General features: G+C 44.4%; 1 protein-coding gene and 1 pseudogene across 1 annotated transcript; both read left to right on the top strand.

The window, feature by feature from the left end:
• The first annotated feature begins 14,922 nt into the window (after positions 1-14,922).
• LOC129339486 (vomeronasal type-2 receptor 26-like) lies at positions 14,923-22,581 on the top strand. Its single transcript, XM_054994066.1, has 4 exons — positions 14,923-15,759; positions 17,678-17,905; positions 20,651-20,777; positions 21,674-22,581. The coding sequence occupies exons 1-4, from the start codon at positions 14,923-14,925 to the stop codon at positions 22,579-22,581; spliced, it is 2,100 nt and encodes a 699-aa protein (XP_054850041.1).
• A 12,222-nt stretch (positions 22,582-34,803) lies between these two features.
• On the top strand, positions 34,804-52,430 carry LOC129339485 (vomeronasal type-2 receptor 26-like; annotated as a pseudogene).
• Positions 52,431-53,918: the final 1,488 nt, after the last annotated feature.

The following is a 53,918-nucleotide window of genomic DNA, read 5'->3' as shown; positions in this document are numbered from 1 at the left end:
ACACCGCCTCTCATCGACCTCAGCAGTGAGGGGACAAGGCCGAGGGCTACAGCTCTTCCCTTGCTCTCGCTACCCACCCCGTCGGAGTGGGGAGCCCGACCCCGAGAAACACGGGAGCGCCGGGCCGGAGGGATACATCCAAGAGTTTCGATGGACGGGCGCCGAAGCCTAGAGACGGTCCCTGAGCTGGACAGCAGCCAACCGTGGCTGTTTTGGAACCGGACGACCGAACGGACGGACGGGAACACATCTCACCGCGGCGCCCTGAGTTGGGATTATTCGGAACTTGCCCCGTGGAAAGAGCCAACGGAAGTTCCTGAGCAAAGTTGGGTGCAAATACAAAGCCGTACCCATGATGTAGACTCCGGCATCTCGGCCGTCACGGGCCTAGCCAAAGGAATTCTAGCAGCGAGATCGCGAGTCGATCAAGGCGATCCTCCGCCCTGGGGGCCGTTTTCCCCGGTGAGTACAACTGAGGGAGGTTCCGTGATGGGGCAACCGGATCCTAGCCGAATGCAACAGTTGGAAGCTAGGCTGATCGATATGGAGGAAAGTTTGGCTCATGCCATTCACCTAATCTCGTCAATGGGGGCAGGAGAGAGAATCTCGCCTGAAGAAATGGCGATACAAATTGCCACCCTTCAAAGTGTCATGTCCTATCCAGTGGAGGGCGACCCGCAGCAGCCGCTACCTTCGGGAGAGGAGGAAACCTACCCTGAAGAACCGGGAGAATCGCCCGCGGAACACCCTGGACTAAACGAAACTCCGCCGAGCGGGGATACTCCAGCTGAGGTGCCCGGAGGGACTCCAACGGAAACCCCTAAATTGGACGGGGATCCGTCTCCCGAGGAGACTCCAGCGGAGGAGCCAAGAGAAGGAGAGGGACCAACCCGTCCAACCGAGACGACAGTGATACACCCTCCCGCTTCTCCAACAACAGTTCGGCCGGGTCAGACGGAAGAACTCCCGGCCCCTTCTGAGGAGGAATTACCGCAACGACCGCTAGAAGTGGTTCCTATTCAGCAAACCTCGGGGGAAGTTCTACCGGCGCCACAAGACCAGCCTGTGCGTCCCAGAGACACGACGCCAAGAGGGGCAAGCCCGCGCGGCCCACCACCCATTAAGCCTTCGCCGCTGCGGCCCCTTCCGCTTCGACCACAACTAACCCCGCCGCTGCAGCCGATACGTTTGCCACTGGAGCAGCCCGTAAGACCACCTCCGAACCAACCGATGGGGCCTACACCACTACGACCCCACCAATCCACCCCTCAGCGGCCGATCATTACTCCGCCGCACCGACCTCAACTGCAAACACCTCAACCGCTACGGCCAGCACCTCCTGCATTGCCACTAGCCAGACCGAGATTGCAGCCGCCTGCCCGACCCAGACTGCCGCCACCAGCCCAGCCGAGAGCACCGCCACCAGCCCAGCCGAGAGCACCACCACCAGCCCAGCCGAGAGCACCACTGCCAGCCCAGCCGAGGCCGCTACCCCCGGCTCAACCGGTGATGCCGCCGCCAGCGCAACCAGCACCGCTAGCACAACCGGGTCCCCCCATACCTCAAGTGCCATTGATGCTTCCGGCGGACTTCTACCCAGCACCGGCTCCGAGGCAAGACCTCCCAATGGGTTGGGTGAAACTGGAAGCCACTTTTGATGGGGATCCCTCCAAACTGGGCTTTTTTCTAGTGCAAGTCGTGCAATTCTTCAACCGGTGGGGACACCTCTTCGGCAGCGAGGCCAGCCAAATTGAACATCTCGGCTCCCGCTTACAAGGGAAAGCAGCGGACTGGTACGTAGGACTATATAATATCGGGGCCCCAGAACTCGATACTCTCCAGGGGTTGGTAGATGCTATTAGAGCACAATATGAAGACCCCTTAGAGGAAACCAGGGCCCGAACAGAATTGCAGGCCATTAAACAGGGCAGCATGTCAGCGAGAGACTATATCACGAAATTCCGACAATTGGCTGCCAAATGCCCTAGGTGTGAGGAGTCCACCAAAATCATCCTGTTCAAGCAAGGACTAAACCCGAGACTTTTGGACAGAGCTCTCATGCAGGACAATCCCCCTACCTTGTTGGGTTGGATCCAACTTGCATGCGAAGTTGAGAATCGCATTTTGGAAGTCCGTTTGGTTGAACAACAACAACAAACGGGACAAAGAAGACCCTTGACTTTGCAGAAGGGAGGACGGGGAGCTGGGTACGCCACCCGTGGAGCGAGAGATGCTAGATGGCAACAAGGGCTGTGTTTGCAATGCGGACAAGCCGGTCACTTTGCAGCACAATGCCCCTACCGGCCTGTGCAAAGACCTCCGCTTCAACTAAGGCGCCCAACCCTTGCTCCATTTCCTACTCTCCAACGCCCGATTCCCGCACCTCGAGCGAACAGAGGCCGCGGCGCTTCCCAAAGGCCCGCCTCAGAGAGGGGACTAGAAGCGGAAGAAGTTATGGAATACGACCCCGCTTCCCCAAACGCAGAAGTCAATCCAGAGAGCCCCCAGTCGGGAAACGAGATGGATCTGTCGTAAAAGGGCCCAAACGACAGATCCGCCCCAAGCCCGTTCCTGCACCGAACCGGCCACCTGGGTCCATTTTATTCATGCCCGTGACTCTGATCAACCCAGAGAGAAAAATGCACATTCGGGTGCAAGCTCTAATCGACTCGGGCTGCTCAAGAGACATCATAGCCCCTGCTCTAGTTAATGGACTGGTTTTACCAACTCGGGATTTACAAAATCCAGTAATCTTTGAACAAATGGATGGTACCAACATGAATCCTGTTACAACTGAAACCATCCCGGTGATCACAGGCATGGGACAACATTGGGAGAAGAGGTCCTTTGTCATCAGCTCTACTGCCAAGTACCCGTTAATCCTAGGCAGCAAATGGCTATGTGATCACAACCCCTACATAGACTGGGCACAGGGATGCATTACCTTCAGTCACGCCAACTGTGAAAATCACCGTTGGAATCAAAACTGGGGCGAAGACCCTACTCAGAAAGAAAAGGCCCTCCTTACCCAAGAAGAAGTCAACCAAATACCCGAACCTTACTGGCCTTTTCTAAACGCTTTCTCGGAGGAGGAAGCGGACACTCTACCCCCGCATCGACGAACGGACTGTGCGGTGGAAATTTTACCAGGAGCCTCGCTACCCAAAGGGAGACTCTACCCCATGAGTCTCCATGAACGCGAAGAGCTCCGGAAATTCATCGACACCAACCTTCAACGTGGGTTCATCCGCCCAGCCTCTAGCCCCCACGCCGCTCCGGTCCTCTTCGTAAAAAAGAAGGATGGGGGACTCAGACTCTGCACGGATTTCCGAGGACTGAACGCAGTGTCCACCAACAACGCCTATCCTCTACCGCTCATCCGAGACCTTCTCAACGTCGTGGCCCAAGGTAAGATCTTTACGAAATTAGATCTAAAAGATGCCTACTTCCACGTTCGTATCAAGGCAGGGGATGAGTGGAAAACCGCGTTTAATACGCCCCTCGGACAATATGAATACTTAGTTATGCCCTTTGGATTGACGGGAGCCCCGTCTGTATTCATGTCCATGATAAACGAAGTTCTACATGAATTTCTGTACAAAGGGGTGGTGGTGTACCTTGATGATGTTTTAATTTATTCGGACACCGAGGAAGAACATGTTCAAATGGTACAAAAGGTCCTGGCCACCTTGATGAGGAATAAACTGCCCATCAAATTGTCCAAATGTGAATTCCATAAAACAGAACTCACTTACCTTGGGTATTGTATCTCCCAAGAGGGTCTGAAAATGGATCCAGCCAAAATACAGGCGATACAAGATTGGCAAACGCCCACCACCCGCAAAGAACTGCAATCCTTCCTGGGTTTTGCCAACTTTTATAGAGACTTCATAGCAAATTTCGCCCAAATCACGCTCCCCTTAACAGAACTGCTGAAAACCAAAGATAAAGGGGACCAAGCTAAGAAACCCTCTTCCAAATTACAATGGACCCCCGATTGCCAAACGGCTTTCGACTGCCTAAAAGAACAATTTGTAACAGAACCCATCCTCTCCCACCCCAACGAACAATCCCCCTTCATAGTACAGGTCGACGCCAGCGATACGGCGATAGGGGGGGTTTTGCTACAGAAGGGGGAGGATGGGAAATTGCGTCCTTGTGCGTTCTTGTCTAGAAAATTTTCTGCAGCGGAAAGGAATTGGAATGTGTGGGAGAAGGAGGCCTTTGCAGTAAAAGCAGCTCTTACTAACTGGAGACATTGGCTGGAGGGGCACGATACCCCTTTGAGGTCTGGACAGACCATAAAAATTTGGAGGCCCTCCGGAGCCCACGCAGACTGAATGCCAAGCAATTGCGGTGGGCGGAATTCTTTTCGAAATTCAACTTCACTCTAAATTATCTCCCGGGCAAAACTAACTTTCTGGCGGACGCCCTATCGCGCATGCCCCAACATAAGAGCAAACGGGCGGAGACGGTCGACACGGTCTTCTCGCCTAAGCAACTTGGGGGCGTGGTGACTACTCGCAGCCGCGCCAAGCAGCCCCTCCCAGCCAACCAGGAATGGAAATCGAAACTTAAAGCTGAAATAGAGAAGGAGGGGGATAGAGCTCCGCGGAGCAAACTGACCCAATCCCCACAAGGGGATTGGTTGGCCGGGGGCAAGTTGTATGTCCCAGACAGCCTCCGACTGGAAATTTTGCAGCGCTGTCATGATGCTCCCACTGCTGGACATTATGGGTATCTAAAAACTTTGCATCTCGTCCAAAGACAATTCTGGTGGCCGGGCATGCGCAAAGACATTTCCCAATACGTTAGTTCCTGTCCTGTTTGCCTCAGCGCCAAAACCAGGAAAGGGAAGCCTCCGGGTCTCCTGCAACCATTGGAAACACCAAACAGACCCTGGGAAGTAATATCCATGGATTTTATTACTGATCTACCTATCTCAAAAGGACATAATTGTATTTTAGTGGTGGTAGATCTGTTCTCCAAACAAGCACATTTTATCCCCTGTACTGCTATACCCTCCGCGCGAAAGCTAGCGGATCTGTTTTTAAAACACATCGTGAAATTACATTCTTTTCCGTCCAAGGTGATTTCGGATCGCGGCGGACAGTTCGTTGCCAACTTCTGGCGGGAGCTTTTGAAAATGTTGAATATTGAACAAGGCATCAGTTCAAGCCACCACCCACAAACCGACGGACAATCCGAAAAGACTAACCAAATTTTAGAACAATTTCTTCGTTGCTACATTAATTTTCAACAAGATAATTGGGTGGACCTTCTCCCCCTAGCCGAATTCTCCTATAACAACAGTGTACACGCTTCAACGGGAGAGGCTCCATTCAAAATTGTGTACGGGACTCACTTCGATCCCTTCCCGTTAGACGCACCCCCTCTCCATTCCTCTAAACTGCCAGATGTATCTTCATGGTGGGGGGAGGCGGCGCAGCAGTGGACTCTTATTAAGAAACACCTTGAAAAAGCCAAACTGGATTACAAAAAATACGCAGATCGCCATCGTGTGGCCGAATGGGAATTACAACCTGGAGATCATGTGTATATTTCCACAAAGAACCTAAAGCTAGCTCAAACCAGCCGCAAACTCGCTCTAAAATTCCTGGGACCTTTTCCTGTGCGCAAAATAATAAATAAGGTAACTGTTGCTGTAACTTTGCCTAAAAACCTGCGCCATGTGCATGATACGTTCCACGTCAGCCTTCTAAAAAGAGCTCCCACCGACAACAAATGGCACATCAAAGCTCCACCCATTCCAACTTTGATTGACGACCAAATACACTATGAGGTACAACAAATCTTGGACTCTAAGCTCAAGCGAAACCAGCTTTTTTACCTCATTCGCTGGAAGGACTTTGATTCTGGTTACGATGAATGGGTGAACTCTGCACATGTTCATGCTCCTAGATTAACCAAAGCTTTTCATACTCGCTATCCATATAAGCCTGGGGGGGATCTATTTTAAGGGGGGCAGAATGTCAGGTCCAGTATATATCTAAACTGTACTGACTCCATTTTCTAATGCTTCTAGTGTTTAAGTGCTTTCTCCCCAGGTGCACCAGTTCCCAGGCAGCATTCCCACCAGAGGAGATTGTTGTGTCTAACACCGTTCCACCAAGCATTGGCCTTGAAGGAGAGCAGCTTCCCAGGACTGAAAGATGTTGTTTTGAGAACTGTGGGGGGAGGCTGTTCCAGATGGGTATTGTTACTCTGTATCCTATGCTGGCTCTTCATTGGTAACAATGATCATGTACCATCCTGAGTCTCCTATTCAGGACAGTGGACTATAATGGACCTTTTCTGCAATAAAACTTCCTTTGCCAGACACTGGACTTATTCTTGCTTCTAAAGGGAACCTTGCAGAGAGTGCCTTATCTAGCCACAGTCTGACAGATGACATCCTGCCACTCCACTCAGTTAAGTGCAGAACCTTAATCCAATGCAAGATGTGTTTTTCCATGGACTGGAGGCTTCCTTTGGATAAAAATCCTCTTTTGCCAGAAGAAGACTCTTTGAACTGGAGAACAGACTCTGAACTTATCTAAGCAGAACTGAAGTATATAACTTAAGTTTAATAGGCTTGAAGCTGTGCTGCCCATCCAGGCAATGGTATCTCAGATTCTTAGCCCAGTTAGATCTTGCACAATTTGGGAGGGGGTACTAAAAGAAGTTGTTTGGATTTTTCCTGTCATAATTTTTAAAACATTAATAAATAATAATAACAGCATTTGATTTATATACCACCCTTCAGGACAACTTAATGCCCACTCAGAGCAGTTTAAAAGTATGTCATTATTATCCCTACAACAAAACACCCTGTGAGGTGGGTGGGGCTGAGGGCAGGAGTCATTTTATAGAAAAAGAGCTGGAGGAACTCATTAGCATAACTCATTAGCATATGCCACACCCCTTGCCATCACTGGAAATGTGTCATTGGCATAACTGATTTGCATATGCCACACCCCCTGACATCACCTATCCTGGCTGTTTTGGATCCAATCCTGGCTGAAATTGGGCCCAAAATGGCAAAAGGGGCTGAAAATGGCTGAAAAGGGGCCCAAAATGGTCAGGATTGGGCCACTGCTGAACAGGAGAGTGATCCACCACCCATCAGAGGCATGATCTGGGCTGTTTCAGCCCCAATCCAGGACAAAACGGGCCCAAAATGGCCAAGAGTCAGGTTGGCAGGGCCACCTGACATGTGACCTCTTTGGGGAACTGCTGGAACTGTGTTCCAGTGCATTCCCCCTTGAAATGAGCCCTGGCTGAGAGAACTCCAGAGAGCCATGACTAGCCCAAGGTCACTTAGCTAGCTTCAAGTGGAGGAGTGAGGAATCAAACCTGACTCTCCAGATTAGAGTCCCGTGCTCTTTAACCACCACACCAGAAAGTTTTTAGCTACCTCCAGGCCTCTGCAACTGCTACAGGCCTCTGCAACTAGCCTGGGTTGGAGCCAACCAGATTTTCTTCTGGTGAAAAACAAAGGAGAGATTCAATGGGACCACTCAAAAAGGCTCTCTTGAGGATCATTGGTGCTGCATTTACAAAAGCCAAGCAGGACAGGTCTTGTAGGAAGGCTAAGACTAAGTGGAAAAGCTGGCTGGAATTTACCCTCTTATTTTAAGATAAAGACATGTTTGACTACAAAAGACTAGATTATTTGGTGTAGCCTGTTTGATCCATGATGGAAAGCACATTTTTCTAAGTATCAATGGGCAAACACATCTGGGAGTTAGGCAATATCAGTATGGCATCCTTTCTTCTGCCATGTGGGAGCAACCATGCTTCCCTGCACATAGCTCGACATGGGCTGCTATTTGCTGCTGTGTAGGAACATAGAACAAAAAAAGTAAATACAGTATCATGTCTTCATTTAATACAATTCAAAAATCACAATACAGCATACAGTGGAGCTGCCTCTTTACTGATTGAGATGATGGGGATATGTTCTGAATTTTCAATAGTGGTAACTGCCAGGAAGAAGGAAGAAGGAAACGGGTGGACATACTGGTACCTCCGTTGCAGTTACTCTTCAATGGATTTCTTCAGCTATTCTCCAACAGAACTGTACTTGCATTAAGAGTGGATATTTATGGACATTTCCTTATTTGACTGTATTTCATATGTTTTGCTGCTCTAGGCACGGGCTGTCGTCACACGGCCACTTATTCCGTCAGTTTTGCACAAATAGTGTTGTCATTGCTATCGGCATCATAACAGATTCACCCCTCACATCACGTATGCTTCCACTTCCAGTTGTTCAGGCAGAAGCGCTCTCTGAACCGAAACAGACATGACGAGTTACTAGAGTTCAAAAGTGTAGGCATCCTTGCAGCTTAAAGTTTAACATTTACAGAGCAACAGGGAGGGAAGTGCTGGCATGGGGCGCCTTTCCTCCTGCTCTCCAGGTGGATCACTGCATTTCCCCTTCTCCTGCTCACATGGCCAGGAGCTACATAGCCCACTCGCACGGAGCATCACTTCATCTCCCCCCCTCACCTGGCCTGTGTCAGACATTGTCAGATCATTCTAATCTAAATGACAGCTAAGTCATATGATCGTCCAAGGTTGCAAGATTGCATCAGCCAGATGTGCTGAGTGCAAAGGTAAAAGCTGATTGGATGTAAGTTGTATAAATGTACTCTATGTACAGTGTATTGTGTGCCTGCAAAGGTTTCAGAGTTTGGCGAAGCACTTTGTCACTCTGATTTGTAAAGGCTATTGGACTGTGTATATATATCTCTGTAAATAAATCTGTATATAGTTCACCTTACTTGGTGTGGTCTCTGCTGCATCTAACCTGCTAGCCAGTAAGCTGCTAGAAAGCTTTGCGTGAGCCTGGCCCCTGTAGAGCAATGCCAGGCTGCACTGGGAGAGCGGGAAGAAAGGCAAGAGCATTGCTGCATCTCCCCCCTTCACTTGCCTGGCTCCTGCCCAAAGCTTTGTGGCCTGGAGCTGCATAGCCTGGCGTTGCTCTGCGGGGGCCAAGCTAGGCGAGGGGGGGGGAGATGAAGTGATGCTCCAGGCAAGTGGGCTCTTTTTAATTTTTTTTCTGTATATTTTTGCTATATCGCAATTTTGCGATATCAACATTGTGCTAGTCCAACCCTAACCTCAAGTGTGATAGGCAGCTGAGTTTTCCTGCCCATGAACTGGCGAAAACATTGGTTGAGCCAATTTTTTTTTCCAATGCAGGTCATACAATAAGAGAATATACATTTACTTTGCATTTTGAATTAGGATGGGGAAAGGGCGTTTGGGCATTTCTTCTAGCATCACAGAAGATCATAATACCGTAATAAGGCTTATTTTTTAAAAAAAATAGGTGCACGATTGCTGATCGTGAAAGGGCTTCTGGGAGTGAGGGGCAGGAAAATCAATTGAAAACGTAGGAAGGATGGATGGGGAAGTGAGCGCTTTGGCATTGCGAAGCATTCAGAGATGATCCTGGACATTCACATGGAAGCAGATGAGACTGAGAAAATGAATAGTGACCCGTTTGGGATGGAGAATGATGATCTCGCAACTGGAATGGAATAAGGTGGGCATTTGGCGGGAGATGTTGCTAGTTTGGCGTGAAATTTATGGCCATGTGATGATGGCCACGGTCACTTTAAACTGTACTAGTTTCTGTACAACGGTTATTCATTACCCTTGCATAGTGCACTTTATGGTGAATTTAGGATTTCATTGCTTGTTGACCATTTGTGCCTTGAATGTGATGGCAGCTTATGCTGTATTGTGATTTTTGAATTATATTCAATGAAGACATGATACTGTATATACTTTTTTGTTCTATGTTCATTGACATTAGTTAGTTGGTCACGGTGCTCTGCAAGCTCATTTGCTGTGTAGAAACAGCAGCAAAGAAGTTGCAGTGAACAAATCAGGCCTCCCTGTCCTCACCTAGCATCTAACTATACTGGCTTCCCAATGAACTGTATGTCAAAGGCCTTCATGCCCTAATTGTGACTAGGGATGCATGAACTCCAGCTGCTGCATCATATGGTACTGCAGTAGAACTTTTGTTATGAGGTAGAGATGCTCATTCAGTATTCTAATTACCCTTATATATTGCAAGTGCACGGAACTGTGAGGTTGGTGAGTGGAGCAAGAATGGATGGAGGCTAGAGCTGCCAAGGCTAAAAGTCCCAGTTTTTCCATAGAGTTTGCAGCAATTCCTAGAGAGTTGTGACATCGCTTCTGGGTGATATGGCATGGCACTCACCCATGTCCCTGACTCGAACATCTCCTGCTGGTTTCCAGGCCATGTCTGGCAATGCTAGCAGAGGCATCAGTCTAGAAATAAAGATGGGATCTCTAAATTGGCCAACAGCTTCAGCATGATGGTAGGACTTGTGTGAAAAATGAAGGGATAGTATCAAGCAGCCAGTTATGGGTCCATCATGCAGGTCATGTGGTAGAAAGATGTCTGGGGGCTGCTACCAGGCCTGGCCATGATTTTTCCTTCCAGGGACGCATTTGTCATCAGGGGCACCAGGATGCTTCCTGGTGGGCTGTTGGTTTCCTCCCCTACACCTGGGCTGGGCCAGTCCTGTGGCAGACAGGCTGTATCTAGCCTACCTAAGCTCTGCATGGTGTGGGGGACTTGGTACCTAAGAAATGAAGTGAAGGTGGTTTCGGTGCCTGTCACACTCCAGCCCCACATAAAGTTCTCCAGGTGATCTTAGGTCAGTCACTCTCCCAGTCTAACCTCCCTCACAGAGTTGCTGTGAGGACAAAATAGAGGAGGGAACAATGCCACCTGAGGTCTCTGGATAAAAGATGAAGTAACAACAACAATGATAATAGTAACAGTGTGCTTATATACTGCCCTTCTGGACAGATTAGTACCACACTCAGTTGGTGAATAAAGTCAGTGTTATTATTATCCCCACAATACTGCTGGGGAGCTGGGGCTGAGAAGATTGGCTTACCCAAGGCAATCTGCAGAGTTCATGGCAGTATCAGGAGTTGAGCCAGCAGAAGGCTGATTTGCAACCCAGCCACTTAACCAATATTTAACAGCAGAATAAAAATGTACATGATAAATAAAAAAAATTATCATTGATCAGTCATTGTTTTCTTTCGTTGGGTTTGGATCATTGCCATCTGCTTTAGGTGGAGATATTTCTGTACACAAATGAACTGCATGCTTTTTCAGTAATACCACAGAGACTGTAGAACTTGGAAATGATTTCCTTGTAATTACACTAAAAGGACTGTAATTCAGTCTGTTCCTTGCTAAATCTCCTGTCAAGTCTGTTCAGCTAATAGTCTGTTCAAGACTAATAACAAAGATTGTGAGGTATGGTATAAATATAACTACATGTTATGCAGTACAAAGATCACGGACTAGGGTCAAGCAAGGCCCTTTCAGGACATTGTCAAATACTTTATTTTTTTAATTCAAGACTGTTGTATTAATTCAAGACTTGTTATTCAAGTAAGATTTATTCAAGTCTTAGTTCAAGACTTGAAGTAAGATTTAAGTCCGGCTTTTATATTTATAAAGACTGCATATTACTGCAGGTGCTAATAGAGGAATCAGTGCTTAAAGGGAAGTTTTGAGCTCAGGATGTGGGTGTTAGTGGTTTGGCTATGTATGCTGCAGTCTCACATTGTGTGCAAGGCTCATGATGTTCAATGTCGGATCCAAGATCCCCAGCCTACAGTATTTGACTATTACCAGTCAGGAGATCACTTAATTGGTGGAATTGCTACTCAGTCATTCACCTTAGCAAGCTCAAGGGACTTCCATCAGCCTCCCTCCCTGGAAAAGAACGAAGAACGCATGTAAGATTTCTTCTCCCCCTCCCTGTAGTATTCCTTTAGCCAGATTATATTTCTTAGGAGCCAAATGACAGAGGAGGCTCAATCTGCTAAAGTTCAAACCAGAATATAAGTCTATGTAGCCTTTCACTTACTTTAAGTGAAACAGACTAGATATCACCTGGACCTTCACATTCCTGACCTTTTCTCAGCAAAGGAAATGGAGATGTTGAAGGCCTAGGACGAAATAGGGAAAGGTGTGTGTGTGGGGGGGGGGGGGAGGTTTCCAACCTATTTCTGAGTTTTAAAAAATACAGTAAAATGATTTTTGAAATAATTAAATAATAAAATTCTAACATTCTTTTTATGATTATTAATTAAATGTTATTTTAAAAGTATTTTAAAATACTTTAAAAACAATACTTAAAATATTTTTTAAAATAAAAATATTGTAAAATAGTTTACAACATTATTTTATTTGCCTTTTACTAACTAAAATTCTGTCTAGTAACAACTATGTAAACGTATCTACAGTATCAGATAATTATAATTCTTGGATAAGGTGTAGTTATATATAACTTTTGAGTTTTATTGACTGATTTAGATTACTTCATCTTCATCAGTGTGTGATAGAAACTGGTTTCCTTCAGAGGGGGTAGCTATGTTAAGATAATTAAATCAACAAGGTGTTTCTCTGTATTTCAATGTTGTTGGTTTACATTCTTGAGTATTTATTCTTATTTTCGATATTGGAAAAAACTATGAGTTCAGCCCTATGCTATTTTCCTCAGCTCACGCATAGCTTTGTGATTGCCATTATCTTGTACATTGTAGTACACAATTCTTTGAATATTGTTTTGCTGTGATACCATGTCAGAGGAGAGCTGTGAAACAGTTTGGTTGTCTTAGTTGTGAGTGTCCATTCCTGGCTTAACTATTGCCACAAAGATTTTAAAAAAGCTTTTACTCTAGCATAAATGTTCATGGACTAATGGCTACTTCATCAGATGAATAATACAACACAACTGAAAGACAGTCATTCTATACTACAATAAGTAATAGTGATAATGAGAACATGGCCAACACATTGGAAAAAAAATTTAAGAAGATAAAAATATGCTTGTGAAACAAAATGCCAATCTTGTTCTAGTGTTGTGACAAAAAATTACCAGCATGTCTTGGCCTTGGTATTTGCTATAAAAGAAATCAATGAAAATCCCATGATTTTGCCCAATACCACTCTGGGATTCCACATCTATGACAGCTGCTTCTATGCCAGTAGAATTTATCAAGTCACAGTGCAACTGATTTCTACAAGGAGAAGATCTGTCCCTAACTACAAATGTGATATCCAGGACAATCTAATTGTTGTAATTGGGGGATTTCGCTCTGAAACATCTCATAAGATAGCAAATGTGTTGGGCATCTACAAGATTCCACAGGTAGGATACATTATTGGACTATTGGAATTTATTAGTCATTCTCACATTTTCTCCTCAGATGTGACTTGGTAGTTCAGAGATAGATGTTTTATGTAACCAAGGAGACTTTGAGTTATACAGATTTTCAACTTGGTCTGAATTTGAAAGTCACTCAAAATTCAACCATTTTCCATGTTAACAATTTGATGAGAGGTAGTTATGTTTGTTTCTTGCACCCAAAATTAAAAGGAATCTGGTGACTGACCATTTAAGATGTTATTTTTCTGCATGAAGGGTAATGTCATAGCATGTAGTCAACCTTTGGAGTATTTGATCAAAACTCCTAACAAGTTAGCAGAATTTCATTCAGTTATTGTTGGATCAAAGCTAATTCCATAGTAGATGAAACTGCTTCTTTTGCATTACAATATTTTATATCTGAAACAAAATGGATTGGATCCAGATAGCTTTCTACTGGTGCAGAAAGTGAGGATGAAATCCTTTTTAGTTATCCAAAAGGCCATGGTGGGTATTGTGGACTTGTATGAACAAAAACCATAGGCTTTAATAAAGAGAGCAATTGGAGGAGATAGCAAAAAAAGCTAGCAGTATCCATCTCCAACGTTTTGGTAATTTTTGCACCATTATCAACAATCAGATTTCAGATCCAGATGGCATCAGTTGGCCAGTAATATTTATTGGATTTTGATTCTGGATGAAACAAAAACAAATTAATTTAGTATTTATTTAAAATCTTGCCCTCCATTTCAGATGGCCAAGATGCCTCTCAGCTGAACACAATTTTAAACAAATTAAATCATCACAACAAAACCTTAGAAACATTAACCAACTATGCAACACTATTCACTGCTTTGGCTTCTTGAGACTAATTCACAAATTCTCTGGGGTGTGATAGAAATTGAGTTTATACAAAGAGAGATGTAGACCACAAAAACAATAATTCTTTGCTTTTGAACAGTAAATGATTGTTTTTAGCAGGAATACATGGTTCTTCAATAATTTGACAGTCTTATACATGTCATCAAAGTTTCACCAAGTGAACTTGTAAAGAAATAAACACACAACAAAACTGAACTATTGAATCAGTAGAAAACATAGGATTAATGGCTGATTCCGCACATGTTGGATAATGCACTTTCAATGCACTTTATCAATAGTTTGAGGTGGATTTTTTGTTCCGCACACACAAAAATCCATTCCAAATGATCTATAAAGAGGATTGGAAGTGCATTATCCAACGTGTGCGGAATCACTCAACATAACACTTACTGACCATAAGAACATAAAAGGTGGTCAGCAGAAAGTGGTTCATTTGTGGTCTAAGCAGAGTTGCACCCGTCTAAGCCCATTGATTCCAAGAGTGCAACTCTGCTTAGGATGGAACAGCTGGTCAACCAACCAGTTGCCTGAAGCATCAGCAACCAAGATATGGAGGCCAAGGCCTTTCCACCGTGTTGTTTCTTAGCATCAGGATTCAGATTTACTGCATCTGAATGTAGAGGTTCCAATTCCCAAAGCACCTAGTATTTTATAACAACCAGTATTCTTTAAGAGATACGCCATAGCATGCCTTTGCACACATAAAGCTTGAGGTATACTTTACATCTGCTTTGTAAGCCACCTTGTTTAGAAAACCTGTCTTCTTATCTCTTTCTAAATAAACTTTTAGCTTGTTTATGGATTTGCTTCAGGGATGGCTGATAAAGCACATGAATTTTCCATCTATGGGATGGTCCCAAAGGAAGCCCTCCAGTACCTGGGGATAGTCCAGTTGCTTCTTCATATGAACTGGATGTGGATTGGGTTTATGGCTGACAATAATGAAAATGCAGAAAGATTTGTGCAAGAAATGCGTCTAGCATTTTCTCAGAGTGGGATCTGCCTTGCCTTCGAACGGGTATATCCAGACTTAAAGTTGGAAGGTGCTTTTGAAGATATACTAAAATGGATTGATGAAACATATAATAAAGTCATAAACAGCACAGCCAATGCAATAATATTCTATGGAGAAGCCGGTTCAATGATAATTTTGAGAAGCTTGCTTCAAGTATCAGAAATGGAAGAAATAGTCCAAAAGCCAAAATGTAAGGTATGGATTCTGACAGCCCAGATAGATTTTACATTATCTGAGTACCAGAGAAGTTTGGATATACAATTCATCCATGGGGTCTTATCCTTTGCAATTCATTCCAGTGAGCTGCAAGAGTTTGAAGGATTTGTTCAGAGCAGAACCCCTTTCAAAGCTAAAGAAGATGGTTTTATTAAGGGCTTCTGGGCACATGCTTTCAATTGTATGTTTCCAAACACAGTTCTGGGTGAGGAGGGTGGGGACATTTGCACAGGAGAAGAGAGGATGGAGAGCCTCCCAGGGCCTTTTTTTGAAATGAGAATGACTGGATATAGCTACAACATCTACAATGCTGTCTATGCTGTGGCCCATGCTCTACATGCCATGTATCAGTTCAAATCCAAAAGCAAAACAATGATTTCAGGAGAGATAAGGAACCTTCCGTATCTGCAGCCCTGGCAGGTAATTGCAGGACTCCTCTGACCTTACTGTTGGTTTGTATATTATTGACACTTTTAGGGAGATACTGAAGAATCAGTGTCATTGTAACAGAGCCAGAAGTATTATTTTATAATAATGATGGGATTCGTATTTATTTCTGTAATGGTGTCCAGACTATGGCAAGCAGCATATAAAATGGTCTTGACAGAGTATTGTAGCAAGAGTATTGTTACTGTAGAAAAATGAGTTCCTTACCAAACTTTTGTGCATTTATTTATTTATTTATTAGCCATGTATCTAGCTTGCAGCAAATCAAGGTAATTCCCCCCTTCACTCCCCCACTATGATGCAGATTTTCCCACCAAAATTAAAGTTTGCTCTCTGTGGCTGAGTAGCCTCAAGTAGCATGTCTCTGTTTATAGTTTAAAGTTCTTTTTGTCTCACGTGATAAGCGGTTATATTTTCAGCTTTTTAGCCCTGCCCAGGACTTGATAGGAGGAAGAGAAGGAGCTGTCTTCTGTCTGTTAATGAGATGGCGATGGAGGCTGAATAACTCTCAAAAGAAACAGAAACTGTATTGAACAGGAAGGGGTGGAATATAGGTAGTCAGGGAAAGAAAGCGCTGAGGTGAAGTTGTTGGTAGAACAGAATTCTTTAAAAGTAAAAAGCAAAATAGTTTTCTTGCAGCTTAGATCTTTGTCATTATTAGTGAGAGGTGTTTTGTTTTCTCATTGGGTCACAGTAACAAAGTTTCTTCACAGAGTTCCCTTTTTAAACTTAGCTAAACCCCCATTTCTAGACACTTGGCAACCTCTAGACACTTGGCAACATGCAGAGACTTATGTTAAAATCATTATTTGATATCATGCAAGCAAAGTCTCTCAATCTCCCCTTGTTATCACATGCATTGAAATGTCTCCTGCTGGTTTCATATTCAAAACGACCTTGTGGTCCCTTCTCTTTGTCTTTGGCTCACCTGCAGTGTCTGGCAAGATGCCCCACCTTCCAGCAGAAATCACAAGTGATCTCTCCTGGTCTATCATTTACTTTTAGCACACTCATCCTCCCTTCTGCCTCTTCAAGAGATCTTTTAATGACTTCATCTCTTAGAAAGTTGAGAGTATAAGAGACATCAATTTTATCTTTAGCCACTAGGACTTAAATCAGATTTGCATAGGAGGGCAGGAAACTGCATAAGATAGTTGCATTAATCTCTGAGTCACTAACTTTGACTCCTGCTGATTTTAATTGACCCACAATCTCCTTAATCCCTTTTAAGTGGTCCTCTACATCTCTTGTGTTCTGGGAGCCTTGTGCTATATAATTTCATCCTGAGAAACTGAATTCTTTTATCAGATTTTTTACTGTATTCTCTAACACCATCCATCAAACTTTAGCTGTATCAGAGCTTATTATTAAAGGGCTTTTATCACCTCCTACAGCATTCAATATGATCATTCTAGCCTGAGAATCTAATTTCATGAACCTTTGTCTTTCAGACTGGTTTTCAGGTGGATCTTCTTCCAATCTTTGAAGATTGGAAGAAAGCTTCAAACCTGAGCCAAAAAGAAGAGTTGAGGTATACATACTTTAATGAATAAATGGATAAACAAGATTTTATAAGCTGAGTGTAGAATAAGAGTATGGTCCACTCCATTATATTATCATCTGCATGGATCTCTGATAATACAAACTATGCACAGTCTGTAACTGATAACTTCTTTGCAAATATTTGTTAACAATCATTATATTTTCAGCACATTTGTGGGAACTTCACATGAGACTTGCAAAACAATTGGGCATTAATACCCAATGGTCAGAGAAGGCTGAATTGTTTTTAATGTCTGTGGTAAAATGAACAGTATACCTTACCCATCAAGAACATACATCTTGTTGTTTTCCCTTTTAAATAAAACAACACTTTTCCTTTGCCATGTAGCTCCATCAGTTTCTGAAGTGTGTCTCGTTTAACAACAGTGCTGGAGAGGAGATTTCCTTTGATGAGAACGGGGAATTAAAAGCAGGATTTGATATTATCAACTGGGTCATATTTCCAAACCAATCTTTTGTTAGAGTGAAAATTGGCAAGATAGCTCCCCCGACCCTTCCAGATCAAGCACTCACCATCAACGAGGAAGCCATTGTATGGCACAAAGGGTGTAACCAGGTAGGACTTGAATATGGTATCCATTCTGAGTGAGATTGTCATTTGAAATGTGCCTCACCGAATAACTGAAAAGATATCAAAATCTGTGGAAGATAAGACTCTCCTCATAAATGAAAGGCTGCATTATAGAAGATAGGGGGGAATCTGTGTTTCTTTCACAATGTGTTCAAGAAAAGAAATGGTGTGCTTTATGGCCAAGTTGCAATTATTATGAGCAATGGAACACTTGGATAGTTTTCGGTGGGTAACCATGTTGGTCTTCAGTAGAACAAAATGATTTTATTCCTGTGGCATCTTAGAAACCAACAATATTTTCAGAGTATAAGCTTTTGAGAATTAGAGTTCCCTTCTTCAAACACCTGAAGAATCTGACTCTCAAAAGCTTACACTCTGAAAATCTTGTTGGTCTCTAAGGAGCCACAAGAATCAAATCCTGTTATGGTTGGTTAGACTTTATGTGGGAGTGGAGGGGTATTCATTGCCAAAACCCTTACCTACAGCTGACTACCTTATAGCTGACTAACAGAGCCATCCAGCACAGAGAACACTAGTAGGTAACCTATAGTCACTTAACAGAGAAGAAATAAACATACCCCCCCACACACACATACACTCTAAAGAGTGTAGATCACAGAAGTTGTACTGGAATTGGTAGCAACTCAACAACACTCACCAATCACACAGCACAATGTGCCATGACATGTCCAAGACAGGCAAAGATCGAGGTAATCAACCAGCACATGCCAGCATAGCCATGTCCCTATAACTAGCCCCTCCCCTTGTCCTGAAAGAATGACTGCATAGAGATAGGTTTGAGTCCCCTGCTGTTATTATGTTTGTTCCCTTTTACCTGCCACCTACATGCCTCTGCTGCAACTCATCGGGCATAGAAACCCATGGTTGAATGCCCATGGGCTCTCCTGCACAGGGGTTCAGGTCTTGGGGTGGGTGTGCAGGATTAAGAAGCAACAGTCTTTGGCCAAGCAAGAAGGATTTGCACACTGGGACATCAACAAGAGAACACACAACTACACCATTGTAAATGGCATTCCTGTCATCTCCCCAATACAAGCCATATTTTAAGAAACATGTTCACTCAGGTGGTGTATTCCTGTCAAAAGTCACTGTAGTTTGGTTCAGGCTGTAAGTTGTTGCAAGCATGGTTCCGGCAGAGTTAGAAAAATGTTCTGGCTTGCTAATTTGGAACACCTGAAGGCCAGTTACCAAGAAATTTGGCCTTTGGGGACTGCCTCTCACAGCTCCTATCGTCACTCCCCAGTTTCACATGGCTAGCAACTCCAATTAAGCAAGTGAGCCCTGTTTGGTTCTTGGTCAACAGGGTGATGCTGGCAGGCCTGAAAAGATGGCTGCCTAGCATGCACACCTCTCCTTTCTTACCATCATATCTTTACCATCATGTGAGAGAGATGCCTTTGATCATCAACTATGTCTAATGCTGCATGGCATGGAAATGGACTCCTTTTGTTAAACATAATGGTGAGAACCTACCAGCTAAGAAGCTACATCCAAGAAGCATAGGTAGCAAGCTCCAAGGGTTTTTTGACAGATAGCTGTTAGCTAGCAATAGAAAGGGTTATTTGTTTCCTTGTCTGTTGCCTGAAATAGAGTGCTTTATGCTCAGTAACACTCTCTGTAACTTTGTATTAAAAAACTAAAAGATACTATACTTAAGTCTGTTTCTAGTTGCATGTGGGTACAACCTCAGAGAACTTGGAGACTGAAAATTCTCAGAAATAAAAATAATGGGCATCTTCCTACTGCCTAAGGGGTCTGATGTGGAATTCAGAGGTCCCTGGTTCTTATACATATATACAAGGTCTGCAGCAAAAGGTATAGCAAAGTAGAAATGCACAGGCACAGAATACCCAGGTTCTGTGAGGATCGTCACCAGGCACAGCTTCAGTCCTACACCATCAACACAATCACTTGGAATGGACCATCCATGCGGATTGATTGGCCCACATATCAAACATTTTGGTTTGCACTTCCCCATGAGGTCACATGGATCAATGTGGTGCTGTTGCTGGCATATCTGCATGGGTTGGGCTTTCTGCAGTGTAAATACTTAGTGAAAGCAAAAGAATCACCTTTATTGGTTATTGGCTCTTATTCCCCAAAAGAAACCCTCAGCAGGAGACCCACACACAAAGTAACGGCAGAAAGGAACAATGAAGGAATGTAAAAAAAAACAACCCGAATACAATATAACAAAAGACCATTTAGTGTTAAAACAGAGTAAAAATATCTTTCTCTCAAGCTGTGAATCATATTGGATGGTGGAAGAGCCATTCTTTGGGTTAAATAGAAAAGAGTCCAGTAGCACCTTTAAGACTAACCAACTTTACCGTAGCATAAGCTTTCGAGAATCACAGTTCTCTTCATCAGATGCATAGAGGGTAAAAAGAAACTGGCCAGATATATAGGTGGAGAAGGGGAGGGGGGAGTAGATGCAATCAGTAGCTTCTGATAATGGGATCAGTTTGCTTCTGATAATGAAATCAGCTCCTTCTGATAATGAGATAACCATTCATAGTCTCTATTCAATCCAAGCCTAACTGAGTCTGGATTCTTTGGCTTGAGAGTGGTCTTTCAAAGCAACATGTTTCAAATCAAAACAAGAAATTTTAGAAATTCCTCTACCTCTAGCATACCATGCTTGACATGAAAGGATTCTGAGCCCATTTGTTTGTCTATTGAGATTCTCCTTCTTTGTTGGTGGATAAGGTACAGCCTCTTTCTGTATGTAATGACAAATGCACTCCTGGCTATAGCAAGAATAGGAAGGAGGGGGAGCCATTCTGCTGCTATGATTGCATCAAATGTCCAGAAGGGAAAATATCAGACAAAGAAGGTAAGTGTACCTCATGATCCAAAGATACTATGTAATCTAGAGGAATATGCATCAACTAACCGTGCACATCTTGACACTGAATCGCATAATACCTTTTTAAATCCAATATTAGGGGTTCTGTCCCTGCTTGCTCCACCAGCTTCAGGATGATGGTGGAAATTGCAGTCCTAAAAATGAAGGGAACTGGACCATCCTGGCATAGATTAGCTACCAAACATCCCTGAGGTATTTGCAATGGAAGCAAAAGTTTACTCATGAGAAGCCAGCAAGGGCAGGCAGTACAGAAAAAGATGGTGGAAAATAGCCCCTCGGTGGTAAAACAAAGAGGAATGATCAACTTCTCTGATCTATCAGAGCTTGTGTGGAGGAGTCGTTTCAATGTTGAACCAGGATCAAGGAAATCTAAGCTCAAATCCCAACTGCGCTACGAAAGGTTGGGCCTGTCATCCTCTCAGTTACATCTCCCTCACAGGGTTGTTGTAAGGAGGAATGGAGGCTAGGAAAACAATGTACGCTGATTTGGGTCCCTGTAGAGGAGTTTGTTATAAATCTAATCTTGCCTACAGCTTGCCAACAAAAGATGACCACTCTTCATCTGGTATTGCTGCAACTCTTTGAGCAGGAAGCAGAACTCCTTATGCAGTATTCAAACAATTGTTAGCTATCACAAGCTCAGAGAGTGATAGAGAAGCAGAGTTCATCAGGAGCAGAACCCGTCATTCACAGTATTAACATCCTAGAATATTATTGCAGAATTCTCTGTATGAAGGGAACATTTATAGCATAATTGGGGCATAAATAACTATAGTAAATAACTTTGTTACTAAAGCAGGTTATCAAGAAGTTTTACAAAAAGGTGCTTTTGTTTGATGGAAACAGAATTTTTCCCTTTTCAGATATGGTCGACTGCTTTCAATGCCCAGACAACTGTTATCCTAACAAGGACCAGGATTTGTGCTTTCAAAAAGTTGTAAGCTTCCTATCTTATCAAGAAAATTTAGGTTTCAGTTTAGCCTTTGGTGCTCTTTCATTTTCTTTCATCACAGTTCTGGTATTAGTGACATTTGTGAAGCACCACAACACCCCTATCGTCAAAGCCAACAACCGGAGACTCACTTATACTCTTCTCGTCTCCCTCTTGTTCTGCTTTCTTTGTGCTTTGCTATTCATTGGTCAACCAGAGCACGTGATGTGTCTGCTCCGACAAACCTCCTTTGGCATCATCTTCTCAATTGTGATTTCTTCTCTACTGGCAAAAACCATCACAGTGGTTCTGGCTTTCATGGCGACCACACCAGGAAGCAGAATGAGAAAGTGGGTGGGGAAAAGATTGGCCACCTCCATTGTTCTTTCTTGCTCCCTTACTCAAGCAGGTATTTGTACAGTGTGGCTGGTAACTTCTCCCCCATTCCCAGATACTGATATCTATTCAGCGACTGAAGAAATTATACTGGAATGTAATGAGGCATCACCAACCATCTTTTATTGTGTCCTAGGCTATATGGGTTTCTTGGCCATTGTTAGCTTCAATGTAGCTTTTCTTGCCAGGAAATTGCCTGACAGTTTTAACGAAGCCAAATTTATCACCTTCAGCATGTTGGTCTTTTGTAGTGTTTGGATATCTTTTGTTCCAACCTACCTGAGCACCAGAGGGAAATACATGGTAGCTGTGGAGATCTTCTCTATCTTAGCATCTAGTGCTGGGTTACTGGGTTGCATCTTTATCCCTAAATTATATATAATTGTATTGAGACCTGAACTGAACATCAAGGAACAGCTAATAAGCAGAAAAGCCTGCATATGAATGCTGCCTGTGCTTCCAAAACTCAGTTAGTTGGTTTACATACCATCTTGGCAAGCAAGAGGCAAGCCAGCAGTATCATTCTTGTGGAAGCAAGCCGGTGGGAAGTAAAATACTTGCTTTCCCACATTTCTGTATCCACCCTTGCTTCGATCTATGTAGCATTAACCAGTTGCTTTGGAGTCTGGGTAGGAAATTCTATCAACACCTATTAGCCAACATTTGTAAGTTTACATGTTTTCTGTACAACCTGAGACCCTGGAGACCTTGAGATTCTCTGCATTTACAAAACATCTCATTTAATACATCACAACTAGAGCCAGTGTGGTGTAGTGGTTGGAGTAACAGATTAGGATCTCGGTGACCCAGGTTAGATTTCTTGTTCTACCATGAAAGTGTGCTGGGTGTCCTTGGGCCAGTCTCAAATTTTCAGCCTAACATACCTTACAGGATTGTTGTGAGGAAAATAACAGAGGAGAGGCAAATGATATAAGCCAATTTGTGCCCCTGTTGGGTATAAATTTGTGCCCCTGTTGGGTATAAATGAAGTAAAACAATAATTTTTAAAAACCTAGCAAGTGCATATAGTTAAATTTGTGAAATTAGAGAGCCATTACATAGAGGGTTTAAAATCAGATGCCCTCATTGCCCTTCCCTCACACATGTGCACCCTTCAAGGTCCTCTGAGTTCAGAGTCATTATGTATTTAGCACTCTTTTGTTATCACATTGGAGTCTTTTGGAGAAGGCATGCGTTTCCTAAGGTGTTTCCTGATGGAAGTAGCTTGGCAGCCTGAGTCCTTCAGGGGAATATAAATCAAGTCTCTTTTGTGTAGCTCTCCAAAATTCCTCACAGTCTGTCCATAAATATCAACCCAAGTATTGCAGGCTAATTCAGGCTAATCCAGGCTAATTCAATCCTGGGTTGTATCAAAGGGGCCATAGCATCGAAATCGCAGGAGGTCATAGCCCCTCTCTATACTGCCTTGGTCAGGCCACACCTGGAGTATTGTGTGCAGTTCTGGAGGCCTCACTTCAAAAAGGATGTGGACAAAATCGAGAGGGTGCAGATGAGAGCGACAAGGATGATCAGGGGTCTGGAGACTGAGCCCAACGAGGAAAGGCTGAGGGCCTTGGGAATGTTTAGTTTGGAGAAGAGGAGGTTGAGGGGGGACATGATTGCTCTCTTTAAATATTTGAAAGGCTGTCATTTGGAGGAGGGCAGGGAGCTGTTCCAGTTGGCAGCAGAGGGTAGGACGCGAAGCAATGGGCTAAAACTACATGCACAAAGGTACCGACTGGATATTAGGAAAAACTTTTTCACCGTCAGAGTAGTTCAAAAGTGGAATCAGCTGCCTAGGGAGGTGGTGAGCTCCCCCTCACTGGCAGTTTTCAAGAAGAGGCTGGATGAATACTTGTCAGAGATGCTTTAGGCTGATCCTGCACTGGGCAGGGGGTTGGACTAGATGGTCTGTATGGCCCCTTCCAACTCTATGATTCTATGATTCTATGATGGTAATAAGCCTTCCTCTCAGAATCACTTTCATAAAGTATTCCTCTGGAAATGTATTTAAGGAAACCAGGAAGACCATTAACACATTCCCTGGCCATTGCCAACATGTTTGGGTACACCACACAACAGGCTGATTCAATCTTCTGCCACTGGATGTATCCCTGATACCTATTACATCACCTGCTACCATTCAACTGCATCCCTCTTATAACAGCAATTTTGAACTATCCAGTGACAGCCCGGATCCTGACTAGAGGTGGGCACAAACAGCAAAAAAAGCCACGGACAGCCCAATCTGCTGTTCACGAACAAGCTGTTCGTGAGGCCCCATTCTAAACAAACAGGTGGCTGTTGCAAGCCTCGAGTTGCTGTTCGTTGCTGTTCATCAAGCCAGACAGTCTGGCACCTGCAATCAATTCCCTTGGCAATTTAGGCAGGGATTGTCTGAACTCTGCCTGAACTCCTGTTGTTGCCCTGGAAACCTCAATCTAAGCCCAATTTAACTTGATAGGCAGGTCTTCCTTTCAAGTGTGGAGCTCCAAATTTGTTACAACAAGGGAGCAAAGAGCAGTGGGGAAGGGGGCTCCCAGCTCTGGCTTAGTTTGCAGAGAGTGGAGAGGGAGAGACAGTTGCTGTTGGCATTTAGATAGAGAAAGTGCATTGGAGCTTGAATTTTCTTGTGTGTGGTGGGATAGGGATCTACTCCTTCAAGTTCCAGAGCTGCTGCCAGGCTCTGGGCCAAGCTATTATTTATTATTGGTACCTTTCCTTCTGTCTGCTCAGGTAAGGTTTCTGGGAGTGGTGCAGTAGGGATCTACCCACCCTCAGGTTCCAGGGCTGCTAGCAGTCTCTGGGGCCAAGCTATTATTTATTATTGGTACCTTTCCTGGTGCCTGCTCGGGTCAGATTTCTGGGAGTGGTGTAGTAGGGATCTTCACCAAACTTGGATGATGGCTGGAGGAGAGCCTGCTGGCCTCCATGAACAGCCAACCAAAAACATGTTCATGAACAGGGACATGTTTGTGGTTGTTTGTGAGTCCCTGTTTGTGGATGACAATGAACATCATGTTAATTTTTTTCCTGTTCGTGCCCATCTCTAATCCTGACCCTCACTCACATCAGTTGGGTTTTTGATCCTGTACTAATGACAGAACAATCCAACTTTCACCAATGGGCAGCTGGATCCTGCACTTCTGGCTCAATACCATTGTGGATCCTAGTTCTGCACCAGCCAGTTGCAGTGCTTCCCCTATTTGCACCCAGTTAAATCCAGATGTATAAGAAGGGCATGCTAAGCCCTTCATTCTTGTTGTTGGTTCTGTTTCCAAACCTTATTCTGTTATTGCAAGCATGAAATTGCTGATGTCTTTGTCAAGGCAAACAGAGTATACTTTTTTCTTCTTTCTATTTCCCTTCCTGGATTTGACCCTCTACATTTCCAGACCTGCTCCTGCATCTTTGTTTCCCTATCCCCCATTATCAGTTGGTCTGTCCTATTGCCTGTTGGCATTCCCATTTTAGGTGTCAGTTTAGCCTCTGGGGATCTTACGAGTTCTTTAATCATATCTCTGGTACTAGTGACATTGATGAAGCACCACAACATGCCCATCATGAAAGTTAACAACTGGATCCTCCTCACCTATGTTCTTCTCATCTCCTTCCTCCTCTGCTTTCTTTGTGCTTTGCTATTCATTGGCCAGCCTGATAAGTCAATCTGTCTCTTATCTTCTTAACTGCTTTCTTGTCTGTTAGCAAAAACCATCAGTGTGATTTTGGCTTTCATAACTAGTAAACCAGGAAACACTATGAAACAGTGAGTGGGGAGAAACTGCCAAGCTCCACTGTTATTCTATCTTCTGTATCTTGGGTTCTAGTGCTAGGCTACTGGGTTGCATCTTTTCGGCAAAGGTATCTATTATTGTGTTGGGGCCCGAGCTAAACAACATAGAACAGCTAAGAAGGTGAAAAGCTTGAATAAAACACTGTATCCACTGCTGGGCTCATGTATTGTGCTGTCTCAGTTGTTTCCACCTTTCAAGAAATCAGGACTGTGAATAAGCTTCCTTATCTGTTTCCCCCCCCCCCCATTCAATTATCATCTATACCACTATTGTCTTGTAACTGTGAACCCAACCCCTCAACTCAGCAAAACATTACACTGAGGGGTATGGAGGCAGAGGGAAGGCATGAAGTTCATGTCACAGACTGAAATAGTTTCTTTTTGACATCCAGAATTGAGGAGAGCATGGCCTCTGGTCCCACCCCCATCCAGATTCTCAGTATGGACACAGAGATGTTTGCTCCCTATTATCAAACCAAGGTTTCTCCTTGCCACTACAGATCACACTGCCGTCATATTTTGGCCTATGGGTTTACTTGAACCAGATACTGAATGATTAGTTCCCCTCTCTCCAATGGGACTAACCATAGTGATATCCTAATATACAACCCTCTTCAAAATGCTGTGCGACTCTGGCTTTTCATTTAAGGAAGATTTTGTATTAGATGAATTCAAGCTTCTGCATTAACAGGTGTCTCACTTTCTCAATGCTATGGTGAAAGGAAATTGTTTGTTTTTGGGTTCTAGGCCATTTAAAAAAATATTATTAGTAGTTTTTTCTTGCTATTGCTATCCTGTCAATGGAAAAATTGTACTTCACTTCTGAACATGACAATTATGAGTTCTTTGAGTGCTCACAAAAAGCACAGTGATTGATTGTACCACTTGCCAAATCCATTAGGGAATTCCAGAGTTCAATAACAAACTTTATAACAAAAATTGTGAAGATGATACAAGTATACCTCTGTACTATGCATAAGTGGGGTTATGGATTAGAGATAGATAAGACTCTGTCTGCTCTCTGCGTCAAGTTTCAGGGCAGAGAAAGTGGCCATTCAAATAAGGCAAGCATAATTATGTAGACTGTAATGTCAGCTCTGGATGTTCGATTAGTGTAATCTTTTTCCAAAGTGAAGACTGAGGGCCAAGCTACAAGTGACGAATGACATTTGAATGGCAAGTGGATTGAGTGGAGCACAAGTGAACAGCGAGAAATACACTTGCCATTCAAGTGTCATTTGTCCCTTGTAGCTTGGCCCTTATACTCATGATGTGGGTATTAGTGGTACTGCTTCTGGCGCTACATCCTCACTCTGTGTGCAAGGCTCATATTACCAAATGTGGAATCCAGGATCCACAACCTATTTTTCTTAATTATTTTCACTTGGGAGATCTTGGCCGTTTCCACACTACTCACCTTCATCTGGAACGCTGTGGAACATTGTGAAAAAAACGCAGAAGATAGTGTCTTCTTGTGCGAGTTTTTCGTGATGTCACACAAAACTCGTGCGAGAAGACGCTATCTTCTTTGTTTTTTTCGCAACGTTCTGCAGCATTCCAGAAGGTGAGTAGTGTGGAAACGGCCCTTATGTTTGGTGGCATTGCTTCTCAGACCTTCTTCCTCCCCAGGATAGTACTCTTCAATGAACATCCTATTCAGATAAGGTCTGAGGACCTCATGTAAGGATTTGCTAAGTAGTAACATTCTTGTCCTATGAAGAACCTTCGGGTTTTGGCTTAGCCATCAGTTCTCTTTTGTTTTCTTTGATCACAGTTCTGGTTCTAGGAACATTTATGAAGTATCATCACACTCCCATAGTCAAAGCTAACAACCAGAACCTCACCTACACTCTCCTCATCTCCCTCCTGCTCTGCTTTCTTTGTGCCTTGCTTTTCATTAGGCAACCTAACAACATGACATCTTTTCTCTGACAAACTGCTTTTGCCATTATCTTTTCAGTGGCTGTTTCTTGTGTGCTGGCCAAAACCATCACTATAGTTCTGGCTTTCATAGCCACCAAGCCTGGATCCAGCATGAGGAAATGCATTGGGGTGGGGGGTGGGGGGATGGCCACCTCCATAGTTTTTTCATGCTCATTTACCCAAGCAGGCTTTTGCACTGTCTGGTTAGCAACCTCTCCTCCATTCCCAGATGCTGACATGCACTCTGCAGTTGAAGAAATTTTGTTGGAATGTAATGATGCATCACCAACCATATTTTATTGTGTATTGAGCTACAAGGGCTTTCTTGCTTTTGCCAGCTTCACTGTGGCTTTCCTTGCCAGGAAGCTACCTGATAGTTTCAATGAAGCCAAGTTTATCACCTTCAGCATGTTGGTCTTTTGCAGTGTTTGGTTAACCTTTGTTCCAACCTTACTTGAGCACTAAGGGAAAGTACATGGTCGCTGTAGAGATCTTCTCTATCTTAGCTTCCAGTGCTGGATTGTTGTGTTGTATCTTTTCTCCAAAATGTTATCTTATTTTGATGAGGCCTGAGCTAAACAGCAAGAAACAACTAATAAGAAAAAAACTTAAAACAATTAAAGAGACCTGGATAGCGTGCACTGCAGCTTGTGCATGCACAGGATTTTTTTATAAAGTAAAACATGTCAGTAGCTTTTCTATACTGATCTTCCCTTGCTATCTCCCATGGATCCTTAGTTTAAAAAAAGAAAAATTTGTTGGGACTCCTAAATAAAGTTTGTTTGGAATAATTGTCTACGTGTACATGTTCCAGCTTCTTTTTCAGCACCTCTTCTCTAAAAATAATCAGTGTTCAGGCCTTCCTTATTACAGTTGCTCTCCAACACATATTATGTTGCTTTAGAAATCATATGGCACTATCTTAAACATAGTTACTCCAGTCTAAGCAAATTGAAATCAATGGTCTTAGACTTGTGTAATTCTCTTTAGGATTGCATTTACAGTGGTAGCCTAATATAGTATTTCAGCTGCTTGGTGTTCATTCATTTTTGGAACCTTTTCCTTATCTCACTGAGACATCAAAACAAAGTAAACACCAAATCAGTACCATAATCTCTGAAAGATCTTGGCTGCCTTCCTGCTCTGTCTCCTAGCAAGATGAGAGCAAAGCCTGAAATCTTAAGAACACTTTCCTGGGAGTAGCCTCACTGGATAAAATGGGACTTTCTTCTGAGTAGATCTGCCTTGGATTTCTCCCTCATATCATGGACTCTCTGAACTCAAATACACACATTTAAAACAAGTGTGATGGACAGGACTGGCTCCAGCTCTACCTCTTCTAAGAAACCAACCAATGGGAGGGGGAGGAATGCTGAGCCAGGGACAGCTGGAGTCCATTGGAGAGAGTGAAAGGCTGAAAGAGGGGTTTTGGATGCTGCTGGGAGAAGGTAGCAGAGATATTTGCTGGCTGATTACAAACCTGTTCCGTTACAGTGAAACATTCTCTGTTTAACCCCAGTATATTTATGAGTTTAAACCCATTCACTTTTGTAAGTAAAGTTTATTTTTTGTTTTGTTTAACCGTGGCTGGCTTGAAATTGTTGACTGAGGGAAAATATCCCCCACACATACCTCAAATGCTCTGGTCACTTTAAATGGGACAAGTTTAAATAAACAGAGGCTACCTATATAGGGAAAATAACCTCTAAGTTCCATTTCCCCAATAGCCTTGAGCAGTAGCTGGGTGACAGGAGGTTAATACAGGGAACAGCATGCCTGTCTGGTGGAGCATCTGAGTGAGGTGGGAGAGGAAGCTGTGAAGATTTGGGTCAGAGCTTCCTGCCTGCTAAATTGGAGGCTTGACATGTGATGTGTGGTGACCTGCCTGGGAGCCCCAAACCTGTGAAGGGAAATTCAGGGTGGGTGGCAGGGTGTGGGGAAAGGCAGGTCACCATAAAAGGCTTCATTTGTTTTTCCAGAAGCTTCTGAAGAAGCTTTATTTTTGTTTCACACCATAAACCAGATGTCCCACTAAAATGTTTATAGCTTCTGTTGCCACAACATATTCTAAATGGGGGAAACTGATGAATAGAGTGTTTTTATTTTAGCAGATCTGTGGCAACAGTTTATATTGTATAGGAACTGAAACACTGGAACAAAATGGCTGGGAAAGAAAGAATATCTGTCAAGTCATGATATGATGTAACCCATGACTTGACGGATATTCTTTCTTGCCCAACCTTAACTCCATACAAATGAACAAGTTTAGAACTACATTTCCCAGAAATCTTCATACTATTTGAACTGGAAGTTGGAGTGCTTCCTGAGGGCAGCTCTTTAAGATAATCATAAAGGGAGAAGGCTGAAAGAGTTTGGGGGTGGGGGTGGGGAGGGGGAAAAGGTCTGTTTTCAAATCTTAATACTTTTGGCCTTTCTCTGTCGGAATGAGTAGTTGATTTATGCCTGCAACAGGCATAAAACAGACTTGTTTTCACTCCCCCCCCCCCCGCACACTCTTTCAGCCTTCTCCCTTTATTATTACCTGAAAGAGCTGTCCTCAGGAAGCACTCCGACTTCCAAACCACCCTTTTCTCTTGATAAGGTAGAAACATTCCTGCCATGATGACAATGGGTGTAAGCTGTGCCCTACACTCACGGTGGCTCAGGTCCAAGCTGAGCACTCCCGGTGCCAATGCTAGCCCTGGGGCCACATGGCGGACTGTGCTTCTGGTTGCCAGTGGTTCTCAAGGGCAGTGACTTTCCTGATAAGTTAAATGGACAGATCGCTGCTGGAAGCTACAAAAGCAGGAGAGTCTCCTTTAGAAAATGGAAGAGTAGCCCAAACAAGGAAAATTCAAGGGAACACAAACTCGGGCAAATAAATGCAAAATAAGGCAAACTGAAAAGGAAGGCACAGTGATTATAAGGCCTGACAGCATCTCCCCTTTCCCACCCCAGTTCTAAGGGATTTTGTTCCAGACTCCACCTGCACTGCCCAGCTCTGCCGACCATCAATTCCTCCAGTCTCAGTAATACATGCTGTTCCATATCACCTTGGGGAGAGAAAAAGAAAAAAATGTTCCACTACCAAGAAGAAGAAGAGCAAAATAAGGCCTCCAGTAGTCACCAATGGAAGGGGAAATGACTTCATGGTTTCAAAAAAGGAAGAAGTTAAAAGCCAAAGATAGGAGGCATTAGGAAAGGAAGGGCCTACAGATTCCAGGCCTCCTGCCATAGCGAAGTCTCTAAGAATACTAACTTTTTGCCTGTTGGCATCTCAGGCACTGGTGGGAGGAAGGGGATGGATCATATGCTGATGAAACACCAGTGTGCTTATGTCATTTCTGGTAAAAACCAGAAGTGACATATGGATTCTCTAGCATTTTACAAAAGCTCTATAGTTAGTCATTTCCTTATTTTACCAGAAGTGATGTAATGCAATGCTGGTGTACTACTCCAGTAAAATTTATGCTATTAAAATAGATTACTACTTCCCTAATGTCTGGTTGTTTGGGGGACACTTCCAGATGATGGGATCCCCCTAGGCTTCCATGTACCCACAAACTCCCAGCTGCTTGCCCTTCTGGTGATTGGTGAGCTATTGCCCACCACTGGCAATAGTAATGGTGATTGGTGAGCTATTGCCCACCACTGGCAAGCAGTCCTGGCAAACAGCTGTGTATATGCTCCCACACCCAGAAGTGACATCATCGCATGGGCATGGGAGCACATGCATGCAGTAAATTCCCGTGCCCACTCACACCCCCACTCTTCCAACCTCCTGTGGGAGACCTGACAACCCTAGATACCCCTCCAGGGTAGAAGGTAGGTTTGCGAGCTTATGGGTAAGGCCTGGAGGTCTCAAAGAATTCCAACTGTTCTCCAGACTACAGAGATTAGTTCTCCAGGAGAAAATAGCTGCATTGGAGGGTGGACACGGCATTATTAGGTCCCTCCCCAACCCTACCCCACCCTTCCACAGGCTTCATCCCCAAATCTCCAGGATTTTCTCAACCTGAAGCTGGCAACCCCAGTAGATAGGAGTGCCAGGTCTCCTGGTGAGGCTGGGTGATTCCCCGCTTCCAGCCTCTGCCCCCTGCCACCACTCACCTGGCCAGTGTGGGGGGAAGACTTAAGGAAGGGGGCTGGGAGGCAAAAAACCTCCCAGGCCAGCACTCAGCAGGCATGCTTCTGCTAGCTGCAATGATGTCACTTCCTCAAGTGACGTCATCACGCCCAGTAGCAGGCATGCTTCCATGCTTCGCAGGGATCAAAATTGGCACCTCTGAAGGGTGAGAGCATGCCCACTACCAGGCGCGATAAGACCACTTCCTGAAGTGATGTCATCGCACACCCTGGAGCATGCACATGCAAAGCACACATGTGTGAAGATCATCATGGTAAGTGCCAGTTTCTCCCCTCCCACTGGGAGGGAAAGGGGACCTTGTAACCCTACATCAGTCTCAAAATGAAGCTGTGGGAAATGTGTACTGGATTTGGGTATGTGGCAATGAGGAAGCAAGGAGGTAACTCTCCCTTTTCCCCACTCCACTGCCCTGGCTGAAAATGGCCCCTTGAGTTGTGTTGTCATCATAACTGGGGAAACAAATACAAGAACAATATGGGTCTTTGTCTTTCTTCTCCACTTGGTTTTTATCTACTCTGCCCTCATTTTTTCTCATGATTATTATGTGTCCAAGGCTGCTGTATCTGAACCATTTCCTAGCAACAGCAGCACAAATTGGACTCCTTTCATAAGAGAGTCCCCCCGCCTCACCATGATGGCCCTATTCTCTCAATGGCCTGTATCTTTTCTCCTTATGTCCTCCTCTCCACAAGAAGTTGAGTCCCTCAAGAAATGATGGTTGTAAAGAATCTGTTACAGGCAGCTGGACCTCCTGGTTACTTAGACACATCATGCACATCTCACTCACAGCTGTGGTCTGCAACCTTCTGGTCACTGAGACTCAATACAGCCACATCTCTCTGCTTTGTCAATGTGAAAAAAACATCACAATAACATTGATCATCTGCTAGCAATTTCTTTGCTCCCAGCATTCAGTTTTGATATGAATAGATTAGGAAGACAGCTAAGTCAATGCTCTATTCTGTTCTCCCAATGAATATGGAGGCAATGAGAGGGGGGCATGAAGCACATGAGAAAAGATCCCCCCCCACCACATATGGAAAAAATATTATCAAGTAGACTAGTCAGGGCTTTTTTTCAGGGGGAATGCGGGGGAATGGAGTTCTGGAACCTCTTGAAAATGGTCACATGGCTGGTGGCCCCGCCCTTGATCTCCAGACAGAGGGGAGTTTAGATTGCCCTCCATGCTGCTCCAGTGGCACGGAGAGCAATCTAAACTCCCCTCTGTCTGGAAATCAGGGGGCGGGGCCACCAGCCATGTGACCATTTTCTCTGAGGGCAACTCACTGAGTTCCACCACCTCTTTTCCCAGAAAAAAAGCCCTGAGACTAGTGCTATGTCTGAAGATGTTTATTTCCTCTGACAATAGTCCAATGACTTTAATTGCTAGTGGTCTTTTCCCATTGAAAGTTGCTGCTCTTCAGTGAAAGGGGACACATGACAGCCAAGTGTAAAATGGCAAAGAGAATGTCTAACATTAAGTTGACCTCTCCTATAATTATCAAAAGGACAGTAATTCTGTCACTTGCTATATTCCCTGTGTTGTGTCAGTGGACAATAACGAAACTAAAAGCCTATATATATTCCCGTAATATTCAGCATAACAAACGGCAAAATACTATAGACAGTCTATTTTTGCTCCTGTGGATTTTATACTCTAAGGTCAGGCTTGACCTAGCGACTTTCTTTCTTCCTGGACTGATGTCAAGTCAACCTACCCACAAACTGAAACGAAAGGAATGAAAGCTCGAGACAAAGTGCTGCAGATGCAGATAAGGGGTCCCATGTCCAGAGGGAAGTTCTGCACTCAGGATGTGGGTATTAGCAGTGATGGTACTTGTGCTTCAGCATTCCATTGTGTGTGGGGCTCATGCTGGCAAATGTGGTATCTTGTATCCCCAGCCTATTCTTCACCAATATTATCAGTCAGGAGATCTCATCATTGGAAGCATTATTTCACATACCATTTTCCATATCAGTCCAAAGGATTTCAGTGAACAGCCTTCTCAGTCATTATCTGAAGATTTCATGTAAGGAATTATAATTGCTTGTTTCCTGTGTTATAGATGACTGCAGCTCAATGAATCACGGTTCTGTAACTTTTAGGATTCATTTTCCTCATCCTCACAGAAATAACATCCCATGCAAAACTTCACTCCACTCTATCACAGTTCCTTTGAAAGTTCTTAAAATATCACCATGGTTGCATCTCTTTCTGTGCTTTGGCATCAGATGTGTACATTTTTGGATACCTCCGTTTTCTGAGAGTGATCCAATCTCTTCTTTTCCCCTCCAATTCCCTTGGTTTTTAGTTTGCAACCCTGCAGAGAGGACCTTAGTCTTATTTGCATTAATACATGTCACCTGGCACCACCATTGTATTTTGAATTTTAATTGTGGTGAGCTACTTTGGGGAATGATTTTTGTCCAAAAAGTGGGATAAAAATATATAAACAAAGAAAGAAAACTTCATATGATATTAAAATGACACTTGCTTTTTTGTACTACCCTCCTTATTTGGCGTGGCTATGGCTTCCTTGTTTGGTTCCATAGGATTGTCCCATAAAATACAATATAAATATTATGAATAAAACTAAATTGACAACTGAATTGTGCAGAATATGTTTATGACACAAGATGCAAATCTTATTCTAGTGTAGAAACTAATAAGTACCAGCACATCCTGGCCTTGGTGTTTGCTATAAAGGAAATAAATGAAAAGTCCCAGATACTACCCAATGTCACACTTGGATTCCATATCTATGACAGCTATTTGAAAGCACAGTGGACCTATCATGCCACAATGCAGCTTATCTCCACAAGGAACAGGTTTGTCCCCAACTATAAGTGTGACACCCAAGACAAACTCATTGCAATCATTGGAGGACTTCATTCTAAAACCTCTCAACACATAGCAAATGTTGGGGGCATCTACAAGTTTCCACAGGTAGGATGTATGTACTGTGTATGAAAACTTACAAATGATTTACATGTTCTTTTTTTCTTTTCCTTATGAGACTGTGTGGTTTAGAAATAATAAGGGCGCATTGAAAGCAATCAGGCAGATCTTATCTTTTTGTGTGAAAACAGCAAAACCTTATCATGTCTTACTGGGGACAGAAAGCAGCTTCTAAGAGAACAACATATTTTAGGCAAAGAAAATGTAGACAATATAACTCCAACTCTTGAGCTGGTCAGAGATGCACAGGCTTGACTCACTCATGGCCTAAGGGCCAAGAGACCCTTCAGCTCACACCTCTGCCATGACAAGGCTAAAATGCCTGTAACAGCAGCTTAGCCCCGATCTCACTCAGATGGAAGACATGTTATCTAGATTCCCTCCCCAGTTAGAAGTGCCTCTGCCCATTCATTGGCTTTTTATTATAATCCTCTACCTATTTATGCACTATTGTGAAGTTTATGAAAATGAATAGTATTTACTGTATTAACAATAAATTGTACTTATTTGTTTCACTATCTATGGTATTAGCAAGAAGAATAAAGTTTCAGAAATATTTAGAGCTAATCCAGATTCGAAGTAAGCAGGATAGTAATTAAAATTTTCTCAGAACTATCCCTGATAGTAGTATGCTAAGGCTATGCACAAGCAATACCTTTTCACGTTCTTTGTGGTTTATGGTCAAATAAGTTTTGTAAGAGTTCAATTGCACTTCAAGTAGTACCAGAACATTGTGAAAATATGCTTCAGGAGACCAACAAACATCGCTAAAATAGATGCCTATATAGTTGCCCCATTGGCCTTTTAATTTGTCTGTTACACCACTGTCGATGGGTAACATATTTTCCCAGAAAAGGAGGTATAAATCCACCTATATGGATCTGTACATAGCTACAACTGCCAAATAGGGATGTCAAGAACTTTGGCACAAACACTATCGCCAGGCAGACTTACCTTAATCAAATGCATAAAATGAGTTTCAGATCAGATTACCTTGATGTTTTCTGTCAATAGCGTTCTCCAGCATTTGCTCATGTGTTTGGGCTACAGGGCTTGGTAAAGAACATACAACTTGCAGCTTGGGCTTAGAAGGATGTAGTTTAGGATAACAAGGTAAATCTCTTGTTTACTGAAGAAGAGGCACCAGAGTCCAACTACCGTCAAACATGGAATCACTTTCTGTTCAATATCCTGTTTATACGAGTTCCCTCTTTGGATTTTCTGTTTTTTTCTGCCCCTAGTCACTTAAAAAATCCCAAGCTGATGACGAAATATTTATTTGTCACTGAAGCTTTACATACTAGCCTCTGGTTTTGACTTTATGAAGAACAATTGCAACGGAGCAAAGGATTTTCTAGAATATTTTTCCTCTCATGAAAAGTTATCACCTCATATGTATTTTTGATAGGCAAGTAAGTGATAAAGGAGGAGAAACTACCAAACAAGTGAAAACATCATAATTTTGACGTAGTGAATTATTAGAAGTTCAAAAAAGGTTTTAGTTAACATGTGAGGATAGGCATTGCAGTTTTTTTCAATGAACATACAGCACCACACACACACACACAATTTATTTAAAAAAACCCTTTCTTCTCTTTTTCCCTCTAAATTCATCTTCAGCTCTTGTATGGATTTGCTCCAATAATGGAAGATAAAACCCAAGTTTGTTCTTTCTATCAGATGGTCCCAAAAGAAGCCCTTCAGTACATGGGGATTCTCCATTTACTTCTCCATTTCAAGTGGACATGGATAGGATTCATTGCAGATAACAGTGAGAATGGAGAAAGATTTGTGCAAAAGATGCTTCCAGTATTTTCTGAAAGTGGCATTTGCCTTCATAGGTATATATCACAATTTGGGGTTTGATGATGATGTAAGAGAAACATTAAACTGGATGGTGGAAATGCATAATAAACTTGTGAACAGCACAACCAATGTAATAATTTTCTATGGAGAAGCTGATTCCATGATAAATTTCAGGTGGTTGTTGTATGTTCCCACAATAGAGAATGTAGTACAAAACCCCAAAGGTAAAGTGTGGATTCTCACAGCTCAGATGGACTTTACATCGCTTCACTATCAAAGAAGGTGGGATATTCAAGTCATTCATGGTGCTCTATCTTTTGCAGTTCACTTCAATAAGCTGCCAGAATTCCAACAATTTCTTCACAGTAGAAACCATTTAAGCACAAAAGAAGATGGTTTTATCAGGGCCTTCTGGGCACAAGCATTCAGCTGTGTATTTCCAGATTCTGTTTCAGGTGAGGCAGATGAAGATCTCTGTTCTGGAGAAAATATGCTAGAGAACCTTCCTGGGTCTGTGTTTGAAATGCACATGACTGGCTACAGCTACAGCATCTACAATGCTGTCTATGTTGTTGCCCATGCATTACATGCCATGTATTCATCCAAATCCAAAAGAAGAACAATGGGAGAGAGAAGAAAACTTCCGAATCACCAGCCATGGCAGGTAATATATCTCATTGTGTGTGCATCTGTGCTGTGAGGATGTATTACTTTCCCCAGCAATGGCAATCAATATGATCATATATACAAGGCTGGAGGGGCAGTCGCTTCCATACCGCTGTTGCTGGTTCTTATGCCATTGCAAGTTATATATGAAATGGCTCTGGAAAAATATAAGCTCTGTGGATCAAAGAACACAATCCAGAGTTCATAGAAAACTATTTTTCTTGCTAAACTTCTTCCCAGCATTCATCTGTTGCCCATTTTTCATGTTAAATAAATAAATTTTATTATTACATATTTTACAAACAATCAAACATACGACATATATACCATCAAATTACAACCCCTTTTTTGTATAGGAACAGTCAAATTCCAAATCACCCATACTACCTTCCAATTTCCAGAAGAACAGTCTAAAACCACCAAAAATATTCATACATCCCAGTCTCAACATATTTACATATCTATTACATCTTTCCTCATAGTGGTTTTTATCAATTGGAAGTCATATTAATTCCAAAATTCCCTCAATAACTTTCTCTATTGGATTATTTTTGCCTCAATAATTTACAGAGGTTTGCCAAACCTTAGCACAATGTTCTTGAATTTTGTCTTTTCCATCCTACATTGACCTAATTGATGTTACATGAGCTTAGTAAACCAAATTTTGTGCAATCATACTGCTGGATATGGGAGAATCACCTTCTTCCAGTTTATTGCCAATAGTATGATGGTTGAAAGAGGAGGATCCAGTGCTGTCCCTCTCCTCAGGTTTCAGAGGGGGACAAACCAAAGAGTTAGAAAGAGAGGTCAGGGCACTCTGTTCACTGTTTAGTAGAGATGGGCACGGACCGGCATTTTCCCATGGACCGCCGGTTCGGGGTTCGTGGGCTTCCACGGACCATGGTCCACGAACTTTTAATGGACCAGGCCCGGTTCGCGAACCGGTTCACGGACCGGTTCGGGTCAGAAAAGGCCTGGTTTTCCCACACTTTTTCACTTCAGGCAACTTTCCCCACCAAAGGTTCTCATGGAACGCTCCTCAATTATCATTTTTCCAAAGAGACAAACAACAATTTCCCCTCCCCTATTCTGACTGACCCTTACCCGCCTTTGGGGCAAGGAGGGAGACTTGTGCTCCTGTCCAGGAGAGGTGGCTGCACACAAAACCCACCTACTTGGGGCTGCATCAACAAGAGATGCCCTTCCTGAGGCATCTCCATGATGGGAAATGAATGGATGGACTTGAGTGAAAGCCAACTCTAAAACAGGAGATCATGCAGCAATTCAAAGGCCCCTTGCTGGAATGGATGGCATGCGAGGGAGGGAAAGGATGTCTTCCACACCTTGAGGGAAGGAACTCATGCTACCCTGTTCAGAAGGAGCCTTTTTGGGCAGTGGACAATGAGTCCCATTTCAGTGATGTGGTGTGTCAGCTTGCTTGCTTTCAAGAAAGCTGACCTGGGCCACTGTCCTCCTTGTCACCGGACTGTGGGGATTGACCCTCAGAGGGGCCCTTGCGCTCGCGGGAGCAGGACAGTCGCCGACGAAACCCACTTCACCGAACGTGGTGGTGTTATCAAAGGAAGGATATGCTGGTTGGGGTTCGAGTGGCTGGCGAGAGGGCAGCCACCATGTGGGAGAGGTGGGTTTCGATGGCAGCCACCCCCTCCCTGAGGGGGCCCCCTTCACTGGCTCTGGTTGGGCTTCGAGTGGCGGGCAAGAGGGGAGCAGGGTGGTATTCCCCACCAGGAAGGAAGGTGTCTGCTGGCAGCGGCTGCTGGGCCCAGCAGGCCCAGAGAGGTGGCACCCAGTCACCTCCCCTGAGGGGGCGGGGGGTCTGGCTGCTTGCTGGTGGCACCCCCCATGTGCCTGGCTGCCGGGCCAAAGGAAAGTGGGGCAGAATGGGCCCGGCATGCCCGGGGAGGTGGCACCCAGCTGCCTCCCCTGAGGGGGTGGGGGGTCTGGCCGCTCGCTGGCAGCACCCCCCATGTGCCCGGCTGCCGGGCCAAAGGAGAGCAGGGCAAAATGGGCCTGGCAGGCCCAGGGAGGTGGCGCCTAGCTCCCTCCCCTGAGGGGGCGGGGGGTCTGGCGGGGAAAAGGGGGGCAGATGTGATGGGCCGCACCCTGCCTCACCCCGCGGTCTGGGTCATGGTGGAATACCTGGGGGTGCTCCACCACATAGAGGTTGTCAAAGTAGCCCACTTACCCCATCCAATGCTACTGGGAAGAGATCCCCTGGAGTTCAACAAGCTACTCAGGGAGGCAGCGGAGGGGGTTGGCAAACCCCCAGTTCTCCAGGCTACTCAGGGAAGCGGCGGAGGGGTCGGCAAACCCACAAGTCACCCCAGTTCTGCAAGTAGAGGAGGCAACCGACCCAGACGAGGGTCCCTCTGTCAGACCAGGGGCAGACCCAGCTGGATCTCCACAGGACGGTCGGTCGCCGATGAAACCCACTTCACCAAACATGATGCAGTCAATCAAGGAAGCTCACCATGTGCCTTAGACTGTTTTGTAAGTATACAAATTCTAATGGAAGTAGTAAAGTTTATAAAGAATAAGAAGAGGTACTTAGAAGGAGCCAAGGACAGGGCTTGTCATCACGAGGAGGATATCAGGGACAAAGTGTGTCGTCAGGAGGAGGATACCAGGGACAGGGCTTGTCGCCAGGAGGAGGATACCAGGGACAGGGCTTGTCGTTAGGAGGAGGATACCAGGGATAGAACTTGTCGTCATAAGGAGGACACCAGGGACAGGATGTGTTGTCAGGAGGAGGATACCAGGGGCAGAACTGGTCAAGAGGAGAATACCAGGGACAGGGCTTGTTGTTAGGAGGAGGATACAAGGGATAGGGCTTGTCATCAGGAGGAGGACGCCAGGGACAGGGCTTGTCATCAGGAGGATACCTGGGACAGGATGTGTCGTCAGGTGGAGGATACCAAGGACAGGACATGTCACAAGGAGGAGGATGCCAGGGACATCCATTCAGCTTTGAAAGGAGTGAAGCAGAGAGCCCCCCCCCCCAATCGAGCTGCTGGTCACCAGAGAGTAGGCGTTTAACAGAGGCCAGTAGCAATCTCCCCCTGCACCTCAAAAGCCAGGCAGGAAATGTCCCCCCCAAGTCACCCACTATTGAGGGAGTGAAAAAGGCTTAGAAAGAAGTCAAGCAGACAGAGCCCCCCAAAACCTGCTGCCAGTGGTCCTAGGGTGGGTGTTTCACAGAGGCCAGTAGCAGTCTGCCCCCTGCACCTCAAAAGCCAGGCAGGAAATGTCCCCACAAGTCACCTACTATTGAGGGAGTGAAAGGCTTTGAAAGGAGTGAAGCAGAGAGCCCCCCAAAACCTGCTGCCAGTGGTCCCAGAGAGTAGGTGTTTCACAGAGGCCAGTAGCAATCGCCCCCTGCACCTCAAAAGCCAGGCTGGAAATATCCCCCCAAGTCACCCACTATTGAGGGAGTGAAAAAGGCTTAGAAAGAAGTCAAGCAGACAGAGCCCCCCAAAACCTGCTGCCAGTGGTCCCAGAGAGTAGGTGTTTCACGGAGGCAAGTAGCAATCGCCCCCTGCACCTCAAAAGCCAGGCTGGAAATATCCCCCCAAGTCACCCACTATTGAGGGAGTGAAAAAGGCTTAGAAAGAAGTCAAGCAGACAGAGCCCCCCAAAACCTGCTGCCAGTGGTCCCAGAGAGTAGGTGTTTCACGGAGGCCAGTAGCAGTCTGCCCCCTGCACCTCAAAAGCCAGGCTGGAAATATCCCCCCAAGTCACCCACTATTGAGGGAGTGAAAAAGGCTTAGAAAGAAGTCAAGCAGACAGAGCCCCCCAAAACCTGCTGCCAGTGGTCCCAGAGAGGAGGTGTTTCACAGAGGCCAGTAGCAATCTCCCCCTGCACCTCAAAAGCCAGGCAGGAAATGTTCCCCCAAGTCACCCAGTATTGAGGGAGTGAAAAAGGCTTAGAAAGAAGTCAAGCAGACAGAGCCCCCCAAAACCTGCTGCCAGTGGTCCCAGAGAGGAGGTGTTTCACAGAGGCAAGTAGCAATCGCCCCCTGCACCTCAATAGCCAGGCTGGAAATATCCCCCCAAGTCACCCACTATTGAGGGAGTGAAAAAGGCTTAGAAAGAAGTCAAGCAGACAGAGCCCCCCAAAACCTGCTGCCAGTGGTCCCAGAGAGGAGGTGTTTCACAGAGGCCAGTAGCAGTCTGCCCCCTGCACCTCAAAAGCCAGGCTGGAAATATCCCCCCAAGTCACCCACTACTGAGGGAGTGAAAAAGGCTTAGAAAGAAGTCAAGCAGACAGAGCCCCCCAAAACCTGCTGCCAGTGGTCCCAGAGAGGAGGTGTTTCACAGAGGCCAGTAGCAGTCTGCCCCCTGCACCTCAAAAGCCAGGCTGGAAATATCCCCCCAAGTCACCCACTATTGAGGGAGTGAAAAAGGCTTAGAAAGAAGTCAAGCAGACAGAGCCCCCCAAAACCTGCTGCCAGTGGTCCCAGAGAGGAGGTGTTTCACAGAGGCCAGTAGCAATCGCCCCCTGCACCTCAAAAGCCAGGCTGGAAATATCCCCCCAAGTCACCCACTATTGAGGGAGTGAAAAAGGCTTAGAAAGAAGTCAAGCAGACAGAGCCCCCCAAAACCTGCTGCCAGTGGTCCCAGAGAGGAGGTGTTTCACAGAGGCCAGTAGCAATCGCCCCCTGCACCTCAAAAGCCAGGCTGGAAATATCCCCCCAAGTCACCCACTATTGAGGGAGTGAAAAAGGCTTAGAAAGAAGTCAAGCAGACAGAGCCCCCCAAAACCTGCTGCCAGTGGTCCCAGAGAGGAGGTGTTTCACAGAGGCCAGTAGCAATCTCCCCCTGCACCTCAAAAGCCAGGCAGGAAATGTTCCCCCAAGTCACCCACTATTGAGGGAGTGAAAAAGGCTTAGAAAGAAGTCAAGCAGACAGAGCCCCCCAAAACCTGCTGCCAGTGGTCCCAGAGAGGAGGTGTTTCACAGAGGCCAGTAGCAGTCTGCCCCCTGCACCTCAAAAGCCAGGCTGGAAATATCCCCCCAAGTCACCCACTACTGAGGGAGTGAAAAAGGCTTAGAAAGAAGTCAAGCAGACAGAGCCCCCCAAAACCTGCTGCCAGTGGTCCCAGAGAGGAGGTGTTTCACAGAGGCCAGTAGCAGTCTGCCCCCTGCACCTCAAAAGCCAGGCTGGAAATATCCCCCCAAGTCACCCACTATTGAGGGAGTGAAAAAGGCTTAGAAAGAATCAGACAGAGCCCCCCAAAACCTGCTGCCAGTGGTCCCAGAGAGTAGGTGTTTCACAGAGGCCAGGAGCAATCTCCCCTTGCACCTCAAAAGCCAGGCTGGAAATATCCCCCCAAGTCACCCACTATTTAGGGAGTGAAAAAGGCTTAGAAAGGAGAGAAGCAGACAGAGCCCCCCAAAACCTGCTGCCAGTGGTCCCAGAGAGTAGGTGTTTCACAGAGGCCGGTGGCAATCTCCCCCTGCACCTCAAAAGCCAGGCTGGAAATGTCCCCCCAAGTCACCCACTATTGAGGGAATGAAAGGCTTTGAAAGAAGGGAAGCAGAGAGCCCCCCAAAGCGAGCTGCCGGTCACCTGAGATTAGGTGTTTCACAGAGCCTAATAGCAGTCTCCCTCCACTTCAGCAGCCAAAAAAAAAAGTGGGGAAAAGAAGGCAAGAACTGAAGCAGACAACGCCCAAAGCTGCCTTGCACCCACTGTGGGTCTATGAGTGGGGTGGCGTCACAGCAAAATAGAACCCCCAGCAAACCCAGAAAAAAGGAAGAGATTTGGGGGGGGGAGGGGGGATTAAGCCCGAGAAGAACCCAAGGACTCCCAACGCAGAAAAATTCAGCGCGGTAAAAGGATTTTTTTTAAAGTGCTCTGAATAGAAAGGAGGAGAAATGGAGAAAAGAGAAAGCTCTCTTGCAGCTGAAGCCCAAGCCGCGCTCTCTCTCTCTCACACACACACACACGCACACAAAAATTCCCCACAGCAAGCAGTTGCTGAGCTTAGAACTAACTTGCGTCCCTGCACCAGGAGAATGGAGCCGACGCTTTGCGCGCGTTGTCTGTTATACAGAAAGAGTGATCTGTTTGGCTGACAGAGCTGCCAATCAAGGTTGTCTGTTATACAGAAAGGGTGATCTCTGTTTGGCTGACAGAGCTGCCAATCAAGGTTTCTTGAGCTAAGATTGGTGTGTTCCAAACGGGGAAGGTGTTTCCACCGTTGCCTAGGAAATTGTTTGAGCGGGAATCCTGGCATTAAGGGGCAACGGACACACGGACAGAAAGCCCCAATGTTCGGCGCTTTCGTGAAAAAACACAAGCCCACGGCCCACGTGTTCGCGAACCACGAACTGGGTAAGTTCGTGACGAAATTAGGTCCGTAATGCGGTCCGTGCCCATCTCTACTGTTTAGTATTGTTTATTGCTCTGACTGTCCTTTAATATGCAGATTGCTATTCTCAGGTTTTCTTCCTCCTGATTTCCTCCCTCTCCCTCCTCCTCTTCCTATCTTTGCTCCAGGCAACAATTCTCTCCTTCTCCTCCCTCCCTCTTGGCAGCTCGGATGCAGGCCTTGCCCTGCTATCCACGTCCATCCTTACTAGATAGATAGTTAGGATCTGTCTCTCCTCCTTGCCTATCAGAGTATGGAGTTTTTTAAAATCAATAACCTCTTCTGAAATCCTAAATATATTCTTCCAATACTATTTTGTCACTGGTGAAGACTACCACAGCAAATCCCCTACTGTTGCTTCCTTAGAGGAATTCAAAAATTCTGGAGAAAATACAGTCTCATGAATCCAGCATTTAGAAGCATTGCAGGTACCAAAGAGGGGGATCAGTAGAAGGGAAGAGAGGGTTCTTATTCTTCCTCCATATTGCTATAACAGCCATCACCAACACAGTGGCTGGGTGATATGGAAATGATAGGGACTAGTTCTTCTCTGGCTCAAAATTTAAAGTGGAATCAAAAACATAGGCTACAATATGCACCCTGAATTGAAGGCAAGTTTTAAGAGTCACCAAGGTTCGTTTTTCAAGCTAAGGTATTACGAAATTTAGTCCGATCACTGGTATGGACCCTTTCCTCTGTGCACAGATTCCAAAAGGAGCAAGCAAGGAAATGGGAGTCATGAGCGCGATTATTTTGTGTAACCAAAATGATAATACCATCAGCTGCAAATATGTTAAACATGGCAGGACAACGATAATAGAGTTGTTTTGAAATGTAATGTTGAAATCTACAAACTTGAACCATCCTCGATCTCACAGAGAATCATACATACATTAATGATTCACTGTGCTTTCCCTTCTGTTGTAGAAGAACATGTCCTGTATTTGAAGCTTCCTTATATTTCTGAAGAAGATCAGTTATTATATCATGTCATTCAATGTATGTGATACCAACTAGCTGTTTGCTAACTACCTATAAAATCCAGAGGATTTAGCCATGTTAATCTGTAGTTGCAAAATAGTAAAGATTCCAGTAGTACCTTTAAGACAAACTGACTTTATTGTAGTATAAGCTTTCGAGAACCACAGTTCTCTTTGTCAGATCTACTGGACACTTACCTATAAAATAAATGCTAAAATACTGAAACATACAAGAACTTGAACATTCCATTAATACACATGAAGACTTCTATTTCAGGGAAAGCAAGTAATGTCCATTTTACAGTGGGGAACATTCACACTCTTTAAAATTGTTTGGACACTTCCCCACAAAAAATATTTACCATTGTGAAATAGCAAGTGTTGGTCTGAATGTACGTATATTAATAGTTGCGTAAAATACTATATCATGAACTGAAATGTTGTTGAAAACTTTTAGAAAAATTAAAGATAAATACAACGGTCTGAGAGAAGCACACAGTTGGATCAACTATTTAGAATATGCTTGTGTGAGTAGGATAAAATAAACATACAAGTATCCAAATGTAGATGTGTCTATCTCAGTTGCATCACTTGCAATGTAATCATAAGCAGAGTGACAACATTCTGACCCCTATGACTTCATTGGACTTAGAAGGGTATATCTCAGTTTAGGATGGCATCACAAAAGACAGGAAGGGAGGTAGAAGAAGACAGCAATCCCAGCCATGGCCAAGAGCCATTAAGACCGGGTACTGTCTGTTGCTGCCCTGGAAAGAGTAGGGGCAGCTCTCTCCTTCCAGGACCTGAAGGGGGCAGAGCCAAGGGCATTAGATTGTGCTCTGCCGGGCTTCCCCCTTCAGTCAGTGTCTCGAGCTCAGCCCACCCTCCACACCCTGTAGTAGGGCAGGATTAGCCAGTCGCCTTATTAGGGTCCAAGTAGGAATTTTTTTCCTTTACATCTAATTGGCTGTGGTGAGGGGTGGGGAGGGTTGCCTACCTTGCTCTGCTCACAGTCGTGGTGGTTAATTGGCTCAGTGGTGCTACAGCCTGATTAGGTCACTGGCAGGTTAAAATTAGGAAAATGAGAGCGGGCCAGTGAGTACCCTTGGCATATCCCCATTGGTGGGGAAATGGGGTCTGTCAGGAGCGGCTGCGGCTCCACAGCCCAGCTGCGAGGGCAGACTTCCTGATGGGATCTCCTGGACAAGTCCTTCCCTTGGGCTGTATGGCTTGGGGTGTTGGGAGCTTTATGGGGGGAAAAATTTGCCTGGCCAGCCGGGCCCAAGCCATGTCTCTTGGATGGCTCGCATCCAGGGCAGTGGGTATCACCCAGACAGGTACAAGGAGGAGGTCCAATAGTGACCGCTGGTTTGACCTGTACAGCTAATTAGCCCCTTGTTTGCTGCTGTTGAATGTTACATTGTTGCTTTAATAAAGTAGCCCTTAGTACCCAAGCCTCTGCCTCTTACTTCCGACAAGGGTAGTAAAAAGAGTTGAATTTGTATTGCTTGTGTGACCAACTTGTTTCATTTCTCAATCTAGCTCCACCACTTTCTGAGAGGTGTCTTATTTAACAGCAGTGCTGGGGACAAGATTACCTTTGACCGGAATGGGGAATTAGAAGCAGGATTTGATGTTATCAACTGGGTCACATTCCCCAATCAATCTTTTGTCAGAGTGAATGTTGGCAGAATGGATCCCCAGATTCCTTCACCCCAGGCACTCAACATTAGCAAGGAAGTCATTGTATGGCATGGCTGGTTTAATCAGGTAGGACTTGGAATACAGACCTTTTGAGAAGGATTAGCAAACAATTCATCACTGAAATTATATTGGAGATGCTGCAAGACAAGTTTCTTATCATCTATATAAGACTGTAGTCCAAGCTCTGCTCATGACCTGAGTTCAATCCCAGCGGAAGCCAGCTCAGATAGCCAGCTCAAGGTTGACTCAGCCTTCCATCCTTCTGAGGTTGGTAAAATGAATACCCGGTTTCCTGGAGGTAAAGTGTAGATTACTGGGGAAGGCAATGACAAACCACCCTGTAAAAAGTCTGCCAAGAAAAAGTTGTGATGCGATGTCGCCCCATAGGTCAGTAATGATTTGGTGCTTGCATAGGGTACCTTTACCTTTATGGAGGATAAAGCTCCATATTCTTTTTCTCCTATGGATCATAAGAGTAATATTAACCCAACCTGAAGCTTATAAGAATTACTGACTGGTGTTAAATATGTATGAATATAATTCTCATGAAAAGCTCATTTTCTTTCTGCCTATTTTTGGGGCAAATTTCTCATTTTTGTTTATTTTAATGTAATTTTAGTGATATGTTTACAGAACATCCCATTTTGTGCCATTTTTAATGTGAGACACCATTTTATTACTTTTTTATGTCTGAAGAAGGGAGCCTCTGACTCTTGAAAGCTCATACCGTGTTTGTCCTGGTTACTGATTCACACAGCCAGCAGGCAGGGGAAGTTGCCAAGTTGTCAGAGCAGAACAAATCACGGTTCCAAGGTTCAGACACCAGTTAGACAGTATTTGCAGCTTAGAGTCCAAGGGGATATCCAGAATCAAGTTCACAATCACAGGAGTCAGGGCATCAGTTCCAAGCACAAGCAGCAAGGTCAGTAGTAAGCAAACATGTTATTTCCACATAGCTACTCTCTTCTCTGCTGCTTTTAAGCCTCACACTGCTCAGCCACCTGTGCTGCATCATGCATCTGCTTCTGCAAGCACTCATAGCCACAGTTGAGGCTGGGCCGATGCTGTGCTGCTAGCTTGGCACTGTGCCTTCTGGCTTGAAGGGCTCTCCTTGCCTTCCTCTGATGGTGTTCCTGAGGCTCTGGTGATGAGTGGGGAGAGCTGGCCGGTGCCTGGATCTCTGTTGCCAGCCCAGGGCTGGGAAGCTGAGGGGGCTGGCTGTGGGTCTATGTCTGATCCCTCAGAGACTGCCTCCTCCAGCAGTCCCTCTGCCACTGGCTGTGGATCTGGGTCAGGTTGGTCAGGTTCACTGGCGACCTTTTCCTCTCAGGAGTCCTCTATGTCTCTTTGTTTTGCTGGAGTGGGGTGGCCCACGACGACACCATCCACTATGCTCTGTCTCTAATGTGCCACTGGACTCCAATCCATTATATACCATTTATATGCAGCTGAAAAAAGCCGCAATCTTAATGGAAACATTTCTACTTTATTTGTATGGCCAGGGAAATGGACAAGTACACTCTTATTTCGATTGGAGAGAATCCATAAGAAGAACTTTCAGATCAAGAAATTCAGTAACATTCCTAATTAGGGTTTTTAGATGGTGTATTCACTGTTGAAGGATTCCTCTCAAAGACATTGGGGTTATTTTGACCACAGAATTCATGAAAAAAATTGGGTTTACCCATTGAAAGCTTTTTACAGAAACCCAACTCCTGTTATGCTTTCTCCTCAATGAATGACAGTGCCCTGAAATCCCTCTCTCCCCTCCCCACTGCCTTTCTTTTTTGAGGTTCATCAAAAGAGTAAGAGGGGTCATTCTGACCCTCGATAGGCTTGGCTTGAAACTGAAAGTACAATGCATAATCATATTTGGGGTTTCCAACACATACTGAAACATGATTTTAGCATTGTTTCCATGTATAAATAGATGGACCAACATGTGTTATCTCCATTTTACAAGAAGGTGGAGCAAACAGTGATAACTAAAATTTCTCTCCATAATTTATATTAAAAGATATTTTTTGTGCAAAAATTCCACATTTTCGGCTTTGGGGTTTTACCCCACTTTTGGACTTGGGGAAAAGCAGTATTTGCAACCTGAATTGTTGTGTATATAGTAGGAGCAGGTAATAGCCCTGTGCTTGTGCTCTATCAAAGCTTCCATTATGTCCCATAGCCACATGGAAAAACTCAAAATTGAACTGTATTGCAGTTTTGGAAAATGGGGTCATTCTAGTCTCATACAAGACAAGCTTGGGCATGTTTGTGGGCATTCTCTGAACCTCTTCACATTTTCCAGACTTGAAGGAGCCATTCAGCCTGGAACTGTGACCCCAAGTCATCTGTCCACTGAACTGATTGTTTCCCCTTGTTGTTCAGGAAGAGCTATTAATTGCAAGGATCCCACGTGTGCAGCCTGAGGGCAGGTTACAAAATGGCTCATGAAAAGAATGCAGATATTTTCTCTTCTTTTTGTTAAAGCTTTAACTAGCAGGAATGGAATCCTCCTTTCCATTGCAAGGGTCTGTTATGTGCCTACTTTAAAAATATGTTGTAGTCAATTTGACCATTTCTGTGGGATTATTACATTTTAATCTGGGGATATATGGACTTGGAGTGGTTGGGTTTTTTTATCCTTGGGAGGGTTTTAGGAATAGAACTAATAACTACTTATTTGTTATCATGATATTTCCTGAATTGTAAGGATTCTAAGCCTTCTGTTCGGAGATTAACATTCTCCTACTTTTTTGCTGATTAGACACAACCTCTTTCTTTATGTAATGATAATTGTCATCCTGGCTATCACAAGAAAATAAAGGAAGGGGAGCCATTCTGTTGCTATGACTGCATTCCATGTCCAGAAGGAAAGATGTCAGATCGAGAGGGTGAGACTTCTCATTTAAACAATTGTCAAAAATACTGACAGAAATACAGGGAATCAGACATGCAAGATAATGCACACATTGAAGCTGTAGAGTCATGTTTCCCATGTGATCTTTTCTCAGTATTTGAAATTAGGGGTTGGATCCAGACAACTGTTCCATTGGTGAAAAAGAGAGGATGGGTCCCCTTTCCTACACAAAAAAGCTATAGTGGGAATAATGGTGCCTTCATGGACAACAACCATGTGGGATTGGGGCACTGGTAAGGAGAAAGACATAGCAGGATCAAGCAGAAAAGGACCTGGCCTGATGACTGGCAGCAGATAACTCGTCTGGACTTTTCCCAGAAAAAAGCTGCCAGGGGTAGGGAAGGAGGGAAAACTGAAGATGGATTGGCTGGTGTGTGAGAGGGAAAGAAGGAGGCACAAAAAGGGAAGAAGCTATGTGGACTTTCAGGGAAGACAAAGAGAAAATATTGGGAGAGGGGAAAATGAGATGGTCTATCTCATCCAATTCCCTTTCTTTTTGAATCCCCTGTCCATTATGGCTTTTGTCCATGCTGGTCCCATAATCCTCAGCATAGAATTTCTGGTGGTCAAAGGGGATCACTCCTCCCCATTTCAACCAAAGAATAGCTTGGTTGGATCTCTCCCTTCACATTCTGACGCTTTGGTAGCAGTCCATTGTTCTAGTTTGTTCTTTTTAAATGTACCATTTTTGTGCTTTGCTGGTTGTCCCCACATACAGGACACCACATTTCATGAGTTCAATGATGATCTGTATCATGTTTCTTTTCAGATACTTTTCAGATACAGATCTTAGCCTTTTCAGACAACTTTCTTTTCAGATACGGTGTACTGTTTTCTATGTCCAGATTATTATTATTCGAACAAGGAGCAGAATGAATGCATTTCCAAGATTATAAGCTTCTTGTCATATGAAGAACCACTAGGAATTGCTTTAGCTCTTATTGCTCTTCTACTTTTTGGGGGCACAGCTCTGGTACTAGGGATTTTCATGAAGCACCACAACACTCCCATTGTGAAAGCCAACAACAGGAACCTCACTTATATACTCCTCCTCTCTCTTCTACTTTGTTTCCTGTCTGCATTACCATTGATTGGCCAACCACTGAAGATGACATGTCTCCTTCACCAAACTGCCTTTGGTATTAGCTTCTCAGTGGCCATTTCTTCTGTGCTGGCAAAAACCATCATGGTGATCTTGGCTTTCAAGATGACCAAGCCAGGACCTAGGATGAGGAAGTGGGTAGGGAAAAGACTAACAAACTCCATTGTTCTGTCTTGTTCCCTTATTCAAGCAGGCATTTGTGCAGTGTGGCTGACAACCTCTCCCCCAGTTCCTGATGCTGACATACATTCAGTGACTGAAGAAATCATATTGGAATGTAATGAAGGATCACCTACCATGTTCTACTGTGTCCTTGGCTATATGGGTTTCCTGGCCTTTGTCAGCTTCACTGTGGCTTTCCTTGCCAGGAAATTACCTGACAGTTTCAATGAAACCAGATTTATTACTTTCAGCATGCTGGTATTTTGTACTGTTTGGTTGTCCTTTGTTCCAGCCTATCTGAGCACCAGAGGAAAATACATGGTAGCTGTGGAGATCTTCTCTATCTTAGCCTCTGGTGCTGGACTGCTGGCATGTATCTTTGCCCCCAAATGCTACATTATTGTACTGAAGCCAATGATGAATGACAAAGAATGGCTTGTAAGGAACAGACACTGTAGAAATTAAATATTCCAGTAGACTTCTGGGTAATCTTCAAGGGCAGCCTCACATAGATCATGTTTCAATAATCTAGTGTCAAGATCGCAGAAGCATTGAACAGCATGGCCATATCCATGGAGGTCAGAAAAAGAGGTAATTGCTGTAGCTTGTATACCTTGAAAAATGCATTATTTACCACCATATTTGCCTGATCTTACTAAATTATCCCTGCAAGCTCTTCAGCTGAATAGGAATATGAACCACAATCTCCTCGATCCCCGTCTGGCACTTAACCATTATAAAATATTAGTTTATCAGATGGTTAAGTTTGTGCAATCTGATTAGATCAGATTTTGCAACTGAAATAGAATCCCTCCTCCCTCAGACCACTCAGTGGATCAACAACCATCCCACTCAAATTTGGAAAAAGCAATTTAGTTTCCAGTCTGACACTCAGTCCTGACACGTAGCTGTTTCCAAACCTCACTGGCTTTTACTATAGGGGAAGAAAGGTCTTTTGCAGAAATTTGAATACAGTTTTATATATTGTTGAAGGCTTTCATGGCTGGAGAATGATGGTTGTTGTGGATTTTCCGGGCTGTATAGCCGTGGTCTTGGCATTGTAGTTCCTGACATTTCGCCAGCAGCTGTGGCTGGCATCTTCAGAGGTGTAGCACCAAAAGACAGAATCAGCATCCCACAAACCTACAGTCTGGTTCCGGTTCGTGGATGATACCTTTATCATTTGAAGCCATGGTGAGGAAGAATTGATGGGGTTTTTAAACCACCTCAACAATATCCACCTGAACATACAATTCAGAGAAGATTAGCATATCAAGCACCAATCCATATGCAAAAGAACCTCATCAGGATACAGTGACGCCTCCCTCCATTAGCATTCCACACCCTGGGAAACTCCTACAGGATGACTCAGCCCAAACCCACTTTCCTGAGTAGATATAAATTACCTGCCAATATCTTCTCCACACTGTGGCACTGAGAGATCTGTCTTTTGATGCTACACCTCTGAAGATGCCAACCCCAGCTGCTGGTGAAACGTCAGGAACTACAATGCCAAGACCATGGCTATACAACCCGGAAAATCCACAACAACCATTGAATGCAGTTTATCCAATCATAAACCTTTTTTTCATTGTAAAGACCAAAACAGATGAAATGAGCACGTCTGAGCTTCTGCAGAGTGTAGTTCCCTCACCACCCAGATGGAGCTGTGAACACAGAAAAGAGAAAAAGATGACTACAGAAAAGAAACAAGACCACAGAGAAATGTTGACCACCAGCTAGAATCAAAATAAATTACTGACATACCAAACAAGATTTGCATTATGAAGGAACTAATGAATTTGAGTCCATATATTTTCCTGTACAATCCATACCCATTCAAAATAAAGAACACTAACCATTATTTTGCATTTCATTTTACATGACTCATTTAGTTCAGGATTTCCTTAATTTATATATTTGGAGATAGGATTCTTATTCCTCCAGTGGTCCCATCTTTTGCCCCCTGCCACTGCTCACCTGGTCAGCGGCAGGGGGAAGGGGGAATGGTAGGGAATGGGCCTCCTGGTGTCATCGCTCCATCCTAAGAGCGCTATAGCTTGCTATGAAGCTCACAGGCACTCCCCACCTTGCACGATGACATCACTTCATAGACGTGTGCACAAGAGGAGCACCACATGAACATGCAGAAGGTAAGCAACCCCCAACTCCTGCTGGGAGTATAAGGAAACCTGGCAACCACATTTGAAGGGAAAAGACATCCCCAGCCTTGTCAAACCTCTGGATATTTTGGGAAGTTTGAGAAAGTTGTAGAATCATAGAATCACAGAGACGGAAGGAACCTCTAGGGTCATCTAGTCCAACTCCCTACATTTTGCAAGAAATTCACAACTACCTCCCCCACACACCCCCAGTGACTCCTGCTCCATGCCCAGAAGATGGCAAAACACCATCAGGATCCCTATCCAAATTGGCCTGAAAAAAATTGCTTCCTGACCCCAAAGTGGTGATTGGCATAGCCCTGGGCATATAAGAAGGGGCCACAAGAACTAAGCACTGATGTAACCCTTCCTGCTCTCCTTCTCATGATCTGCCTAGTTTCACAGAAACAGCATTGCTGACAGATGGCCATCCAGCTTTAAAATCTCCAAAGAAAGAGAACCCATCACCTCCCAAAGAAGCCTGTTTCACTGAAGAACTGCTCAAATCTTCAGGAAATTCTTCCCAATGTAATGCTTCCTGACATTTAGAGAGGTTCTTCTGCCCTCTTGCAATGGATATTAAAGGTTGAAGGAGCTCGATATATTTAGCTTGGAGAGGAGATGGCTGAGAAGTGGTATGATAACCATCTTCAAGTACTTGAAGGGCTATCATATAGAGTGTGATGCCCAAGAAGGTTGGACCAGAGAAGGTTCAACCAATGGGTTGAAATTAAATCAAAAGAGTTTTTGGCTAAACATTAGGAAGAACTGCCTGACAGAGGGGTCCCTCATTGGAACAGACTTCCTCGGGAGGTGGTGCACTCTCTTTCTTTGGAGGCTTTTAAGCAGAGGCTAGATGGCTATCTGACAGCAATGCTGATTCTGTGAACCTAGGCAGATCATGAAAGCAAGGGCAGGAAGGGTTACATCAGTGCTTAATTCTCTTGGCCCCTTTTTATATGCCAAGGTTAATGCCAATTACCTCTTTGGAGTCAGGAAGCAATTTTCCCCCAGGTCAGTTTAGCTAGGGATCCTGGCGGTGTTTTGCCATCTTCTAGGCATGGAGTCA

Source organism: Eublepharis macularius, chromosome 12 (genome assembly GCF_028583425.1).
Source record: "Eublepharis macularius isolate TG4126 chromosome 12, MPM_Emac_v1.0, whole genome shotgun sequence".
Taxonomy (NCBI): Eukaryota; Metazoa; Chordata; class Lepidosauria; order Squamata; family Eublepharidae; genus Eublepharis; species Eublepharis macularius.
This window is presented reverse-complemented; position numbering and strand designations above follow the sequence as displayed.

Coding starts and splice junctions, on each gene's coding strand:
- LOC129339486 (XM_054994066.1), top strand. CDS start 14,923: ATGGCTGATAAAGCACATGAATTTTCCATCTATGGGATGGTCCCAAAG. Junction 15,760..17,677: donor CGTATCTGCAGCCCTGGCAG/GTAATTGCAGGA, acceptor TTTGCCATGTAG/CTCCATCAGTTTCTGAAGTG. Junction 20,778..21,673: donor GAAAATATCAGACAAAGAAG/GTAAGTGTACCT, acceptor TTCCCTTTTCAG/ATATGGTCGACTGCTTTCAA.